At 40.3% G+C, this 54,893-nt stretch overlaps 1 protein-coding gene and 1 non-coding gene across 2 annotated transcripts; one reads left to right on the top strand and one right to left on the bottom strand.

Annotated features, from left to right (window-relative positions):
* Positions 1-5,347: 5,347 nt before the first annotated feature.
* LOC112583170 lies at positions 5,348-5,454 on the bottom strand. The gene has a single exon (XR_003107513.1). It is a non-coding gene; the product is annotated as a U6 spliceosomal RNA (small nuclear RNA).
* Positions 5,455-15,420: 9,966 nt separating this feature from the next.
* YTHDF2 (YTH N6-methyladenosine RNA binding protein 2) lies at positions 15,421-45,657 on the top strand. The gene is made up of 5 exons (XM_006049494.4): positions 15,421-15,809; positions 16,308-16,332; positions 16,909-16,988; positions 19,981-21,567; positions 44,807-45,657. Exons 1-5 carry the CDS (start codon positions 15,783-15,785, stop codon positions 44,828-44,830), a joined length of 1,743 nt encoding a protein of 580 aa, XP_006049556.2. The 5' UTR covers positions 15,421-15,782; the 3' UTR covers positions 44,831-45,657.
* Positions 45,658-54,893: the final 9,236 nt, after the last annotated feature.

Below are 54,893 nucleotides of genomic sequence, written 5' to 3'. Positions count from 1 at the left end.
AAGACTCCTGAAGCCCTCTCATCCTAAAGTAGACCACACTCTACTTTGAAATTAACCCTGGGTTCTCTTGCTTCTATGTGCCTTTGCTAGTAACTATGGTTTATGACGTGGGTCGATTTTTCTAGTTTGAAAACACGTGGACATTAGCATTGGGTCACATACAAAGATAAATCTGAGGCTGGGTAGTGATCCAGAAAGAAAGACGGGTTCCTCATTGGACTTTAATGTAGGAGCTTCTGTAAAAGGAGGTATTACCTCATTTCAAAGTATGTTTTTTTAAAAAAAAAAAAACAACTTCTCAGTTGTTTTCTCTAAAGAAATATATGTGTTGTAGAGCAAACTGGAAGCCTACAGCTCTGAATCAACCTTAAGATTTACTTTGGCCCACATTTTTGTTTTAACTTAAAAAAAAAAATTCATTTATTTGGCTGTGTTGGGTCTTAGTTGCAGTTGTTTTAACTTTTCATTGACATATAAATGCATACAGGAAAGTGCATAAATCACTATACAGTTTGATAAACTCAAATTGAACATACCCATGAAATCAGCTTTCAGATCAAGGGGGGAAAAAGTAAAAAACAACCCACCAGCACCTCTCCCAGACAGCATAACTGCTATCTATGTCTCTAACATCATATCTTTGTTTTACCTGTTTTTGAACGCTTTAGGGGCTGGCATTTTTTCTCTCAATGTTATGTTGTAAGATTCACCCATAATGTGTGAAGTGTAGTTGATTGCTTCTCTTTGATGTGTAGAGACTACTATTTACTATGCCACAACTGATTGGCACATGGGTAGCTTCCAGTATGGGGCTGTTATAAATAATGCCTGTGAAAATTCTTTTTTTTGGTGGAAGGGGCGCTGTGCCACGTGGCTTTCCACATCTGAATTCCCTGACCAGTGATTGAACCCAGTCCTGGCAGTGAAAGGGCCAGATCCTAACCACTGGACCACCAGGGAAATCCCACCTTCGAATATTCTTGTACCTGTCTTCTGACAAACAAATCTGTGTATTTATGCCTATATGCATGTATGCTTAGTTGCTCAGTCTCGTGTCTGATTCTTTGTGACCCCATGGACTGTAGTCTGCCAGGCTCCTCTGTCCATGGGATCCTCCAGGCAAGAATACTGGAGTGGGTTGCCACTTCCTCCTCCAGGGGATCTTCCCGACCCAGGGATTGAACTCGGTCTCCTGCATCGCAGGCGGATTCTTTACCATCTGAGCCGCCAGGGAAGCCCCGTTTATGCCTACACAGAGTTTCAAACATAGGAACAATTCACATGAAAAATTTAGGATAAAACTTTTCTTCAAAAAACAGCAACAACAAAAACCAAAGCCCAGATCTGACAACACTGTGTCCACATTTCCTCACAGCAGCACCAGACTGGAACTGAGGCTTGTGTTAGGTGGAACATGGCTTCTAACAGACACTGTTACTCCCTATTACAAACCCAAATCTATTAATACTTATTTTTGTAGCTTATTTTTTGATTCAATGGTTTCAAGCACACTCTTCCCCCCAGGTAGCTGCAGAGCTTATTATTAATACCTCATTTCCTTCAAGTCTTCGTTCACATGTTCCCTTATCAGAGAGGACTTCCTTGATTACCCACCCTATGAAGAGTGGCAATTTCCTTCTGCACTGTGCTTCCCACTTTCCTTTACCCTGCTTTATTTTTCTTTCTTTTACTATCACCTGATATACATGTATTTTTTTCTCCTCCAACTAGAATGGAAGCTCCATGAGAGCAGGGGCCTTTCTCACCTCTTAGTCACTGCTATTCTGCAGTCCCTGGAACAGTGCCTGGCATGTAGTAGAGGCTGGATAGATATTTGATGCATGAATAATATTATTAATAATAATAACAATAATAGCCAATACTTATGGAAGGATAACTATGTACCAAGCATTGTTCTAAGCACTTTACATTGTTAATCCATTTGATCCTCACTACAGTCCTGCGTGGTCAATAGCATTGTTTACATCATATTACAATGAGGAAACTAACATTTATATTCTACTCTAAACAACAGATACATTTGAAGCATTGTATATGGATCAAATTTATTAAACAGAGTCTTCAAATGTGCTACAGAACCTTAATACCTAAAAGGAAAACTTTCAACTAACTATTTTATCATGATGATGTTCTACGGATAATGTATTTTGTTTAGCTGCTCCTTAAGGTTGTTTTGCTTACAGTCCTGTTCACCATCTCTCAAAAGTACTGGAGAGGGAGTTGTCGGGGGAGGGAACTTACCTGGGAAATTATTTTAGAACCCAAATCATCTATCCTGTCCATCAGACACAGGAAGTACTGATTTATCACTTTGTTAATGGTCCTGTTTGAGATGATGCTGATGTCATGGTCCCTGATTAGAACTCCTTCATTTGTTCCCTACTGTATAGAGCCCAACCCTTTACGATTATACAGTGGAAGTGAGAAATAGATTCAAGGGATTAGGTCTGATAGACAGAGTGCCTGAAGAACTATGGACGGAGGTTCATGACATTGTACAGGAGGCAGTGATCAAAACCATCTCCAAGGAAAAGAAATGCAAAAAGGCAAAATGGTCTGAGGAAGTCTTTACAATTATCTGAGAAAAGAAGAGAAGCAAAAGGCAAAGGAGAAAATAAAAGATATATCCATCTGAGTGCAGAGTTCCAAAGATTAGCAAGCCTAATAGATAAGAAAGCCTTCCTAACAGATCAATGCAAAAAAGATAGAGGAAAACAATAGACGGGGAAAGACACAGAAAATCAGAGATACCAAGGGAACATTTCATGCAAAGATGGGCACAATAAAGAATAGAAACTGTATGGACCTAACAGAAGCAGAAGATATTAAGAAGAGGGGACAAGAATACACAGAAGAACTGTACAAAAAAGAGCTTCATGACCCAGATAACCACAATGGTCTGATCACTCACATAGAGCCGGACATCCTGGGATGCGAAGTCAAGTGGACCTTAGGAAGCATCACTACAAACAAAGCTAGTGGAGGTGATGGAATTCCAGTTGAGCTATTTCAAATCCTAAAAGATGATGCTGTTAAAGTGCTACACTCAATATGCCAGCAAATTTGGAAAACTCAGCAGAGGCCATAGGACTGGAAAAGGTCAGTTTTCATTCCAATCCCAAAGAAAGGAATGCTCAAACTACTGCACAATTGCACTCATTTCACATGCTATCAAAGTAACGCTCAAAGTTCTCCAAGCCAGGCTTCAATGATACATGAACTGTGAACGTCCAGATGTTCAAGCTGGATTTAGAAAAGGCAGAGGAACCAGAGATCAAATTGCCAACATCCGCTGGATCATCAAAAAAGCAAGAGAGTTCCAGAAAAACATCTGCTTCATTGATTACACCAAAGCCTTTGATTGTGTAGATCACAACAAACTGAGGAAAATTCTAAAAGAGATGGAAATACAGACCACCTTACCTGCCTCCTGAAATGTGTATGCAGGTCAAGAAGCAACAGTTAGAACTGGACATGGAACAACAGACTGGTTCCAAATCAAGAAAGGAGTACGTCAAGGCTGTATATTGTCACCCTGCTTATTTAACTTATATGCAGAGTGCATGCTATTGCTCAGTCGTGTCTGACTCTTTGAAACCCCATGGATTGTAGCCCACTGGGCTTCTCTGTCCATGGGATATCCTGGCAAGAATACTGGAGTAGTTTGCCATTTCCTACTTCAGGGAATCTTCTCAACCAAGGGATCGAACCCTGGGTCTATATGCAGAGTGCATCATGCAGAATGCCAGGCTGGATGAAGCACAAGCTGGAATCAAGATTGTCGGGAGAAATATCAATAACCCCAGATACACAGATGATACCATCCTTATGGCAGATAGTGAAGAGGAACTAAGGAGCCTCTTAATGAAAGTGAAAGAGGAAAGTGAAAAAAAGCTGGCTTAAAAGTCAACACATCACTTCATGGCAAATAGACAGGGAAACAGTGGAAACAGTGACAGGCTTTCTTTTCTTGGGCTTCAAAATCACTGTAGATGGTGACTGCAACCACACAATTAAAAGACACTTGCTCCTTGGAAGAAAAGCTATGACCAACCTAGACAGCATATTAAAAAGCAGAGACTAAATAAATAAATAAATAAAATAAAATAAAAAGCAGAGACATTACTTTGCTGACAAAGGTCCGTTTGGTCAAAGCTATGGTTTTTCCATGAGTCATATACGGATGTGAGAATTGGACCGTAAAGAAAGCTGAATGTGAACAAAGTGATGCTTTTGAACTGTGGTGTTGGAGAAGACTCTTGAGAGTCCCTTGGACTGCAAGGAGATCAAACCAGTCCATCCTAAAGGAAATCCGTCCTGAATATTCACTGGAAGGACTGATGCTGAAGCTGAAGCTCTAATACTTTAGCCACCTGATGCAAAGAACTGACTCTTTGGAAAAGACCCTGATGCTGGGAAAAATTGAAGGCAGGAAAAGAAGGGGACGACAGAGGATGAGATGGTTGGATGGCATCACTGACTCGATGGACATGAGTTTGATCAAGTTCCAGGAGTTGGTGTTGAACACAGAAACCTGGTGTGATGCAGTCCATGGGGTTGCAAAGAGTTGGACAAAACTCAACTGAACTGAACTGAGAGCCCAACCCCATATCCCTTATTGGTGAGGAACCAATTTCATAGAACCTTATAATATTGTAAAGTCTTTACCAACTCAGTGAAAACGTATTTCCCTGCTCCAGGAACAAAAATGCAACCACTATGCTTCAGAAATGCTGAGTTAACATTTCCATTGACCAAGACATTCTGGTAAGACTTTTTGAGCAAAGTGGACATATTTTTGCCTCTCACACTCTGTAGCTGCCACCCAAGGATCAAAAGGGAAGCATTTAACTATAAAACACTGTGAAATAGTTTAGAGGCACATTCATTAGTTTAACTATTTTTTCTTGGCACAGACTTAAAATTGAACCAGTCCTTCCTAGGTCTCCCTAACTTCATTTTTCTCTTGGAACTATCTCAAGAAATCTTGTTTATACTTCATTTTTCCCTCTGGGCTATTGACTATAAGCTGTTTCTTAGCACAGTGCTGTTCAAACTCTGAGATCCCGTGGATCAATAAAAGAGGTTTGAAAAAAAAAAAAAGTCTTAGGAAACAGTATGAAAAAAAAAAAAGAAACCAGTACGGGGTTCTATACACTATATTTTACCAAATAAGGATATTAATTTATTGACTTATTTTCTTTTGCTCACTGTTATATCTTCAACATCTAGTGTATATTTTTTATTTTTCCAAACCTTAAACTTTTTATTTTGCGTTGGGGGTGCCAGTTTCAGGTAAACAGTGAAGGGACTCAGCCATACATATAAAAATATGGAACACTTCATGAATTTGCATGTCATCCTTGCATAGGGGCCATGCTAATCTTCTCTGTAGTGTTCCAATTTTAGTATATGTGCTGCCAAAGTGAGCAAGGGCTATTTTTTAAATGGCTAATTTTTACTGGCATCATTTGAGAAGAAAGGTCATTTTCACATCACGAAAGTAGAAGGAAAACAATCTAAGAATAAATAAGTCTTCTACACTGAATAAGTTTAGCTTTATGAAAAGCTCATTACATTATTATTAGCTTTCTCATTTCTTGGGGGACTGGTGAAACTTTCGGCTTTCACCTTTAGACCCTGAGTTGAAAACTTCAAGGATCTTTTCCTGCTGGCTCTTTCTGGGTTCTGGTTCTTTTCTGCCCTTGATGACATCCCTGACAGGGGCCCTTGTGGATTCCTAGTGTCCTTAGGCCACTTGGCCCAGATGTAGGTCTTTTCTTCCTTTAGCTTTGTTCTCATGTTGCTCTTCTCAGAACTTCATTCAGCAAGTCATAAAACACACCTGCACATCAAGAGCCAACCATCCATTTATCTTGGGATTTCCACAGTGCCTTTCCTTAACATTCAATTATGCAAGTTAAATCTTCACATTTAACTTTTGAATGCAAAGGCTGGCCCCACAAGGTTTTCATTAATAAAATGGAGATTGACATTACTAGGGGGAATTTTGAAAATGAATGAGAGAAATTAATTCAACAAACATTTATTTAGCAAGCACTGGATTATAAAGATTAATAATAAAATGTTCTTTGTCCTGTAAGCAGTAATAGATTTATTGGAGAGGCAGTATATAAGCTGAGAGTTGGTTCTCTTAACCTGCAGTCGATGAAATGGATGTACTTGGGGAAAGTGTGAAAGCAAAAGCATTAGTCGCTCAGTAGTGAATTCCAGTAGTCCCTGGAATTCTCCAGGGAAGAATACTGAAATGGGTAGCCATTCTCTTCTCCAACAGATCTTCCTGACAAGGGATCAAACCTGGGTCTCCTGCATTGCAGGCAGATTCTTTACCATCTGAGCCACCAGGGAACCCCCATACTTGGGAAAGAGAGTGCATAATAAGATTGGAGGTAAAAATTTGGTTGTATGTGCATTTTTCTGAGAAGTTTCATTACTCTCATTAGATTTTCAACTGAGTCCAAGATTTCCAAAAGAAAAATGCTGATATAAACACATAACTTTAATACACTAAAATAGGTTACCATAAGGAACTGTGACCAATATTATGGGTGGGCAAAGAGAGCACCTTTGTTCTGCTCAAGGGAAAAAATATGGCTTAATTGATCAGGGTTTTGAAGGACAAACGTGAGTTGGGGAGGGGAGACGTCAAGGACAATGGAACAGAAAGAACAGCATGTGCAAAGTTGTAGGTTCCAGGAAAAAAATGTATGTTTCAGAAAAACACAATGTGGCTGGAGCTCAGAGTGTATGGTGAGAAATACATGGCTAGGGAGTCACATGGAGAAGGCAATGGCACCCCACTCCAGTACTCTTGCCTGGAAAATCCCATGGACGGAGGAGCCTGGTAGGCTGCAGTCCATGGGGTCGCTAGGAGTCGGACACGACTGAGTGACTTCACTTTCACTCTTCACTTTCATGCATTGGAGAAGGAAATGGCAACCCACTCCAGTGTTCTTGCCTGGAGAATCCCAGGGACGGGGGAGCCTCGTGGGCTGCTATCTATGGGGTCGCACAGAGTCGGACACGACTGAAGAAATTTAGCAGCAGCAGCAGCAGCAGCAGCAGCAGCAGCAGGGAGTCACAAGCTTGGTAAACTGTGGGGATTACAGAGAACCAGTAGAAATCTTTAAAAATAGGGTTTTACACTGTCAGTTGTATGAAGTATATAAACATTTATCAAAGGATAAATGTTCTATTCCTGCCTTAGTAAGAGGGTGACTTGGGCAATGAAGTCTGCTGTTCCTGAAGTCTGGAAGCATTTGAGAAAAAGAGCAAGAGTGCTAGGGCCCAGCCCAGCCCATGGTAAAATTCTGGAGATTACACGTAAAATCTGTCCTAACCAGGGATCGAACCTGTCCTAACCAGGGATTAAACCTGTCCTAAGCAGGGATTTGAAATGAAATTAAAAGATGCTTACTCCTTGGAAGGAAAGTTATGACCAACCTAGATAGCATATTCAAAAGCAGAGACATTACTTTGCCAACAAAGGTCCGTCTAGTCAAGGCTATGGTTTTTCCAGTAGTCATGTATGGATGTGAGAGTTGGACTATGAAGAAAGCTGAGCACCGAAGAATTGATGCTTTTGAACTGTGGTGCTGGAGAAGACTCTTGAGAGTCCCTTGGACTGCAAGGAGATCCAACTAGTCCATCCTAAAGGAGATCAGTCCTGGGTGTTCTTTGGAAGGAATGATGCTAAAGATGAAACTCCAATACTTTGGCCACCTCATGCAAAGAGTTGACTCATTGGAAAAGACCCTGATGCTGGGAGGGATTGGGGGCAGGAGGAGAAGGGGATGACAGAGGATGAGATGGCTGGATGGCATCACCGACTCGATGGATGTGAGTTTGAGTGAACTCCGAGAGTTGGTGATGGACAGAGAGGCCTGGCATGCTGCAGTTCATGGGGTCGCAAAGAGTCGGACATGACTGAGCGACTGAACTGAACCGAACCAGGGATTAAACTGTATCCCTTGAGGTGGAAGGCTGAGTCTTAGTCACTGGACCGCCAGGGAAGTCCCCTCCTTGCCTGCTTCCTTTCTTTCTCTTATCCCCACTGCCCCCTTCATACATCCGGAAGAATTTCTTTGGTTTTACCTTCCAGAGGTCTAAAATGGTTGAACTAGAAGGAATCTCAGAAGTTATTCTGAGATTAATAGCCCCACATCCCTATTTTACAGTCTTGGAAATAGACTCCGAGTAAGGAGATGATTTCCTCTGTCTCTCCCCTTCCATCTCTAGTTTGGTACTGGGCCTGTTGCTCTCCTCTTGCTCTTCTGATGAAATTTCAGGGGCTCTTTTGGGTTTAACTAACATCCCCATACCAGAGATTCCAAGATTTGTATCCCTAGTTTGATTTTACTCTCTAAGCCCCAAACCTCTTGTCTACGGAATATTCCTATCTGATATTTTAGATTCTCCTGAAACACAGCATGTCCAAAGGTGAATTAATGATCTTTCCCTGTCGCTAGTATTACCTGCTTTAGAAAATGACACCTGCTTTCAATGCAGGGAGCCCAGGTCGGGGGAACTAGATCCCACACGCTGCAACTAAGAGTTGGAATGCTGCAATGAAGATTGAAGATCCTGTGTCCTGCAACTGTGACTCAGTGCAGCTACATAAATAAATATAGATATTAAAAATAAATAAACATAGTTAAAGAAAATGGCACCAGATCCACAGAATCACTCAAATTAAACTAGATATTATGTTTGTATCTCCTCCTTTAATGCCCTCCCCAAATCCAATCAATCACTGAGACCTCTCATTTTACCACATAAAATGTCCATTTGTCCTTTTCTGTTTATATATATATATATATATATTTCCCCCGTCCCCAAGCCGCACAGCTTGTGGGATCTTAGTTCCCCCACCAGAGATTGAACCCGAACCCTTGACAGTGAGAGCGAGGAGTCCTAAGCATTGGACCACCAAGTTATTCCCCATCATCACCGTATTAGACCACTACCTTTTGCTTGCATTTGCTGCGATATTCTTCTAACTCCTAATGTACTCATCTCTCCCTGAATCTCCTTTCCACACTGCAATCACAGTGAACTTCTTAAAACATAAACCTGAGAATACTATGCTTCTATTAACCCTTTACCAGATGATCACTCCTTGTAGTTAACAACTAAAGTCTCTATTTTCCTTCTTTCTGCCCAATTCTTGAGTCTCATTTGGTTTCATCCTGTCTCTCATTATGCACCAGTCACACTGGCCTTTTTTTCAGTTCCTCACCAGTGTCAAAGCTCCTTCCCTGCCTGAGGCCTTTGCACACATTATCTCTCACATTCCTTCCCTCCTAGACTGGTCAATTTCCGGTCACCTTTCAGGTTCTAGCTGAAGCTCAGGACTTCAGAGAAAACTTCCTGGTCTTCTGACTAAGTGAGGTCCATCTATGCTTTCTCATGCACTCTACACAACTGTGATTGAATGATTATTTTAATAGCTATTTGCTGTCAGTTTCCCTGACTATAGACTTCAAGAGGACCTGAACTCTTAAGACTTTCTCTCCAGCACATTGCCTTAGTTCAGTTCAGTTCAATCACTCAGTTCTGTCTGACTCTTTGCGACCCCATGGACCGCAGCACGCCAGGCTTCCCTATCCATCACCAACTCCCGGAGTTTACCCAAACTCATGTCCATTAAGTCGGTGATGCCATCCAACCATCTCATCCTTCGTCTTCCCCTTCTTCTCCTGCCTTCAATCTTCCCCAGCATCAAGGTCTTTTCAAATGAGTCAGTTCTTCACATCAGGTGGCCAAAGTATGGGAGTTTCAGCTTCAACATCAGTCCTTCCAGTGAATACTCAGGACTTATCTCCTTTAGGATGGACTGGTTGGATCTCCTTGCAGTTCAAGGGACTCTCAAGAGTCTTCTCCAACACCACAGATCAAAAGCATCAGTTCTTCAGCGCTTAGCTTTCTTTATGGTCCAACTCTCACATCCATACATGACCACAGGAAAAACCATACACTTGACTAGACTGACTTTTGTTGGCAAGGTCCATCTGCTTTTGAATATGCTATCTAGGTTGGTCATAACTTTCCTTCCAAGGAGCAAATGTCTTTTAATTTTATGGCTGCAATCACCATCTGCAGTGATTTTGGAGCCCCCAAAAATAAAGTCAGCCACTGTTTCCCCACCTATTTGCCATGAAGTGATGGGACAGGATGCCATAATCTTAGTTTTCTGAATGTTGAGCTTTAAGCCAACCTTTTCACTCTCATCTTTCACTTTCATCAAGAGTCTCTTTAGTTCCTCTTCACTTTCTGCCATAAGGGTGGTGTCATCTACATATCTGAGGTTATTGATATTTCTCCCAGAAATCTTGATTCCAGCTTGTGCTTCATCCAGTCCAGCGTTTCTCATGATGTACTCTGCATATAAGCTAAATAAGCAGGGTGACAACATACAGCCTTGACGTACTCCTCGCCCTCAATAAATACTTGTTATGTTAGTATAGGGACTGAAGGATCTATGCACCTAGTGGTAGAGGTGAAACTAGAATCCAAACTAATTTCTGATACAGTATTTTTTTCTCTGCCACCCTAAGATGATACCCCCCACTCCAGACTTCCTCTCCCTCTTCCCAATGATTAATTATATGTCTCTCTCTCTCTCTTTTTTTTTTTTTTTGGCTACACTGGGGTTTTTCTTGCTGCAAGTGGCCTTCCTCTACTTGTGGTGGGTGGACGCACAGGCTTTTCATTGTGGTGGCTTCTCTTATTGCAGAGCACAGGCTCTAGGGCACTCGGGCTTCAGTACTTGCAGTCTGTGGGTTCTAGTGCACAGGTTCAGTAGTTGTGGTGAACAAGTTTAGTTGTCCCATGATATGTGGCATCTTCTTGCATCAGGGATCAAACCTGTGTCGCGTGCATTGGCAGGTGGATTCTTAACGACTGCACCATCAGGGAAATCCCATATGTCTTAATTTTTTTTTTTTGGTTGTGCTGGGTCTTAGTTGTAGCATGTGGGATCTAGATCCCTGACTGGGGAATTGAACTGAGCCTCCTGCTGTGGTATCCAGGAGTCTTGGCCACTGAACCACCAGGAAAGTCCCTAAATGTATATCAGTACTGTTTGTGTTCTGTTCAGGGGCCTGTTAAAGCCAATCTTGTGAACTAATTCAGGTTTAGAGAATATCCTTCCCCCCAGGATATCTGCCTTTTAACTGGGAACTCCTGTAGGACAAAAAGTAATCCCAAAGGGATTAATCAAAATTTCAGGCACTAAGAAAATATTATTGAAAGGAGGGAATTAACAAACACCCTCTTCCAACAACACAAGAGAAGACTCTATACATGGACGTCACCAGATGGTCAACACCGAAATCAGATTGATTATATTCTTTGCAGCCAAAGATGGAGAAGCTCTATACAGTCACCAAAAACAAGACCAGGAGCTGACTGTGGCTCAGACCATGAACTCCTTATTGCCAAATTCAGACTTATATTGAAGAAAGTAGGGAAAACCACTAGACCATTCAGGTATGACCTAAATCAAATCCCTTATGATTATACAGTGGAAGTGAGAAATAGATTTAAGGGACTAGATCTGATAGATAGAGTGCCTGATGAACTATGGAATGAGGTTCGTGACATTGTACAGGAGACAGGGATCAAGACCATCCCCATGGAAAAGAAATGCAAAAAAGCAAAATGGCTGTCTAGGGAGGCCTTAAAATAGCTGTGAAAAGAAGAGAAGCGAAAAGCAAAGGAGAAAAGGAAACATAAGCATCTGAATGCAGAGTTCCAAAGAATAGCAAGAAGAGATAAGAAAGCCTTCTTCAGCGATCAATGCAAAGAAATAGAGGAAAACAACAGAATGGGAAAGACTAGGCATCTCTTCAAGAAAATCAGAGATACCAAAGGAACATTTCACGCAAAGATGGGCTCGATAAAGGACAGAAATGGTATGGACCTAACAGAAGCAGAAGATGTTAAGAAGAGATGGCAAGAATACACAGAAGAACTGTACAAAAAAGATCTTCACGACCCAGATAATCACAATGGTGTGATCACTGACCTAGAGCCAGACATCCTGGAATGTGAAGTCAAGTGGGCCTTAGAAGGCATCACTACGAACAAAGCTAGTGGAGGTGATGGAATTCCAGTTGAGCTATTCCAAATCCTGAAAGATGATGCTGTGAAAGTGCTGCACTCAATATGCCAGCAAATTTGGAAAACTCAGCAGTGGCCACAGGACTGGAAAAGGTCAGTTTTCATTCCAATCCCAAAGAAAGGCAATGCCAAAGAATGCTCAAACTACCGCACAATTGCACTCATCTCACACACTAGTAAAGTAATGCTCAAAATTCTCCAAGCCAGGCTTCAGCAGTATGTGAACCGTGAACTTCCTGATGTTCAAGCTGGTTTTAGAAAAGGAAGAGGAACCAGAGATCAAATTGCCAACATCCGCTGGATCATGGAAAAAGCAAGAGAGTTCCAGAAAAACATTTATTTCTGCTTTATTGACTATGCCAAAGCCTTTGACTGTGTGGATCACAATAAACTGTGGAAAATTCTGAAAGAGATGGGAATACCAGACCACCTGATCTGCCTCTTGAGAAATCTGTATGCAGGTCAGGAAGCAAGTTAGAACTGGACATGGAACAACAGACTGGTTCCAAATAGGAAAAGGATTTCGTCAAGGCTGTATATTGTCACCCTGTTTATTTAACTTATATGCAGAGTACATCATGAGAAACGATGGGCTGGAAGAAGCACAAGCTGGAATCAAGATTGCCGGGAGAAATATCAATAACTTCAGATATGCAGATGACACCACCCTTATGGCAGAAAGTGAAGAGGAACTCAAAAGCCTCTTGATGAAAGTGAAAGTGGAGAGTGAAAAAGTTGGCTTAAAGCTCAACATTCAGAAAACGAAGATCATGGCATCCGGTCCCACCACTTCATGGGAAATAGATGGGGCAACAGTGGAAACAGTGTCAGATTTTATTTTTATGGGCTCCAAAATCACTACAGATGGTGACTGCAGCCATGAAATTAAAAGACACTTACTCCTTGGAAGGAAAGTTATGACCAACCTAGATAGCATATTCAAAAGCAGAGACAGTACTTTGCCAACAAAGGTCCGTCTAGTCAAGGCTATGGTTTTTCCTGTGGTCATGTATGGATGTGAGAGTTGGACTGTGAAGAAGGCTGAGCACCGAAGAATTGATGCTTTTGAAGTGTGGTGTTGGAGAAGACTCTTGAGAGTCCCTTGGACTGCAAGGAGATCCAACCAGTCCATTCTGAAGGAGATGAGCCCTGGGATTTCTTTGGAAGCAATGATGCTAAAGCTGAAACTCCAGTACTTTGGCCACCTCATGCGAAGAGTTGACTCACTGGAAAAGACTCTGATGCTGGGAGGGATTGGGGGCAGGAGGAGAAGGGGACGACAGAGGATGAGATGGCTGGATGGCATCACTGACTCCATGGACGTGAGTCTGAGTGAACTCTGAGAGTTGGTGATGGACAGGGAGGCCTGGCATGCTGTGATTCATGGGTTCGCAAAGAGTCAGACACGATTGAGCAACTGATCTGATCTGGGAATTTTCACTATCATGCCTTAATGGGATTATAGGAAAGAAACTTCAAATGTACGAGATTTGCTTTAATGTTTTTGTTTTTTGATTCCTGCAACTTAATCTTTGCAGCAAACCTGTTAGGTAGATATTTTTATCCCTTTCACCAAATGAAGGAATCACTGAAAGTTTTAGTAATTTACCTAGAGTCATAAATCTGTTGAGAAGGCCTGTATTTAGTCACTCCCTCTCCCAGGTTATGACTCCTGGTCTAATCCTATTTTTACCATACAAGGGTAGGTTAGGCAACTTCTTACAGTTTGCACATAAATCTGGGTCATGGAGTTAACGGAGTAAGTTATCTTTCTTTTTTTTTTTAAAAAAAAAGGCTTACCAGGTTAGTTTTCTTTCTTTGGTGGGATCTATGCTCTCAACCTGGATTCTGCCAGAATCTATCATATTTGGTACCTCACCTTATCCTTTCCAACCATAAATGTGATTATGGGTAGGAAAAAAGTACTTTGAGCACTTTTAGTAGAATTATGATGCAACATACAACATGTTATCACTTATTTTACTACTGAGTCTACCAAAGCTTCCTGTATCCAGGGAGTGGATGTTATCAGGTTGACCCCTAAGAGTGCATTATTCATCTGTTTACTACTGTTTGCAAAAACAAAAGCTATTAGGTGATGGGCTGTCCCATATCAAATATCCTTGCAGGAGTCAGGTTTGCCTCTGATGAAAAATGCTTCTGCCCACCTTTTGTGTGTATGTGTGTGTGCTCAGTTGCTAAGTCCTGTCTGAGTCCTTACGACCCCATGGACTGTAAACCCACCAGGCTCCTCTGTCCATGGGATTCTCTAGGAAAGAATACTGGCGTGGGTTGCCATTCCCTCCTCTTAGGCAATCTTCCAACCCAAGGATAGAACCTGCATCTCCTGTGTCTCCAGCTTTGGTAGGCAGGTTCTTTACCACGAGTGCCACCCCCATCCTTTAGACCTCCTCAATACATATGATTTCTTTTGGGGTCGGAGGGACACTATTATGTTCCTCTCAATGTCAGACAAACTTCTTTGATAGCTTTGTGACCTTGGGCACATGCCTTAACCTCTCTGTTTCCTCAGTTGTAAAATGGATTGACTGACAGCTGTTTTGATGCTGAAAGCCTTTAATATGTTTGAAAACACCTAACAACAAAGTGAAGTCGACAGCAGGGATTTAAAGAGCGTTAATTTCCTTCCTTCTCCAGGTAAGGGCTCATTGAAAGATCAGTAAAATTTTGTGTAGATGTGTGAGGCGTGTTTTCCTTAGAAAGAAAATCCACAGTTTAACAGATTATCATGGAGGCCAGCGATGTTCCTGAAAAAGAATTGTAGATTCTCCTGCCTGCAACCGCCAAAGGGTGAATCTCTTTCTCAGGGGATCAGATTTTTTGTGAGTGTTTTTGTTCTCTGGGTACTCTTTCTTGTAGCCTGATAACAGAAGAGGATAACCAGGTGAGAGGCTTTCTTTCTCAAGGCAGGGTCCCTTTGAACTTTCCCTGAGGGCTCTGTGACTCCCCTTTGTGTTCCCTCCCATATGAGGGGGAGTGTGCCATCCAGAACTGGGAAGCCGGTTTAAGGTCGCTCAGCCTTTGAGGGTCGCTTCCTCCCCGAAAAACCAACTTTTGTGGGCTTCCTCAAGCTAAAGGGACTCTCTTCAGCTCCAGCTGTTAGTCAAAACCTCGTGGTGCAACCCTGGCCGCCAATCCCACCCTCCTAGGCCCCAATCCCCAGGCGGTGGGGGCGGGGAGGCCGCGCGCGCCGCTTCCGCTCCTCCACACCACCAGAGGGCGCTGCGGTCCCGCCCCTGCCTTCCCGGAGTGCTTCGCGCCGGGCCCCTTCCGCGTGGGTGAGTGAATGTGAGAGTCAGCGTCGCGCCGCGCGCGCCGAACGCCTCCGCCGCCCGGCGCTCTTATTTCGGCTGCGAGGGGCGAGCGCGCGCGTAAAGGCATAGAGACGGGCGTTGAGCTCTCGGGCTAGAGCGTCGCCGAGTCGGAGCCGGAGCCCGAGCCGCGCGCTGTGTCTCCGCTGCGTCCGCCGAGGCCCCCGAGTGTCAGGGACAAAAGCCGCCACCGCGCCGTCTACTCTCGTCGCCGGGGCTCATCCGTTGTCGCCGCCGCCCTGAGGAGAGTCTGCCGCCGTCTTCACCCGCAAGGATCCGAGAGCCATGTCGGCCAGCAGCCTCTTGGAGCAGGTACAGGCCCGGCCCGCATGCCTCGGCCATTGTGTGAGGCGAGAGGGAGCCTGACTAGGCCCGGACCCGCCGCCCCCAGTCGGGCCAAGGCGAGGCGGCGCCTCTCGCGGGCCAGGTTTCGAGCCTTTCAGGCCGGCCGCGCCCAGCGCCTCGCCCTCGGCCCGTTCTCCCCGCTCTTCCCCGGGCCTCGGAGCCCGCCGGCCGCGCCGCGTCCCTTCCTCTCAGCGGGCCTCGTTTTTCTCTTGTTTCCTTCCCCTTCCTTGAAGCCGTGACTCCCTCGCGATGTTTGTGGCGCGGCCCCGGCTCCTCTCCGCGGCCCCCTCCGGCTTCGCACTTCCCCCGCCTCCCATCTTCAGCCTTCCCCTCCACCCCCGTTCCTGACGCCGCTCCTCAGGCCTGCGCCTTTATTCCCTTCTGGGGCCCGGCTTTAATATGTCTTTCCTTTTCCGTTTCTTCCTCGGACGACTTGCCGCTCGGCGACGTTTCCTTCGCCTGCAGAGACCAAAAGGTCAAGGAAACAAAGGTGAGCCCGGCTCCGCCGGTGGCCCGGGGCGGGCGGGGGGACCCGGAGTGGGGGGCGGGGTCTCCGGGAAGCGCCCCGGGAAGAGGACCTTTCGGAAGCCGCTTAGTTTGCAGGTGCCTCACACACTTAAGTGTTTGACCCTTTCGGTGTGTTCCTGCAGCTGACGAACAGCTTTTTAGTGAACAAGGAGTAATTCATTAGAAGTGGGGGGTGGAATCGGTCTTGAAATGTTCCAGGTCCTTAGTTTCCTGTAGGTCTTAGGAGGCCTTTGTTTTTCATCCTCGTGGATCACACTCTGGAAGTACTCACATGTGGTGGGGGAGGGGAAGCGGGAGGGAATTGAAATCTAGAGGAGCCAATAAAATGACCTTTTTAGATCAACTTTCTGTGGATGGAGGGAGACATTTTCACTGACGAATTGTTGCTCAGCATTCACTCTCTTCTTTACCGTTCTGAAATACAAACTTAACTTGCTCTGTTTAGTAAGGTTTTTCTCTTGTTAGGAGGTAATTTGATTAATTTGGGAGGTAGATTGTACGATTGAGACACTCCTAATTGGATTTTTTTTTCCTCTAGTACAAAATGGATCTGTACATCAAAAGGATGGATTAAACGATGATGATTTTGAACCTTACTTGAGTCCACAGGCAAGGCCCGTGAGTAGTTAACCATTTACATGCTTGATCGTAGGATGTAGTATACGTTTATTTTTTGCTCTGCTCTATCAATAAATCTAATTTTCACTGGACGACTTTCTTAATACCAGTTAGCATGTTATAGAAAAAAAAGTTGCTACAGATGTTGTAGGCTGTTAAGATTCTCATCTTTATTGTCAGCAAACAATTCTCTGAGGCTAGTACTGATAACATTTTATAGTGTACTAACAGCAACACTTGTTTGAGTAGTTCTTCCTCCTTACCAAGAATCTAATAGTGCGAAACTTAAGAGTACTTTTCTGTGTTAAATATTTTCACCCCCAAAACATTTTTCACGTTGGTTTCTTTGGGGAGCTATAGAATTTACAAAATGGATTTAAAGTAATATAAGATAGTGTTTAGCACAAAGATAGATCAAGAATAATGGAATTCAGTTTTTGCAATGTAATTATCTTCTAATGTGAAGATGAGTTGCATGTAGGTTCATGTATGAACATGACCTGTGCACACAAAATGTTTTGACTTGGCAGTTTTTGTATTAGTATTTTGAATCCCAAAGACACAGCCCCAAAGTTGTATCTAATAAATATAACTCCTCAGACTAATTAGCCAAAAGGAAAATTGACAGTAACTCATTCGAAATATCCTAGAAGATAGAGAAGCTTATGGAACATTTATATAAATTCTGAACAGATGCTCTGTGGTGTATATAATAGTTTGAAATAACTTGACATGTTAGTGAGAGTGCATGTTTGGGCCTAATTCTTACGTAAAACTCTCTGATTCCTTATGTAAAAGTTTCTGCATTGAAAGTGTAGAAACCACTTAAGTGATTGGGGAAAAGTTTTTACAGAAGACAACCAGTTAATCAGGAAAAGTAGGGAAGGAAGTAGAGGAATGAACTATCACTGGGTTCCTGCTATTGAAGTAGTTTGCTTACATAATCATAACAGGGAGAGGGAGAGCATTTGGAAACATAATTCTAGGTAGTTCTTGTGAAACATTGTGTAATTCAGTTTTGAGCTCAGGGGCATGTGGGAACCTGCCAGATCAGGTGTAGGTATTCAGCTGTTATAATAGCATAACCTGTGATAATGAGTGCATTTGTTTTATTAAAAAGAAAGCTAAAACTTAAATGTCTTGAAAAACTTGGGGGGTGGTATATAAATTTTGGTTGAGAAGACATAATTTAAGAATCTTTGTAGTTTGTCAAGTATTTCATGTATTTTTTTAACCAATTTTTATCACATTATTTGAAATAATTCTTCAGGCTTAATCTATTAAGTGTAGACTGAATTTCTTATTTATAATGAATTTGGGGCTGTTAAAATTATAACACTATCTTTGAGACTTAGATTTTTTGTAAACTTGAGGGTATATGTCACATAGTTTTTTAAAAGAAAGTTTTAAATTGGTAGAGAAAAGCACCACTATTTAATTAAACTGCATTTGTTGAAAAATTTAATCTTCAAGAGATGTGTTTTTAGTGGCCAGGGAGAAGTACTCTTGGCTTTGATAATACAAACTAATACAGACCTAGCATATTAATAGTTATCAAGAACAACATTCCCTATTGATTAGTTAGTGGATTCTTAGATACCAGAGCTCTTTTGAAGTTAGGATAAAGCACTCTATTTTTGAGTTGAGCTGACTCTGCGTGTATAGAAACCAATTGTATGTATCTGTTACTTTGATTTAAGGGACTACTTTGTGAGTTGTAGGGTTTATTTAAAAAAAAAGTTAAAATACTGTCAGCACAGATGAAAGAATGTTTTTACAATGTAATGTTTTCTAATGTGAAGACTAGTTGGGTAAAACTTTTTCTGGTTGTTATTATCAAGGATGATTCCTTTTTAAAAGATATGGACTGTACCATGCCTTTAGAAATTAATTCCTGTTTTTAATGGAAAAGTTAAGTGTACATTTTAGCTACAGCCTTTACTTTTATAGATGAAACAGAACAAATAGCAATACTTGTTTAGTTTTGAATCCTCTGGAAGCCACTGTGCACTTTCTTTCCAGGTTATAATTTTTTTTTTCATTTTTTAAAATTTCAGGTTATGATTAAATAGTGGCATCTTCTGATGTTCTCAGATGGTCTGCCAGAAAGCTATATTATAAACTAGATGTATTGAACTTTTCTTTTTGGTTTATGGTTGGGTAATGGCTGCACAGATTTTGGGGAGAGAAATTGAAATTTCTAGTTCTTTTTGTTGTTTTATTTGTTATACAATGCAGTTTTAATAGGAAACTCTTTTGAATATTCTTCTGTTCTGCCAGTATTCCCATTCCTTCAGTCCAGAGAAAGTGGTTTTAATAAAGGTATCCTCAGAGAGCGGGCTTCCCAGGTAGCTCAGATGGTAAAGAACTCACCTGCAATGCAGGAGACCCTGGTTCCATTCCTGGGTCAGGAAGATCCCCTGGAGACGGGATAGGCTACCCACTCCAGTATTCTTGGGCTTCCCTGGTGGCTCAGCTAGTAAAGAATCCACCTGCAATGTGGGAGACCTGGGTTCTCCCTGGGTTGGGAAGATACCCTGGAGGAGGGTATGGCAACCTCCTCCAGTATTCTTGCTTGGAGAATCACCGTGGACAGACAAGCCTGGTGGGCTACAGTCCATGGGGTCTCAAAGAGTCAAAGACGACTGAGCAGCTAAGCACACATTCTTTCTCACAGAACAGGACTTGCACTTGGTGAGATGCTGGGTTTTCCCTTTTCTGAATTGAAGCACTAAAAGCTAAGGCCTGTGTTCACTGTATGTCAGTTTAGTTTTAAATGTTTAAACTTCAACGATTAAACCAAAATATCTTAGTCTATAAAAATACCAGCAAGTTTATGGGAAGAGACCATCTGAAAAAAAAAAAAACACTCATTTTTATGGTAATGGCTGAAATGTTTGTACTGTATGAATAATTCGGAGAGGAAATGTCCTGGTTGTTTTATTTATTTTTGTATTTAGTTCTAATTTGCCTTTTTTTTTTCCTTCCACAGAATAATGCATATACTGCCATGTCAGATTCCTACTTACCCAGTTACTACAGTCCCTCCATTGGCTTCTCCTATTCTTTGGGTGAAGCTGCTTGGTCTACTGGGGGTGACACAGCCATGCCCTATCTAACTTCTTACGGACAGCTCAGCAACGGAGAGCCTCACTTTCTACCAGATGCAATGTTTGGACAACCAGGAGCCCTGGGTAGCACTCCATTTCTTGGTCAGCATGGTTTTAATTTTTTTCCCAGTGGGATTGACTTCTCAGCTTGGGGAAATAACAGTTCTCAGGGACAGTCTACTCAGAGTTCTGGATATAGTAGCAATTATGCTTATGCACCTAGCTCCTTAGGTGGAGCCATGATTGATGGACAGTCAGCTTTTGCCAGTGAGACCCTCAATAAGGCTCCTGGCATGAATACTATAGACCAAGGGATGGCAGCACTGAAGTTGGGTAGCACAGAAGTTGCAAGCAATGTTCCAAAAGTTGTAGGCTCTGCTGTTGGTAGTGGGTCCATTACTAGTAACATCGTGGCTTCCAATAGTTTGCCTCCAGCTACTATTGCTCCACCAAAACCAGCATCTTGGGCTGATATTGCTAGCAAGCCTGCGAAACAGCAACCCAAGTTGAAGACCAAGAATGGCATTGCAGGGTCAAGTCTTCCACCACCCCCAATAAAGCATAACATGGATATTGGAACTTGGGATAACAAGGGTCCTGTGGCAAAAGCCCCCTCACAGGCTTTGGTTCAGAATATAGGTCAGCAGCCAACCCAAGGGTCTCCGCAGCCTGTAGGTCAGCAGGCTAACAATAGCCCACCAGTGGCTCAGGCATCAGTAGGGCAACAGACGCAGCCATTGCCTCCACCTCCACCACAGCCTGCTCAGCTCTCAGTGCAGCAGCAGGCAGCTCAGCCAACCCGCTGGGTAGCACCTCGGAACCGTGGCAGTGGGTTCGGTCATAATGGGGTGGATGGTAATGGAGTAGGACAGACTCAGGCTGGATCTGGATCTACTCCTTCAGAACCTCATCCGGTCTTGGAGAAGCTGCGGTCCATTAATAACTATAACCCCAAGGATTTTGACTGGAATCTGAAACACGGCCGGGTTTTCATCATTAAGAGCTACTCCGAGGACGATATCCACCGTTCCATTAAGTATAATATCTGGTGCAGCACAGAGCATGGTAACAAGAGACTGGATGCTGCTTATCGCTCCATGAACGGGAAAGGCCCCGTTTACTTACTTTTCAGTGTCAACGGCAGTGGACACTTCTGTGGTGTCGCAGAAATGAAATCTGCTGTGGACTACAACACATGTGCAGGTGTGTGGTCCCAGGACAAATGGAAGGGCCGTTTTGATGTCAGGTGGATTTTTGTGAAGGACGTTCCCAATAGCCAACTGCGACACATTCGCCTAGAGAACAACGAGAATAAACCAGTGACCAACTCCAGGGACACTCAGGAAGTGCCTCTGGAAAAAGCTAAGCAGGTGTTGAAAATCATAGCCAGCTACAAGCACACCACTTCCATTTTTGATGACTTCTCACACTATGAGAAACGCCAAGAGGAAGAAGAAAGTGTTAAAAAGGTAACCAACTTACCCTTCTTAAAACTTTTAAGGGAAGGAGAAGGAACTAGAGAGAACAGGAGAAGTATAATACTGAATCGTTAATAAAAGCTCTGTAAATAACACAAGTATCATTTAACAGTTCAAGTCTTTATGGGAGGCTAATTGGTCTTATTATTTGAACCTTAGTGTGAAAGAGTGTGGGAACATTAATAGGGGACAGAAATGTGGGCTTAAGTTAAAGGAAAGCAGAAACCATAGAGAAACTGACTATGCAGGAACAGGTGAAGAGTGAGTCTGAAAAGTACACAAAGGGAGTAATTGAAGTGAAAGAAACAGAACTGAAAGTAGGAAAAGATTGAGGCTGTAATGTGGCAGAGAAAAAGATAAAAATTCTGTTGCAGGTTTTGGCCTAGCTGGGTACTTGGTTATTTTCAAGAGTCACCAAGCCCTGACATTTCTGCCTGCCTGCTGACAACTGACAGTGTTAAGGAGGATGTTTTTCAGAACTTTCTTCCTTGTTCCTATCTTTTGTAGTGTTCTGCTTAATCATTTTTTTTTTCAAGATATTTTTCCCATTAGAAAAGTTTGTTTATTGTATAAAACTTGAAAAACAGATGGTCGGAAAAAGCTGGCCTCTTGCTCTTAACATTTTGCTGTATTCCTAAAGATCCACTTTCTTGTTTCTCTGTAACAGGTGGTTATCTTGGACAGAGTGATGGGGAATAGGTCTGTACTAAAAGGTTGAATATATTTGAAAGAGTTGGTCCTGTGCACTGAGTGTGTAAGGACCGTAAACAAATGATAAAATACTGGTCAGGGCAGATCATGTATTATCCAGAACTTAAACATATTTAAATGTAGAAAGTAGGTGAAAAGATAATGGCGAGGAGATAATACTTTAAAAATTTTTTCATTAATGATAGAATCCTGAGTGGTTAGTTTCAAATGTAAAATAAACAAAACCTAACAGTTATGTGGAGAAGGCAGTGGCACCCCACTCCTGTACTCTTGCCTGAAAAATCGCATGGATGGAGGAGCCTGGTGGGCTGCCGTCCATAGGGTCGCACAGAGTTGGACACGACTGAAGCAGCTTAGCAGCAGCAACAGTTATATAAATATATTCTGCTTGAATTGGTCATTAATTCATAGGGATCTTCTGTACTTGATCTAGGACCTGAGGCACTTCTTTTGCTTCTGTAAAGGAGGACTGCTCAAAGGAATAACTTTGCTCAGGTAGATTCTCTACCTCCATAATACAGAATCAGAGGTCTGTAGTTGCCTAAAACAGGATGGTTGACTTTTATCTTCCTGTATGTACAGACAAATAAGAAATAAAGATATACTTGTCAGTGATGCTCAAAGTATTGTGGAGATAGAGCCAGATTACTGAAAAGTTGGCTGTCAGAAAAAACTTGCTCCTTTCCTAGAGTTTTAATAATTTAACTTAAAATTCTCCATAATCTTGTAGAAAAAAGATAGTTGATTATTTTTGCCAAACTTGTGAAAGGCTCTAAGTATGTCTGTACAGGCTTCTCTTTCTGGAGGAACAAGAGAGGAGACTGTGGCTTTTGGGGCATCATGTAATGGCGGAGCAGATTATTAATGTGTGTGAGGGGCATCCAGGTGCTTGATTTAATCGCTTGCAACATGCATAGTGTCATATATTAAGAACCTACTTGCTTTCATCTGCAAAGTTCTGTTCTACATTTTGTGGTTTTAAAAGTAAGAAGGCAAAGACAGGACTATTTTTTGGAATGTACAGCATAACTGTTAAGATCATTCTGTGTATATTAGAACTAGTGGGGAAGCTGTTTAAAATTGAAGTAGCAAGTTTGAGGATTGTTAACTTATGTTCAGTCTTTATCAAGTATTAAATTCACTTGAGTGGTTCAGTGAATGATAAAACTTCATAAGAAGGTGTAAGATACATTGACCAGCCTTGCATTTTCAAAGAGTGAGTGTAGTAATCAAGCTAGGGTCTTTGTTAAGGTAACTGATGGATCTTCCATAAAGACTTTTGATGAATGAGTATCCTAATTGTTCTCAGGTGAACTAATCACCAAAAATAAAAATAAAAGCTATTATACTTGTGTCAGATTACTTTTTAGTTTACTTTCTGTAAGAAAAACTTGCTGAGGTTTCAGGAAGGTCCCTATGATTGCTTCCAAATCCAGTTACGCTTTCAGTCAGTATTGCCTTACTCCTGTGTTGCCCACTGTTATTCTTTAACATGCTTACATAACTGACTGTAAACTGTACTTTTTAGTTTGTTAGGCTTCCAAGATAAAATAAGTTTCATGAGAATGGGACTGATAGCTCATTGAAGCAGTAAACTCCCTTAAGTGGGGTGTTTGTTTGTCTGCCTTGGTATTATTTACAAGATTGCAAAAGATCTTTTGACCAAATGGTAACTCAGTCAGTAGGGAAATACTTAATACTTCATCCTGAAAATGATGTCACAGCTGTTCTAAAGTTCCGTGATTGGGCATGTTTCTTGGCAGAACACAGTGAAGCAGAACTACACCCATTTTTGCCTTGTTCTGTCACATGATCTAATTCAATATCATAAAACCTTTTCAAGATCTATCTGGCTCGAATCTCTTAGCTTGATGCTTCCAGCAAATTTGAGTGACTTCGATATGTGGTTTACTTTGTTGCTCGGATACTGTTTTGTAAACTCTTTCTGCATTTGTTTAGAACTTGACCCTAATTGTTAAATATTTCTTCTGTGACATCACTTTTGAAGGCTTCATAGTATTCTATCAAAGATTTATTATAATTCTCCAGTCCCTGTTGAGTATGTCAGCTTCTTTATACTTTTTTCCCGGCTAAAATGTTGTAAACATGTTGTAAACATGCAAGGGGGCTTCCCTGATAGCTCAGTTGGTAAAGAATCCGCCTACAATGCCGGAAACCCTGGTTCAATTCCTGGGTCTGGAAGATCCTCTGGAGAAGGGATAGGCTACCCATTCCATTATTCTTGGGCTTCCCATGTGGCTCAGCTGGTAAAGAATCTGCCTGCAATATGGGAAACCTGGGTTCGAGCCCTGGGTTGGGAAGATCCCCTGGAGAAGGGAAAGGCTACCTACCACTTCAGTATTCTGAACTGGAGAATTCCATGGACTTTATGGTCCATGGGGTCACAAAGAGTCAGACATGACTGAGTGGCTTTCACTCACTCACTGTAACATTCTAAGATATAAATATTGATTCACACCTATCCTTAAGTGCTGGGTCAAAGTATATGCTTTTTGAAGATCTTGGCTGTGCTATACATTGCCATGAGCCTTTTTCTTAAAATTTTTTTTGTTGAGAGAGCTCTGTCAGATATTCAAAAGGCAGCGACAGTCAATTTTTCCCTTTATCTCAACTTTGGAGTAGGCTGGAATAGAGGGAGAGTTACTCCTTGCATTAGTGATGACTTTGTTTATAAACCTCATAAAATAGTTGGCTTGGTTTTATCTTTCTAGCCTTTTAACTTTAGGCAAAAATAAGAGAGGCCTTTTTGGTGGCTCAGTGGTAAAGAATCCACCTGTCAATGCAGGAGATGTGGGTTTGAACCCTGGGTGGAGAAGATTCCCTTGTAGAAGGGAATGGCAGCTCACTCCAGCATTCTTGCGTAGGAAATCCCATGGACAGAAGAGCCTGGTGGGCTACAGTCCGTGGGGTCACAAAGAGTCGGACATGACTTAGCGACTAAACAATAACAACAAATATGATAGTTTAGTAGAGGGGACTAAGGGCTGTGTAATTCTCTTAAAGCCTAGCCCAACATTAGACTCAGCCAGATACCTGGGTAAGGGTTTATCCAGTTGTTTAACTGGAAAGCTCAGTGGAATTTAGGAGAGACAAATCTAGAGAAAATGTGATTATAATGACAACAGCTTAAGGTTTAAAAAAAATTTTTTTTAATATTAAAAAATTCCATTACTAGTAAGTGAGAATAGTAGGATTTCTTTACCTCTAGGATTCAAATTTTCAAGCAGAGGACTTAAAAATGGAGACTTAATTGTGTTTGGATGTAATGAAAATTTATTATGGTGTGTAAGAATTGAGATGAAGTTATTTATCTTTTCTTTGAACAATTTTACAATGTGTTAGACTTTACAGAAAAATCAGAGGAGTCTTGTCAGGGAGCCTTACATTAGTGACACATAACAGTACAAAATGGAAAGTGTTTTCTCAAGGTATGCACAGGGTGCCAGTTTGAAAGCTTGAAGATTGCCTAACCCAGTTTGGGGTGTGGGTTGATTGATCATAGAAGAATCTTTGAAGAAGTGATCTCTGATCTGCGCCTTAAAAGATACGTAGAGGATAGCCAGAGATGTTTTGAAAAGAGTGAACATAGTTTCAGAACAGCTCAAATCTGTATAGATAATTTGGAATAGGAATTCTTGTATAGTTCAAGAAGAAGTCTAATTGGAGATTGTCAGATGTGTTTCTCGTAAGGAAGTTTGGAGATCAGTTGAGGAAAAGGGAGTTGATTTGCATTTAGTTGGATGTAGAAGGAATCTATTGAGATGGATACAAAGTTGGCTTAAAAAAACAGGTATGAAGGGTAGGGTCTAATTTGAATCAGGTTGGAAGAGGTCCCTGATGTAACCTTCACATGAAAGGCAGTGGGAAACTTGTAGAAGTAAAGGTGGACCTGTACTATTACTGTATGTATACAGCTCACTTCTTCCCACAGTGTGTTTTAGACATGCTTTCTTATATCTTATTTCTCATCATAGTGTTTAGCTTGGTAGAGGTGATTTAGAAGGGGAATATAACTTTTTAAAAACTCTGGTAGGTTTATTCTTCATGTCAGTGACAGCACTAGAATCAATGGATAGAGGTTATAGGGAGGAAAATTTTTGTAAATAAAAGAGAGAACTTTTCTAAAAATGGAGTCTTAGTCACAGGAAGGTTTGAAGAAGAGACCCAAAGGACTTTTATTAGATAAATTGTAAAGAAGATTCACATATGGGGTAGTTTAGATCAGAGAAATTGAGGGTTAAGAGAGGGTTCTCTCTCTCTCCCCAGTGGCTTACTCCTGTCCGACTCTTGCAATCCCATGGACTAGCCTGCCAGGCGGCTCCTCTCCAGGCAAGAATACTGGAGTGGGTTGCCATTTCCTTCTCCAGGAAGAGAGAGTTAGGTGGCTTGATAACATTTGAGGTTCATGGAGAGGAATTGATGATACAAAAGAGGTCTTTTTTGGAAGACCTTATTTTTGTTTGTGTTCTATAATTTCTGACTTAAATACTTACTACATATAAAATATAAAAAAGGGCTTGAGGCTAGAAGAAGATAGATGACAGAAAGGATTTGTGAATTCTCAGTGGATCTTAGTATAGATTAGGTGTCTGGGTAGTTATTAATATATTTATTGTGTGTTAATGAAAAGCTTATCTAAAATGTAATAAAGACTTAGTAAAGAAACACAGAGGTGATTACCACATAATTGTTTCCTTTTTAAAGAAAAAAAAAAAAAATCTAGGTTTACTGTAGTGTTGGCACAAGTAATATTTCTCTTTATAAGGAAGTTGTTTTGTTTTTTTTCTTTCAGCTCTCATTTTCCCCCCTCACCCTTTAACTTGGACATTCAGTTCTTTGTTTACAAATATTGACTTCATTTTCAATTTCAGAAAAAAATTTAAAATATCGAAGTTTTGGTGATAAAAAAATCAGAAAGGAAAAAGCCATCACTTTAGCTACATGTATTGTTTTATTAAATCTTTAAAAAATAAATAACCAGGGAGTATTATTCTTTCCATTTAACAATATCCCACTCCTGTTTTTTTAAATTACTTCTTCAGAACTAGTGAGTGGGCATCCTGTTTTAATCAGGATGGCAAACTTGAATGTTTTGTAAAATTCTAAGGCAGTCTATGTTTTCTGTCTTGCAGATAAATTTATTTATCTTTTTGCTAATAGGATTGAGGGAATTCTATTTGTATTACTCACCTTCCTTGCTTTGTGGATAGATGAAATGCCTCTCTGTAGCCTTCTTAAAGGAGGACCAAAAGAGGATAGGTGACGCTGAATTTGGAACTTTTTGAAGCATGCCCTTTGTTTGTATCCCTTTCAACAAATGTGTTTGTGTTAATTGCTGGGATAGAACAGATAAACAAGGCACCATCTTTGTCTTAGGACCAAATAGTGTTGTTAAGTGGACAACAAAATGGATAAAATATGAGATAAGAGCTGTAACAGAGGGATGAAGAAATAGTTTGGCTTTCTGGAGAAGTGGTAAGTTTGGGGAAATTAAGAAAGGCTTCATGGAGGAAACAGCATTTGGTCTGTATCAAATAGAATGAGTAAGGGGATAATAAGCACTTAATGATAGCACAGTGCTTGGAACTTGTTGCACATAAAAGTTTAGCTTTCCCATCTAGTATATCATTCTCATTTTAGATGAGGAAGCAGGCTCAAAGAGGTTCTGTATAGAGATCTCATAGGTACAAGTGGTGGAGTTGGTATTTCAGTGTCCAAGTCCAATAATGTGCTTGAGCTTGCTCATTGTGAGGCAGCTGTTTAGGTTTCAAGAATTTTAGCAAGCCAGTTAAACACAATCATTAAACAAATTATATGAATTTAAAAATTAAATACATTGTATTAATAGGTGTTTTAGATTTCTATTTCTTTAATTACATTATAAACTACAATTTGAAATGTAAATTAAACTACATAAATTTAGAATACTGTTATTACCATTAAACCATAATATTTAAATTAATCAATCTTGAAGTTATGTCTGTATCAGTATAATACACTGCAATTGCATGTCTCTTAGCCCTATAGATAGCCCATTTTTAGTTTGAGGTCAGCTATGTTATTGACACTACAGAAATTGGCAAATGCTGTATACAAATCAGGGCTTGATTTTTGTTGATTGTCTAGACTTAAAAGTGATAGAGAAAATATTAATGCAGATTTGCCGTGAGGCATTCAGGATCAAACCCATGTTCCCTGCAGTGAAAGTGCGGGGTCCTAACCACTGGACTACCAGGGAGCTCCCTTAATGCAGATTAAATACACTTATGTCTCTATCCTAACATATTTTGAATAACACAAAATTTGAGGAATTAGTCTTCCACAATTTGACAGTCATTATCCAGTTTAGCAAGGTAGTTCAGATTGATGAGCCAGTGAATGAAGTCTTGACATACGTCTTCATTTCAGTTGTCTTAAGTCAGTAATGGGCACTAACTTTGTTAGGCACTTTCATAGTTTACTTTAATTCCTGCACCAACTCTCAGAGACAAAATTTATAGGTAGGAAATTGGAAACTCAGGTTAGCAATGCAACTAAAATCATCTGTTAAATGAATAGAGAGAGGTAGAGGTGACTCAGAGGCCAAGTGAGAGTTTTTTACAATAGTTGGGAGAAAGACACTGAGAGCCTGAATCAAGATAGGGGGAATGGGGAAATGTGATAGAAACATTTGCTGATAGTTATTTAAAAAAAAAAAAAACTTAGTACTATGAGCAGCAGATTAGGGTTTGGAGATATGTTGGCTTTTGGAAATAGAATTAGGGGTACCTGTAGTACAATCAGTTGATGGTAGGATCTTGGGCTCACGAGAGAGGTCTGCTGATAGAAATTTGGAAGTTTTCAGCCCTCAGTGTAGGTAAAGTCATGGATGAGTTTAAGATTCTTTAAGAATATTGGTAATGGCCGAAATTATAAGTTCTATAGTATCTATAGTATGCAGCTGTCCTGAATACATATTTTTATGTATGTTTTCATCTAATTCTATCATTGTGGTGTAGGTACAACTTACCTCAGTTTTACAGATGAAGACTAGAGAACTCTGAAGAGTAAATACCTCTGCACAGTTACCCAAACTAAGAAAGCAGAGCTGATGTTCTACTTATTGTGGTTCCAGAGCCAATGTGCAGTGAGAGAAGAGGGCCAAAGAAAGAACCCCCAGCAGTAACACAATTTAAAGGATGAATTAAAGAGGGAGCAAGTGAGAGAGATTGAGAGGGAGTAGTTTGAGTTTTAAAGAGAACCAGGAAAGGGCTATATCTTGAGTAGAATTTCAAACAGTGGGGTATAATCAACTTATTCAGAGACTGCAGAGAGGTAGCAGATGACTGCAAATGCCAGCAACTATCTGAATAAAAGTAACATGGGAGTGCTTGGTTAAGGGTTTGAAGGTTTTGTCCTCCACACATTATTCAACAGACTCTGCATTTGTTGTTTCTGTAGTTTTCTAACCCTTCCCAACCTGCAAAGTTTTCCAAGCTGTCTATTCCAACTAAGTCTTAAAGAGATTTAATGAAGTAAGACCAGCTTCTGTTTAGTTAGTGTTGGCTGTTTTGGTGAATTAGACCATATAACAGTTTCTGAAATACAATTGAGTATTGAAAATGTCAGTATTATGGTTCTTTTTTCTTTTTTATATTTATTTATGCACCGGGTCTTGGTTGGTTGTGTGGTGGGCTTTTTCTAGTTGCAGTGGGCGGGGGCTGCTCTCTAGTTGCGGTGCGATGGCTTCTCATTGCGGTGGCTTCTCTTGTTGCAGAGCACAGGGTCTAGGTGCTTGGGCTTCAGTAGTTGCTGCCCTAGGCCCTATATAGTCGTGGCGCACAAGGCTTAGTTGCTCTGAGGCATGGGGAATCTTCCCGGACCAGGGATGGAACCTGTGTCCCCTGCATTGGCAGGTGGGTTCTTCTGCACTGTACCACTAGGGAAGTCCAGTATTCTGTTTTTGATAGGGGTAAAGATTGATCTAGAGGGGGCCATTTTTCCAGACCTGAATAGTTTGGGACAAGGAGTGGTTAACAATTTTAGAATCATTTACTATTTGTATTTACTCTGAGTAGTATAAACCAAGAATGACTGAGATGTGAACCATTTTGCTTATCTACCAGAAGTAAAGATTAGTCCTATAAGTTTTCAGACTTTTTAACATTGCAATTTTTTTTTTCTGCTCCAAACACTTGCTCAGAACCCCATGAATGGCTAATTTCACATGTGTCCTGTGCTCAGTTGCCTCATTTGTGTCTGACTCTTTGCAATCCTATGGGCTCCTCTGTCCCTGGGCATTCTCCAGGCAAGAATCCTGGAGTGGGTTGTCATGCCCTCCTCTAGGAGTCTTCCCAACCCAGGGATTGAACCCAGGTCACCGGCTTTACAGGAGGATTCTTACATGCTCAGTGTTTTTTTTCCCCTCTGGGTGATCTTCAAAGTACCTCCTCTGTGAAGCAGAATTGGGAACCCACTATGGGACAGGAATTTTTTTGTAATGAATGAATCGCTGCAAGGAGGTGGAATTGGGAGTTGGGGTGATCTGCTTTGAAACTGAAGAACCGAAAGGAATCTGCTGCTTCAACATCTCATCTAGGTGTATTGGTTATTTAGCCTTGGAGGAAGGGAGAGATTAAGAAAACATCTCACAGAAGCTGGGGATGCTACAGCATTGGCTTTGACTGTCTTAAAGAACTTATGATAAGGACTGACACCTGCACTAGTTAGGAGTTTATTGTAGAGGAGAAAAAGCTCTGTTACCTGAATTAGGGAAAGCAAATGTGATCTCTTCACCGTTGAATTCTGCAAGCCTGCAGGAGCTGACAGCTAGCTCAGTAAATATTGCCCTAATACTTTTCATCCCTTGCTGAATAAACAATCCCTAATTGAACTAATTTAACTCCAGTTAACCCTAGGGAGGAGATAACAGATAAAGTAGTATAAGATGGTGTGTATTGGAGGAGGTGTCTTAGATGAAACAGTATAGGATCAGTTCAGTTCAGTCGCTCAGTCGTGTCCGACTCTCTGCGAACCCATGAATCGCAGCACGCCAGGCCTCCCTTTTCATCACCAACTCTCAGAGTTCACTCAGACTCACATCCATCGAGTCAGTGATGCCATCCAGCCATCTCATCCTCTGTCGTCCCCTTCTCCTCCTGCCCCCAATCCCTCCCAGCATCAGAGTCTTTTCCAATGAGTCAACTCTTCGCATGAGGTGGCCAAAGTACTGGAGTTTCAGCTTTAGCATCATTCCTTCCAAAGAAATCCCAGGGCTCATCTCCTTCAGAATGGACTGGTTGGATCTCCTTGCAGTCCAAGGGACTCTCAAGAGTCTTCTCCAACACCACAGTTCAAAAGCATCAATTCTTCGGTGCTCAGCCTTCTTCACAGTCCAACTCTCACATCCATACATGACCCCAGGAAAAACCATAGCCTTGACGAGACGAACCTTTGTTGGCAAAGTAATGTCTCTGCTTTTGAATATGCTATCTAGGTTGGTCATAACTTTCCTTCCAAGGAGTAAGTGTCTTTTAATTTCATGGCTGCAGTCACCATCTATAGTGATTTTGGAGCCCAAAAAGATAAAGTCTGACACTGTTTCCACTGTTTCCCCATCTATTTATTTCCCATGAAGTGGTGGGACCGGATGCCATGATCTTCGTTTTCTGAATGTTGAGCTTTAAGCCAACTTTTTCACTCTGCACTTTCATCAAGAGGCTTTTGAGTTCCTCTTCACTTTTTGCCATAAGGGTGGTGTCATCTGCATATCTGAGGTTATTGATATTTCTCCTGGCAGTCTTGATTCCAGTTTGTGTTTCTTCCAGTCCAGCATTTCTCATGATGTACTCTGCATATAAGTTAAATAAACAGGGTGACAATATACAGCCTTGACGTACTCCTTTTCCTATTTGGAACCAGTCTGTTGTTCCATGTCCAGTTCTAACTTGCTTCCTGACCTGCATACAGGTTTCTCAAGAGGCAGATCAGGTGGTCTGGTATTCCCATCTCTTTCAGAATTTTCCACAGTTTATTGTGATCCACACAGTCAAAGGCTTTGGCATAGTCAATAAAGCAGAAATAGATGTTTTTCTGGAACTCTCTTGCTTTTTCCATGATCCAGCAGATGTTGGCAATTTGATCTCTGGTTCCTCTTCCTTTTCTAAAACCAGCTTGAACATCAGGAAGTTCACGGTTCACATATTGCTGAAGCCTGGCTTGGAGAATTTTGAGCATTATTTTACTAGCGTGTGAGATCTCAGAGTGCAATTGTGCGGTAGTTTGAGCATTCTTTGGCATTGCCTTTCTTTGGGATTGGAATGAAAACTGACCTTTTCCAGTCCTGTGGCCACTGCTGAGTTTTCCAAATTTGCTGGCATATTGAGTGCAGCACTTTCACAGCATCATCTTTCAGGATTTGGAATAGCTCAACTGGAATTCCATCACCTCCACTAGCTTTGTTCATGCTTTCTAAGGCCCACTTGACTTCACATTCCAGGATGTCTGGCTCTAGGTCAGTGATCACACCATTGTGATTATCTGGGTCGTGAAGATCTTTTTTGTACAGTTCTTCTGTGTATTCTTGCCATCTCTTCTTAATATCTTCTGCTTCTGTTAGGTCCATACCATTTCTGTCCTTTATCGAGCCCATCTTTGCATGAAATGTTCCTTTGGTATCTCTGATTTTCTTGAAGAGATGCCTAGTCTTTCCCATTCTGTTGTTTTCCTCTATTTCTTTGCATTGATCGCTGGATAGTGTGTATTAAAGTGCTAATTTTACAGTATGAAACTAAGTACAGAAGAAAAGAATAGCAAGACCAGGGTCGTCATTTTTATGGAAGACGAGTTGAGTTGGGTCTGGAAGGACATGTATATAGAAAAAGAATGTGGAAAGAAAGATGAAGGAAGAAAATGGCTAAGTCTTCAAGTTTCAGCTGTTGAATGTGGGGGGCAGGGAAGGGAAGAAGCAGGCAGTTGCTCTTTCCAACTCTTGCATTTACTGCTGTTGTAATACCTGTTGGTTCTTATGAAACAAGATATTTAATACTCTGCTACATGTGTCAAAGCTGAAAATTTTGGACAGATAACTTGTGTAAAACATGAAGTCATTTATAAAGGGTAGACATATATAAGCTTTTGTCTTCATGTGGACCTTTTTGGCAGTTGGTGTGGATAGCATACTGAGTTTTTAATTTGTGTTAAATTTGCTGTGTGCCAATTTTATATTAACATTTGTACATTTCCCATTGCATTTGTTTTTCATTGAAAATATAACCTAATTATAAAAAAAAGTAGCAAATGAAAGCTGACCCATAGTTCCTCTGCTCTGACAAAACCACTCATCATTTTGGCTGATTTTCCTACACAGTTCAGTGGTTTATGTAGTTATCATATTCTATATACTATCTAATCCTGCTTTTTCCCCCTTAACACCTCAGGTATTTACCCATATTTAGCCATTTTTTTGCACGTTTATATAAGGCACTTTCCATATGTTATTGCAGATGCCTTGTAACAATCCTGTAGAATAGTTAAGATTATGTTTTGTTTTGTTTTGTTTTGTTTTGTTTTGTTATTTAGCCCCACTGTGAAGCTCAGGGAGGGGAGGGGATCCTGACTGGGGATCCCACCACCAGGGATGAAACCTGGGCGCCATGCAATGGAAGCAGAGTCCTCTTAACCATTGGATGCTGGGGAATCCCCAAGATTATTTTCATTTTACAATTAGGGAATTGAGATTCAAAAAGGAATAACTTTCTTAAGAGACTGGCTAGGTTGTAAAAGAGCTTGAATTTGTTTTGCTCCAAAGCTTTTTGTTCTTTGGTCTTGCTGAATCTTCACATTTATCATTTAAAGTAAAGTAGCTAACAGCAATGATCTATTATCTCTTGATACCTATAGCCAGTCACCTCTTTGTTGCTTATATGAGGAGAGCATAATTAAATGAAACTTAAACATTTATTTAAGCACTTAGGTTTAAAACTTCCCTCATCACAAGCATAAAAATGGAGCAAATTGTGTCTCCCTAACCTTGTGAGAGTTGTTGCTAATGACAGACAGCAAGAGTAAGGGAGAACATAAATGGTTCTTTGGGTTTTTTTTTTTTGTTTTTTTTTTTTAAGTTTTTAGAAATTTTATTTACTGTTTATCTTTGGCTGTTGCTGTGTGTAGCCTTTCTCTAGTTGTACGCAGGTTTCCTGCAGACATAGGCTCTAGAGTGCCAGTTCAGTAGTTGTGGCACACGGGCTTAGTTGCTCTGGGATCAAACCCACCTCCCCTGCATTGGCAGGCAGATTCTTAACCACTGGACCACCAACCAGGAAGTCCTACAAGTTACCATTTGAGAGTACCTACATGACAGATTCTTGTCCTTCCTCTCCTACTAAGTGAGCACCTTTGAAGCTGAGGCTTTGGAATCTGCATTTTCTCAGCTCCATAGTTGATTCCCTTGTATTTAAATTATGAATGTTTAAATTATGAATTAGGCAGTTTTTTGTGTGTCCCCCACCTCAAATTCCTCATGCTTATTTTTCCTGGAAGTTTCTTCCTTTGGCCTAAAGTTTTCCCGGTCTCTGCCTGCTAGTCTCAAGACTTGATGTTTGGAAACAATGTCAGAAGTCATATGTGTCTGGTAAGCCTGGCTGTATACCTTTTTATACTGTGGCCTACCTTGAGGCTGAAAGGGTCTTTTGAGTAGTATTTTTCATCAGCTATCAATATTATGAGCCTCCAGTGAATTGCCTGTAATTTTTCATTAAAAGGTGGCAGTGTAACTGAATATGCTGCGTGTAACTTCATGCTGTAATCTACTCCTCAGAGACATTATGGCTACTTCTAAGAGGCTTTAATGTTTTTAAGTTTTACCTTATTTTATTGTATCTTCCTTTTTATGAGCACCTTAATTGTTTAGAGTTGTTAGATAATTTAAAGGAATATTTAGTGGCCACTATCCATCCTGAAGTTGTCCAAAGATGTTAACTGATTTTTAAAGGTAATTAGTTTTGGAGGGTTATGGGAAGGGATTCTGTGAAGTATATTATGTATGAAGGGCTTTTTAAAAAACTTAGGTATTTATATATTGTTCATTAGGTTGGTATTATTGATTGACCATGAATCACAGAGTCTGGTTTTGTTAACATAGTAGTGAAAAGCCTAGGAACCTTCTCTGCCTCTTAGTGATTTGAGCAAGTAAACCTTTTGAGCCTTAGTATTTTATGAAAATAGGGGGAGAATCTTACTGAGTTGTTAGGATTAAATATATATATATATATATGACTGAAGTATTTGCCTACAGGTCTTTTATTGATATTATCCATAATCTCAGGCATATAAATATATATATACACACATAAATACACATATATTTGTGTTTATTTTGGGTCAAACATCAAATTCTTCAGTAACTTTTGATATGGTACTTAATAATGTTGCTGGGTCCCCATTCTTGGAACAGACTGAGGAGGGCACACTACTGAAAGAGATCAGTTAAAAGGAGTCTGTAGCAAAGTTCTATTGAGAGATCACAGTAGCTTGGACTAGAGAGGTATTCATGGAGGTGTCGAGGATGGTTCCACTGGAAATTTTTGAAGGTCGAACTGGAGGCTGCATCATTTATCAAATAGCTGGGAAGCATGTTCAGTGATTGCTTCATTTTCTGAACTTACTGTCAAATGCTGGGAGCTGGGGGGTTTGACTGACAAACTATTAAAAAACCTTATTTGTTAAATTGTATTCTGAAGTGTTTTCAGAAATTGATTTTATTGTAAAATTAGTTTTTGTTCAAATGTATTTCTTATTGGAGAGCCAGTTATTTTTGAAGAATAACTGAAAAAATGTAATCTGTCTTACCCTTTGTTCTGTTACTAGTTAGACTTAATTATTCAGGGCTTGAAAATAGTAGATTACCCAGGCTTTTACTTCTAACCCTTTTGGTGAAATGTATATAGGAGTTCAGCTACTAACTCTTTGTAAATGTGATGGTAGGAAAAGTTAATAGTTAAATGCATTTATTTCATCCTGGTGCTCCTATGTAATTTCCTAGAAGTTTATTTCAACTAAATGTCCATTTCTGCACCTAGAAAATCTCAAAAGGGAGACGATAGAAGATACTTTAGATAAAATGCTGTAGCTCTGCTTTAAATTAGAGAATTGATGGAAGATATTTTTGTTCCTTCATTATGGGGAAGGCAGAATATTAATTATATATAACTTGTGATCTTTCTGCCCTTAGACTCATGTAATGCATATATTAACAACATCAGGGATTATTAAGATTGTTTTCAGGGAGTTCCCTGGCAGTCTGGTGATTAGGACTCTACACTTTCACTGCTGAGGGCAGGAGTTCAATCCGTGGTCATCAGGGAAATAAGATCCCACAAATCTCAAAGCGGGCCAAAAAAAAAAAAAAGATTTATTCCATAAACCATATAAAACAGTGAAAGTTATTTTAGTATAATCTTATTTTTTCATATTAAACTGTCTACCATTTTCTTATTTTCAGCCAGAGGTTGTGAAGTGTGTGTTCTTATCTACCAAGGACCATGGGGACATAAGATGTAGTTGAGGGCTGTTAAGTAAATTTTATTTCAGAGGATAAACATCAGATTTTAAAGTTAATAAAATTATATCTGATGAATAGATGTGTGTGTGCCTGCTGTGTTTGTGGCCCACTTAAAAGTGGGGAGAGGAGTGGTAGTAGAGATGAGAGAGGGTATTAAGCTAAATAGAGGAATAATTAAGCAGAATTAAAGAATTTCAGAAAGAGATTTAAAATGTGCAGACTTTAAGTAACATTGCCACTTTGTGGCTTTTAGGATATTTCCTGTAAGAAATATAAAAAAAATTTTTTTTCCTAAAAAAATGAATTTTTGCATTTTATAGTCATAGATGTAAGGTGAGAAGAGACTAAAATGTGATGGATAGATGGTGTATTAACCTCTAGTTGTTTTAAGTGACAGACCAGATATTGAGGCCTAGAAACTTCTTCCCCTGGCTTATATATTCTTGGTTAATATCTTTAAATTTATCTTATTTAATTTCATAAGATTTTTTCTTTTATTGAACAATGAACAATGGGATTGTGAACTGATTTAAAGATTAGGTCAATGTTCTAGTGGGAATTTTGTGATGCAGTGTGAATTCAGTAAAATCTTGCTCTGCTATTTTCCTTTATTCCTTATTACATCACAGTATTGTAAAGCTCTGGGAATGCATCTTCCTTCCTTTTAGCATTTGGTCTGTTTTCTGTTTAACTAGGACTTCATGATTAATTTTGTGTTTGTGCTTGAGGATCTTATATAGGGGCTTAACCTAGACTGGCCACTCCATCCTGTTCCTACCACTCATCACACTATAGCTGCCTTGCATATGACACCAGGTTTAAAAAATGTGGTAAATATAGGCTGCAAGATGACACCACTGGGGAAAGCCAATATGCCTTACCACTTCCCCTGCTTTGGTGGATCAGTAGCATCTCCATGTATAAAAGCTGGAGTGTCCAGCAAGACAAGTACATTTTGTGCTTATGGCAGTTCCAGCTGGGACCTGGACCCCTTGGAGGTCTCAACTTACTTTTATGTGTTCTGCTCTTTCCTTTTATTGTATATCTATCATCATTCTTCTGTCTCACCCCCAGGTTTTTCTTTATTAAATATTACCACGGTAGCACTGGTTGATTAGAAATGTTATAAATACATCTGACAAATGAAGTCTTGACCATAGATTGTCAGAGCAATCAATTTATTGGAATTCCTGCAGTAATAAGAACTAGTCAAACAAGTAAAAGAAAAGACCTATTGTAAGAGAAGTATTTTATAGAAACCTAAAAGGTTTTAATGTCTCAAATAAATGGTTAAAATAATGGTCCTTGTGTTACAATCTTTTCTGTCATTTTTTCTCATTTTAAAAGACTTGTAAAAAGCTGATAGGCAGATTTGTTTCTTTTTCGTTTGCTAAAATACTCTCATGTTTGATGATTTTAGTATAGATACGAGGAAATAAACACATTTCAAAGTTTCATGAGTTGTTAAACATTAACTTATTTTTTCTTGGCTACACCTGCATGTGGGGTCTTAGTTCCCTGCCCAGAGATGGAACTAACACCCCCTGCATTGGAAGTGCAGAGCCTTAACCACTGGACCACCAGGGAGGTCCCCAAACATAGCTTTTTAATGCAGCCAATTTTTGCAGAATTAAATTAATTGTCCCACATTTTATTAGCTTTTTATCTTGAAATAATTTCAAATTTGGAGAAATTTAAAGGACAGTGCAAAGAACTCCCAAATAGTCTTTACCCAGATTTACCAGTGTAATATTCTGCTAGATTTGTTTCATCATTCTCTTTGGAGATGTGTGTGAAATTTTTTTGTGGATCATTTGAAAGTAAATTCCAAGGCATTCCAAGGAGAAAATTCCCTTTTCTCCTCAATACTTTGCTGTATAGTTCCTAAAAAGAAGAGCATACATTTATGACCACAGTGGAGTTCTTCAGAATCAAGAAATTTAACATTGATGCAGTACTGTTGTCTAATCTGCAGATGGTATTCGTATTTTTACCAGTTGTCTTAATGTCCTTGGTAGCAATTTTTTTGTGGTCCAGGGTCCAGTACAGGACCTTTCAGTTTTATGTCTTTTTAGTCTCTTAATCTGCAGTTATACACACGTAATCACACACCAGCATCCCACCCATTCGCCCTTTTTGTTTTTTACATGATATTTCTGAAGAGTATGTGAATTCTGTTTTTGTAGATGTTGTCCTTGGTTTGTCTAAAGTTTCCTTTCGTCATAGTGTATAATCAGATTATGCTTTTCTGACAGGAATACTACGTAAGTGACTGTCCTCAGCGCATCACATTAGGAGGCATAAGATGTCTGTTTATGCCATAATTGGTAGTGTTTACTTTGATCACTTAAGGTATTCACGTGGTTCTTCATTGTAAAGGTACTGTTTTCCTTTGAATAAGTGGGAAAATAGTTTGAGACTATAAATATCTTGCTCCTCATCAAATATTCACCCTTTAGATTTAGCATCCATTGCTAAATTCTTGCCCAGTTATTACTAAGATAGTTGTTCACTTATCATTCAGTTCAGTCCAGTTCAGTCCAGTTCAGTCGCTCAGTTGTGTCCGACTCTCTGCGACCCCATGAATCGCAGCACGCCAGGCCTCCCTGTCCATCACCAACTCCCGGAGTTCGCTCCGACTCACGTCCATCGAGTCAGTGATGCCATCCAGCCATCTCATCCTCTGTCGTCTCCTTCTCCTCCTGCCCCCAATCCCTCCCAGCATCAGAGTCTTTTCCAATGAGTCAACTCTTCGCATGATGTGGCCAAAGTACTGGAGTTTCAGCTTTAGCATCATTCCTTCCAAAGAAATCCCAGGGCTCATCTCCTTCAGAATGGACTGGTTGGATCTCCTTGCAGTCCAAGGGACTCTCAAGAGTCTTCTCCAACACCACACTTCAAAAGCATCAATTCTTTGGTGCTCAGCCTTCTTCACAGTCCAACTCTCACATCCATACATGACCACTGGAAAAACCATAGCCTTGACGAGACGAACCTTTGTTGGCAAAGTAATGTCTCTGCTTTTGAATACGCTATCTAGGTTGGTCATAACTTTTCTTCCAAGGAGCAAGTGTCTTTTAATTTCATGGCTGCAGTCACCATCTGCAGTGATTTGGGAGCCCAAAAAGATAAAGTCTGACACTGTTTCCACTGTTTCCTCATGTATTTCCCATGAAGTGATGGGACCGGATCACTTATCATTAAGGCTGTGTAATAATGCTCACATCATCATAGATTTGGGCAGTCATGGGCCCTTCAAGCAGGGTCATCTGATTCATTTCTGTTTCTAGCCAAGTTGTGGGATTTTGTTGTTGTGTTTTGCTTTGATTTTCTTTTTTGGCTGTGCTGTATGGTTTGCGGGATCTTAGTTCCCTGACCAGGGATCAAACTTGATCAGGGTGATCAGGGATCAAACTCGTGTCCCCTGCAGTGGAAGTGTGAAGGCCTAACTACTGAACTGCTGGGGAATTCCCCCTAGTTTTTTTTCTTTTTTTTTTTTTTAATGTTTAAAATATCTAGTAATATTAAAAATCTGTCAATCATTTACAGTTTTATTATGTTTATCATTTACAGTTTTATTATTATTTACATTTACAGTTTTATTATTGGTGCCAAATTCATTTTACTTTTCAAGATATGAATGCTTAATTATCTTTACAATTTCTGAGAAGATGGATATTTATTTGTAAATATGTAAGCTTATTTGTGTACACATCAAAATTGTATTTGGAAGTAGAAGAGCAGTTTAATCAGCTTGCTGAATTGGATCAATGTGATATTTTCTTGATGTTGATTAGGAGATTAAGGCAGCTAATGGCATTTGTTGTTTGCATGAAATTTCCATAATTTAAAGCAGTGATCCCCAACCTTTTTGGCACCAGAGATCAGTTTTGTGGAAAACAATTTTTCCATAGTGTGGGTGTTTCGGTTTTGCCTGTACCCTGGCCCCTGCCCTACCACAGCTGCTCACCTCCTGCTGTATAGTATGGTTCCTGACAGACTGTAGGGTGGGGTGGTGTTTTAGGACCCCTGATTTAAAGTAAACCTGTCACACAGGTTTACATTAGGACACAGATGGTATTTGCCCTCTTGGTATAATTGTGTGGTTAAATTCAGGAATAGTTTTGTTGGAGGCAAAGTTGAACACAGGTGTTTGTGGATTTAGTATCACATTATATAAAGAGAAACAAAGTTTGTTTATAATAAGTGCAGTTTCACAGTGCTGTTTTGAATTTCTTTTCACTAAATATTTTAAATGTTGTAATTTGCCAAGCCACTGGGCACATGGAGATTTTAGTTCCTCAACCAGGGATTGAACCCGTGCCCCTTGCAGTGGAAGCATGGAGCCCTAACCTTTGGATCACCAGGGAATTTCCTATAAATGTATTTCTTAGGGGAAAACAGATTTGGCAGAGTCTAGGTTTTCTAATTTAGCTTTGGAGCATATAAGTTTATTTGTATTCTTGGGGCCACATTATATTAAAATAAGAAATAGTTGGCAGAATTATTCCCCCAGTTTTTTTTTTTTTTTTTTTGTCTACCAGTCCATTTTATTTTTTGATGCATTACAAAGAAATTGTCATTATCAGTACAGTTCACCCCTAAACATTTCAGCATACATGTCATTATTAGAGCACAGTATTTGTTTTATGTACTTTTCTGAGTTTAACTTACATGAAACGCACAAGTGTATATTTGTGGAATGCTGACAAACGTACCTATTTATGTAACTCAAACTCCTATGAAGATATAGAATGAGGACTTCCTGGTCACCAGGAAGGTGACCCAATGTAAAGAGGTGCAGGTTCGATCCCTGGTGGGGAGCCAAGATCCCACCTACCTCTCACTAAAAATCCAAAGTGTAACACAGAAGCAGCAAATTCAATAAGGATTTTAAAAATTATCTACATCAAAAATAATAATTAAAAAAAGATACAAAAAAAGCATCCTAGAAGTTTCCCTCATGCCCCTTCTTAGTCCCACCCCTGCTTCACCAAAGACAACTACTTTTCTAATTTTGTCCCCACAGATTTGTTTTCCGTTATAAAACTTCACATAATTAGAGTCATGCATTATGTGTTCATTGTTTTTGTGTAAGGCTTCTTTCATTCAGCATGTCTTTGAGAACTACTTTTCTTTTAGATCTTCAGTACTTATATTCAGAGCTAGGAAGGAGGGTGCTCCCAGATCCATAAAAAAGCAGATGTATATGTGCTGAAATTGAACCGTCTGCAGGATGTATTAAGTGAGGGGGGAGAAAGCAAAGTGAAGGGAGTGTTATATGCTACTTGTGAGAAGCAAAAAACAAACAATACCAGCTTTTATCTGCTTAACATAACTCAGAAAGGACAGGAGGAACTGGTAATAGAAATTGTCTCTAGGGATTTTTCCCAGTTTTTTGAGATATAATTGACAAACAGCATTGTTAAATGTGGACTACAGCATAGTTATTTGATAAATGTGTATATTGAGAAATGCTTACCACAATAAGTTTAATTAACGTCCATTAGCATTTTTTTTCCTTGTGATAAGAACCAGAATTTTATTTAAAAGTCAGTTGTAGCCTGTTATCCACTGCCAGACTTGTAAGTAAGTTTGTGAGTGAGCTTAATTGAAGACCTTTTCTTTGCTTTCTAGGAGCTTTTGGTTGAGTTGGGACTAGTTTTCTATGAAACAAAACAATTTAATTTTCAATTGTGGTGGCAGATTTAGAAGTACCTTGAAAACTGCAGTGGTTAAGGAAGTCTCAAGGAAGGAGTTTTGAACGGTACCCTAAAGGTCAGAAGGCTAGGTATTCCAAGCATTCTTGGCTTAAAACTATAAGAATGAGATTTAATTAAGAAACATGAAAAAAGTCCATATTTCCTGAAAGGAAAGATAGATTTTGATTAGCAATAGAAGAGAGGTTAGATAAATAGCATTCATCCAAATTAAGAAAGACTGAACTAGGTAGGTAAGTTTAAGATTGATAGGAGAAAAATTCTGTAAAGCAATTATACTTCAATAAAAAAAAGAAAAAAAACAATTGATAGAACCTACTGTTACAGCATAGGATACATTCAGTATTTTGTAATAACCCATGATGAAAAAGAAAATATGTAACTGAATCACTTTACTATATGCTTGAAACTAGCACAACATTGTAAATCAGCTATGTTTCAATTAAAAAAAAAAGACTGATATGAGAATCGATGTGCTGTTGAAAGTTTCATTTTGGTCAGTGCCAGAGGTTTTTTTAGTTGGAATTTTCCTATTATAAATAATATATCCATCATCAAAACTTTGGGACAGTTATATAGAAAGTGTGTGGGGGGGTCAATATTGCAGCTCAGGAACATCAGAATTTTTGAGGTCCCTTATTTATGTTGGATTTAATTTCTTATTCTTTTGTTCCTTTTCCTTTTTCAAATTGTTGAATTGAGTTTGAATTCCAGAAATAGCATGTGGGTGAATTTTTTTTGTTAATTTTATTGTTTGAAATTTCCAAATGACTTATTTTGAAAATAGTATCCCACATCTTTGTATGTTGGTGAGTTTATCTCTGAATTCCAGATACGTCCAATAGGACATCACAAAAAGATAACTGCTCCTTCTGGATAGTTTACTGTTTTTTTATATCCATGGAGTAATTTAGTGGTAGGGTAGTCAGTTCACCACAAAGCTTCACTTCACTTTGTTGACTTTTGCATAAATATTCCTACATGTTGTAGACAAAGAACCACATAGCCATGGGTTTGAAATCTTGGTTCTTGGGAAACCTTGGTCAAGTAACTATTTTGAATTTTAGTTTTTTATCACTAAAGCGGGAATAGTTCAGTCGTTGCAGGTTGGTTATGAAGATCGTTATGTACAGTTCCTGGAATGTGGTAGCCCATAAGTGGTAGTTGGCTTTTTTTGTTGTTTTTTAAATAGGAATATTTAACTTCAGAACTATAGTTACCATAAGGTGAATAGGAGCAAATGACTACTTACGTAGCTTGATGAATCGAGTCTTAAGTTCAGGTATGTGCACTTGCTCCTAACCACTTAATGCTTTTGCTTTTGTTTTTTGCTTTTAAAAGGCATGCGGATTTAGTTGTATGTTTTAAAATTCCTTTGTGAGGTAATGTGTGAAATGGAATGATGTTTAGGGTAAATTTATGAAAAGCTGATAAAGGAATGATTCTTAGTAAGAAAGGAGCATTTAGATTTATTTCAGGGAAAACATAAGTATTGCATTCAGTTTTCAAAATCCATTTCTGAGTGGATTTTAAACTCTCCCTTGGGGAAAAGGATGATTTTCTTGCCTGCTGTGGAGTAAGAGCTTTCTGTATGTCAGCTCATTAATTCTCCCGTGGCCTAGATACATATCCTCACTATACCAAAAACAAGAAGGAAATTGACGCCTGTGAATATGTTTAATGCCTTGGGATAATAGAGGATGACTCCGGTATTGTTCAGGGCTTACGCAAGAAAAATAATTTCATATTACTTAGGGTTCGTGAGTGTTAGTACTTCCGTTTAAAATATTAGAAGTAGAGCTTCCCTGGTGGCTCAGTGGTAAAGAACTCACCTGTCAATGCAGGAGACACAGGTTTGATCCCTGATCTGGAAAGATCCCACATGCTGTGGAGCAGCTAAGCCCGTGGGCCACAACTATTGAGCCTGTGCTCTAGAGCCCTAGGAGCTGCCCCTACTGAAGCCCACACCCCAAGCCCATGCTCTGCAAACGAGAGAAGCTGCTGAAATGAGAAGCCCTTGCACCGCAACTAGACAGTAGCCATGGCAGCAGCAAAGACCCAGCACAGCCAAAAATAAATTTTTAAAATTAAAATATTAGAAGTAAAAAGTCTTTACCTGTGGGGAATCTTCTGTTTAGCTCAAATAATTAATTTTTTGTAGTGTTATTCTATGAAGTTTTAATTCTTGTTCAGATAAGTTTTAACTAACCATTTCAATTTTTTTTTTTAACTTCTGTAGGAACGTCAAGGTCGTGGGAAATAAGAGGCAGTTCTGCACAGACTGCAGCAACGGTTGCATCTGCATATCCTAAGAGGAAAAAAAATGACCTTCAAGAGAATTAGGACTTTTTTCTTAATTTCATTGACTTCAGAGACGATTGCAGACTTGCAGTTTAAGTATTGGAATTTCACAAATGACATAGGACTTAACTGGAAAATGAAAAAAAAAAAGAAAAAGGAAAAACTAAACAAAAAATCCCTCTAGGTAGTTTAGGTGAAAAATGTCCCTTTTATTTTGGCTTTGGTTGTGATTTCAGAGCATAATGCTTTGTTTTTTTGTCTTTTTACTATGTTTTTCGGATTTTAAAGTCCGTAAGTACATACAGTTTTCTCTAATTTTTAAACCCTTTCCTCCCCCCGTTTTGACATTTGCACTTGGAGAACACTTGAGTTTTGAAGGTTTTGGGCATCCACCCCAGAAAGTGGGAATTTGGTTTTTTCCTTCCAAACTGGAAGAACATTTTTATGAAGAATTTCTGTCTTGGAGAATTTAACAGTGTTACCCAAGGTTGTGTCTTTAAGGGTGGTTCATTTTCTCTGACCCTTTGTTACTCAAAGTAAAGTACTAGGAGTCCTAAGAAATGTTCTGTTCTTGTACATTATACTGATTAAGTCAGGATTAATTTGATTTCAAAGCTAAGAACAGTGGTAAAAACTTGTTTACAGAAATGCATTTTGGAAGAGAAAAATATTGTAAAAACGTGTAGTGAATGTTTCTTCAGTTTCTTGTTCAGCCAATGAGGAAAGGGCATTGCCTTTCTTTTTACCATTAATCACTTCTCAATAAACGTGAGATCCTGTTGAGCATCACTTCTAGTACCATTTATTAGTATTATTTGATTTGCTATGTTTTGTGAAAGCTTTGGAGTACAAGGAGTTTCGCGAGGTGAGACAGCAACCATTTTTAGAAAGTTCACTGAGATGGAATAGTTCAGAAATTGCTTTGTACCCAGGGTTGGATAACCATGACCACTGCAAAGCAAGGTGGGCCAATATTCATAATGCTTTATTTCTGGATACTTCCTGAGAAGGTAGTGCCACTGCTATGCTAAATTGTTCAACAAATATTTGATTGTGAGTCTGTATTAGTTGCCTGGCAGGCACTGTGCTAATAATAATAACCCTGTAGTAACCTGGCCACATATCTTCTGTGCAAAATAGGTAGAGCCCAGTATCAAGGATATACATGTTTAATCTGAAATATGACTGACTTAGGCAGGTTTCCATGTGTCCCAAGAATAAGAAATTCCAATGGGAATTTCACAATCCTTTGTGAACCATGTAACCATAAGGGTAATTGATTCATCATTATTTATTTTCTAAGGTTTGGAGATTCTCTTTTTTCTTACAGATTTTTAGCCCTTAAGGTGTCTCAGTTAAATGTAAAAACTTCCATAATAAGAAAGGGTTCAGAAAATAGATAATACTGTTGGATTGTTGTGTTTTGCCCTCAAATGATTTATTCATCCCATTCTACACAACCCAGGCTACTAACTCAAGAGTGTGATAAAATTAATAAATTGCTGATTAATAACTAGCATTATTGTTAACACTTAGAGTTGAGAACTTTGCTCTGCCTGAGACACAGTCCAGTATATCTAGATATTCCTATTTGCTAAGCTTTTTGAAATACATTCCCCCCAAATCAGGGAGTCCTTTGTGCTTTTATCAGTTTGAGGATGCCCAGTTTCAAATTGGAAATGTAACATTTATTGCATTCAACTTAAGGTGAGACTTCTGTGACTTCTAGAGGACTCCCATGGGCTTAATGGAGGTTTAGTATTTCACTTTTGAAAGGGAAAAAATATCCTGAGAAAAGCAAATTCAAAATCAGTTTCAGCTAGATTTTCCTACATTGTATTCAAGTTGGATATGAGATCATTTAAGATGCTTTTCTGCAATTCGAAATGTTACTGCCTCAGTATTTAAGCCAGTCTTTACTTTTACATCACATAGAAAATGCTGGTATTGCTTTGAGGACAAGCTGAAAGGAATTTGGAGCCTTTAACAAGGCTGCTCACTTGAGTGAGTATTGAGGGAGTCAGGATGTTAGATTTGTGTGTTTTTTTAAAAAAAAAACATATTGGACTTTTAATATATAAGTAGTATAAAAATTAGATTATATTCGCTCTTAAAGAGTTTGTCCAAAAGTTGGTTTGGTGAAGATCCCAAAATGCAGCTAAACTAGTTCTCTCATTTGCTAATGACAACTTTGCCAGTGGAAATTGTTGACTTTTGACTATTTGCTCTTAATGCTTTGTTTGTCATTTGTGAATGTAAGACTCCCAACAGCCATGCTTGTTCACCTTTCTCCTTTGTTGAATATGAAGGGAAACGGAACAGTCTCACAGCGTGCCATCAGTGTTAACTCAGAGCATTTTAAATCTTTAATGTGAACAAACTGTGTAAGTCTTGCATTCACTTGATTTAATACTTAATTGGCTACCGTTCTCCAACCATGTTCCATTTTTTAAAAACTTTGCAAAAATGGTGTGAAGAGTTCTCATATACCCTTCACTCAGCTTCCCCTAAATGCTAACATTTTATATAAGCCACTGAACCATTTTCAAAAGCAGTAAATATCGATCCAGTACTGTTAACTAATCTGTAGACCTTATTTGCCTGTGCCATTTGTTCAAGGAGTGTCTTTATTTCCAGCTCAGCATTCAGTCCAGGATCCCATGGTGTGTTTAGTTGTCTTTAGTTTGTGGACTGCAAGTTCTTCAGCCTTTATCTTTTATGATTTTGACACTTGGGAAGAGTACTGGCCAGTTGTTTATATATAGTGCCCCTCGAATTGACTTTAATACTGTCTCACCACTGGATTGAAGTTATATTTTGGTAAGAATACTGCAAAAATCATATGCCCTTCTTGGTGCATTATATCTGGATACATGATGTCCATATGTATTATTGGTGGTGTTAATTAACTTTGATCACATTAAGGTAGTATTTGCTGTGTTTCTCCACTGTAAAGTTATTGTTTCTCTTTGTAGTGAATAAGTAACTTGTGGAGGGATATAATTTTAAACAATCTTTGTTCACTAATTTTGACACCTTGGATTGTTATTCACTGGCTGTCAAGTGTGTGATATTTACCAAGTGTTAATTCATTATGTCTATTATTCTACATTTGTACTATTAGAATTCTATAAGGAGACACTGTCCCTTGTCCCCATTTTATTTATTTAGTGACATCATTATGGACTCGTAAGTATTTTATTCTATGTGTCACTGCTATCACTTGTTGCTCAAATTGTCCAGCTTTGGTCGCGGGAGCTCCTTCAAGTTGGCTCCTGTGTCCTTTTGACATGCCCCCAGTGTTCTTTGGAGCCTTTCCTTGACATTCTGGTATGTACTATAAGATGTTCTTGGCTAGTCTTGTATTTTTAGTCTCTCAGCCCCATTTTTCCAAGGAACGAAGGTTCTTTTTATTGGAGAATATTTAGAAACCAACCCTTGATTTTTTTTATAAAGCAACACTTTGAATTGCAATGGATTATTAAAGTGGGAGCTTTATTTCTTGTATAAGTGAAGAAGTACTTAGCCTAATCAAAACACCTAACCACTCATCTCTTCCACTTTTGTAGAGCTGTGTACCAGTCTTCTGGAGTTGTGGAGAGGGCTTTTCGCTTGGCTTATTAATACTTCATCTACAGTGGGGGCCAATGAGTACGGGTTGGTTTGCACCCTTCATTAATTTCTGTCTTTTTAGTGTTGTAAATTAGAGACCCAAAATGTTGAAAATCCTGGCTTCCACCCCACCTGAACTATTTTAGGGGTTCAGAGCTTTTTCTGCCTGTGGAAAAGTAAGTGGTCATATGCTGACGTTTTTCATTAGGGAGCAGATAGCACTTGAATATTCCCATTCTTACTTGAAAAATGATTTTTTTCCTCCTGGAAATGTAGTCTTGTGTCATGAATGTAGGAGCCTTCCCTCTGAAAATGAAAATGAGTTTAAGTGTCCTAAGAATTCAGGTTTCATAAAGCCAGTTTACAATCTTCCTGTTTTTTGCCTGTGATAGTATTGCCACTTTCTCACGACTGTATCTCTCACTGCTAGCCCTGTTTCTGTCAGCGGGTGAAACTCCTTACCCCTGAGACAAGCCTTTCTTTGCAACTAATACTTGTTACAACTGCTGGGTTTGCATGTGGAAAGCTGACATGGCTGCAGGGTAATAAGCCGCAGGGAGATTAAGTGGGTTGGAAGATGCCCCACAAACCTGCAGGGCTCTGCTTGCAGGCTCCCTGGACTGGCTCTAGCCTCGCCTGCAGGGGAGCGAGCATAGGGCACCCGCCCGCCCTTGTTCCCGTCGCTGGGCTCCGTGACTGGACAGCGCGCGCAGGTTGGTGCTGCACCTGGTGGCCATGGCATCGTGACCCACAGGGAGGCGGAAACTTGTGCCCTGCTAACCTGATTCTCTCTACTCCCGCAACCCCACTAACTAGCCCGCTGCAGCCTGGGGCGGAGGGGCCGCTGTGCATACCCTGTCTTTTGGTCTGATTTTCCCCTGACTTTGACCGCGAGAAATGTGGGTTCAAGATGGTGAGGATACTGCTTTTGCGCTCTTGCAAAAGCCTCTCTCAGTGCCAAGCTTGTTACCTTCACAGGTGAGCTGGGTCTCTGCTGCCTTAAGGACAGGGAACTGGGGTTTCGCACTATCCTGCTAGCAGGGCAGAGATGACATTAGTGCCATGCATGACTTGCTGCTTTCTTCTTACTTTTAAAATAATGCTCAACCGGGTGGCTGGCTGAAGGTTGTCAAACTGTTACTGTGGCCCCACCTGCTGGCGATGGGCAGTGTTCACGTGCTCTAAAAATAAAGTTACCCTGGAGTTTCCCTTTAAGGGGAAGCTCCCTAAAGAAACTCCCAATTTTGCTGCTTTGTCCAGTTTTTCGTGAGAGTGTGTTCATCTGCTTTTCCCATCTATTCAGTCATTCAGTCTGTATTTTGTGAGCCCCTGTTGGTGCTGTTGGGCACTGGGGGAGAGGGAATGATTAAGATTCTTGTCCTCAATTTAGTTCAAGGATTGCAATGTAGTGCGGGTTTACAGTTGTGGGAGGTACACAGAGTAGGAAGAACAGAGGGGCTATACCCAGCAGGTTTCCCTTTCAGTACTGGATCTTCCTAGATTTTTCTTACTCAGTGGGAACCACATGAGCTCCTTGCCTCTTCATCTTCCTGTTGGCAGTTTGAGCTCACTCCTAGGTACTCTGCTCCATCAATGAGACATCTGATTGGGAAAGCCAGGGAATTACTCTTTGCGCGTATTTCTTCACTGGAAAGAGGAATTGACCTCTGAAGCCACTTGGTATATGGTTTTTGTGGGAATTTAGATTCATTTTAACTACTAGAGCTTTTCTAATCAAAACAAAACAACCTGTCCAGACAGTTACATATATAGACTAAAAAAAGTATATCTTGGTATAATACTTTGCTATCTATCCTTCTAAACCATTAAACAGATTGCTTTATATGTAAATTCAGTATATAGTATATAGCATGTGTGTATTCCTGAATATAATGCATATAATTTTAAGTTATTTTACAGAGATGGAATAATTCTGAACCATCTACAGTGTGTGCCTCCCTGCCCCTTCCCCATCAAAATTTCAGCAATTTTTCTATTTTGGTCTGCCTGAGAAGGACCCAGGTCTTCTAGAACAATATGGTTGACCCAGGATCCTGGAGTGAGTAGTGCCCCAAGGACCTAGGTTTCTGTCATCAAAAGCTACCTGGCAGAACCTTGAACTTGTCATCTTGTTGTTCTTAAGCACTGGGACCCAAATTTTCCAGACCAACATTTCCCCAAAGTCTTTCAACTTGAAGAGTTAGGCACTGTGTTTTCAGATGAATGTCATTCCAAGTCAAGGTACTTTGATGCAGAAGTCTAGGACATGCCCTGGATGTGGTTGAAGAATGAGCTGGCCAGGATTGGGATAAGGAGGATAATGTTGGGGGGCACCGCTAAATGCCAGGCAGAATTCTAGGCGCTGGGGCCACAGCGGAAAACTGAAAGCCCTTCCTTCAGTGGGACTTCAATTCTGGGATGAGTGCTATAGAGTAAAGAACACAAATGTTTGAGGCTGGAAGAGTCATGCTAACAAATTCAGAGAGGTGAGTGATGAAGACAAGCTGGGTAACGCTTTGAGAAGAAAGCACTCACTTTTGAGAAAAGTATCATTTTACCTCACAGCACCTCCTCTCTCTCGTTACCTAAACTTCATGGTCCTCATTATCTCCCTCCCACCTTGTGTTCACTGTCAGCTCTCATGCCCCTTTCTCTTCATCTGTTTTAATTGACAAACCACAGTCTTGGTTACATAAAACTCTTCCCCTACCCGCACCTGTGCAGTTCACAGTGGTTGGATAAAAACATTCAGCCAGGGTCTTGTCTTAGATTCATGATCATCAACCTCAGGAGGGGGGGTCGTTTCAACATTTCCCCCATCTATTCACTTTTCCTACTCACAAGATTACCATTTCCTACCATTTCCTCCCAACACCTCATATCCCATCTTCACTCTCAATGACTTTACATGACTGAGAAAAATGAAGCAATCAGAATGAAAATCACCAACTCCTGGCACTACATCTACTTACCTCATAACTGTGGATTGATGTTTATTAAAGCCTGGTCTCCAGGCCAGCAGTATCAGCACCACTGGGGAACTTGTCAGAAATGCAAATTACTGGATTCCACTTCAGACCTATTGAATCAAATTCTGAGGATGGGGCCCAGCAATCTGTGCTTGAGTAAGTGCTCCAAGTGATTCTGATGAAGTTTAGGAGTTTGTGAACCAATGCGTTTGGGACTATGTATGTTTCCATAAAGAGTCCCTTTGCGCACCAGACCTTAGTCTTTCAGCATCTCAGGAACATCACTCCATCAAATCTTCCACATCCCAATTTTACCTTTGTTGGATCATTCCCATCAGCATAAAAATGTGCTGCCTTTTTGCCCATTTCTTCTGTCAGTTACAACTCATGTCTCTTTCTCTTTGCAGCAAGACCCCAAAGAGGAAGCTGTTACTCCCTGGCTCCATTTCCCCCTCATTTTCTCTAACCCACTCCAATCAGGCTTTCATCCTCTTCATTTCAGTGGCACTGATCCTGTCAAGGTCACCAGTGACCTTACATTGTTAATTCTCAGCCCCTATTTGACCTATAAATGGCATGTGATCTCCTTGATATACTTTCTTCACTTGGATTCCAGCATGGCACACACACTTCCTGGTTTTCCTCTTATTTTACTGGTTGTTCCTACTTAGTCTCCGTGGTTGGTTTTTCCTCTGCTTTTTGCCCTCTTGATGCCAGAGTGATCTAGGGGCTTAGTCCTTGACCTATACTTACTAGATTTCATCCAGTCGAAGGGCTTTAAACACCATCCATGTGCCAACTACTCCCAAATGTAGTCATTTCAGGTCTGTCCCTGGCTCTCTGGTATATTCAGTTGCCAGTGCAGTCTCTCCACGTAAGTCTCTCCAACATCTCAAACCTAACACTTGTATAAACCTACACCCCTCCCCTCCTCATCTGCTCCATCTCATGTAATAACTTCATCTCTCTCATTTCTCAGGCCAAATCCTGAGAGTAATGTTCAACTCTCTTCCTTAATTCCTGCGTCGTAATTGTCCGTAAGTCTTACTGGTTGTCCACTTAGCATATCTATGGTCAAGTAATCATCCTGTCTCACCTAGATGGCTGCACCAGTCTTTGAGCTGGTTTCCCTGATAGCTCAGTGGTAAAGAATCCGCCTGCAATGCAGAAGACCCCAGTTTGATTCCTGGGTCAGGAAGATCCGCTGGAGAAGAGATAGGTTACTCACTCCAGTATTCTTGGGCTCACTCCAGTGTTCTTGGGCTCCCCTGGTGGTTCAGCTGGTACAGAACCTGCCTGCAATGCAGGAGACCTGGGTTCGATCCCTGGGTTGGGAAGATCCCCTGAAGAAGGGAAAGGCTACCCACTCCAGTATTCTGGCCTGGAGAATTCCATGGGGTCCATGGGGTCACAAAGAGTCGGCCATGACTGAGCGACTTTCACTTTCTGTCCTCCACACAGCAATACAGGGATCCTGTGGAAAAGTACATTAGATCATGCCACTTTGGAGCTCAGACTTTGTCTTGGCTCCCATCTCACTCTAGAGGCCAAAGCCTTCAGCAGCTCACAAATTCTTATGCCATCTTGAGTATCGCAATTCCATTTTCCTCTCACTGTGCTTGTCTTTTTCACTCACCTTGTCCTCCCCGCTTCTCTTCAGACACGCCAGGTTCCTATCACAGAGCCTGCACCCTGGTTGGGTCTTCCGCCTGGAATACCTTCCCTTGTTTATCTGCAAGTCCCACTCGCCCCTTTTTCAGCAGGGATTCCCGCACCGGCGAGATCTCTCCAGACTATCCTGTTTACATTTGCTCTTCCATCTCCCATACTGCCTGCTTCCCTTGCTCTGGGCTTACAGTAGGCAGCAGTAAACCTGAGATCACACTCACCACAGATCTGTGTCTCTAAGGTGGAGAGTCAGGAAAGCTAACAAAAAGCTGACACAATTTAAAATAATTGAATATCAATTACTGGTTAACAGAATTTTAAAAATATAGTTTCTATTCTCCAATTCCAGATTTCTTGGGGAGATAAAATACTGACCTGGAAGCCAGAAGCCTTGAATTCTAGCCCTGGATCTATCATAAAGGCGCTCTGTAACCTGTGGCAAGCAAGTCATTTAGGCTTGGTCAGCCCAGGAAGTGAGGGAACTAGGCTAAATGATCTATGAGGTTGACCTTCCAATCATGTCAACCCTGCTACCAAAATAAATTCCCACACTGTCGGTGTTTTTCATCTGCATTGCACCACCTCTCCATGCTGTTTTTATTTCCTGCCTGGGGTACTGCATCTGCCTCCTTTCTCATCTGTCACTCTTGTCCTTTAATCCTCCTTCCACACGGCTGCCTGAGTGAATGTACACATATAAATCAGAGCATGCCCATTTCTCTCTTGAGCCCTCTAACAGCTGCCCGCTGCAGTTAGATCTCCCCTGCGCTCCTTCTCCTGGCCTGCAGGGCCCATCACCGTCTGGCCCTGGTTTCAGCCACAGTGGTCTCCAGCCCCTCCAGTATGCCAAGCTCATTTCTACCTTGGCAGTCCTTTGTCTTGCTTGCATGTTGTTCTTCCTGTGTTCTGGTGATTTCCTCTCTCTTTCTCTTTTTTTTTTCTCGAACTCAGCTTCAACATCATTTCCTGAGCGTGAGCATTCTTTCCTGATCACTGAAGGTAAAGCCAGTACTCCTTTGTTTTTTAAAATTCACCTCCCTATTTCTGTTTAAATCCTAACATTTATTATTTTAAATCATTCAACATTCACACAATGGAATACCATACAATTATACAAAAGATAGCTATGTATTGATATAGAATGATTTCTTAAGATATATTGTTAAGTGAAAAAAATCCCAAGGTGCAGTGTAGAGTGTGTAGAACACCACCGTTTGTATAAAAGGTGGGGGGTGGGGAGAATATATTTGCTTGTATATTCATATGTTTTCTCTGGACGGGTACAGAAGAAACTGATAACATTGCTGGCCTCTATGGAGGGGGCTAGGTGGCTAGGGGCAGGAATGGGAGGCTTCACTGTGTACCTTTTTGTATTTTGAATCATACAGTGTACCACCTATTACAAATAAATACATAAATATTAAAAGTTGTGTACTTGCTTTGTTTCCTGTCTCCCCAAAGAGAACACAAACATGTCCTTATTCCCTACTATGTCCTCAGCACTTAACACAATGCCTGGCACCTAACAGTGCTCAATAAGTAACTACAGGATGAATGAATGAAAGGATGAAGGTCTCTTCCTGCTCTAAAACTGATTTCAAGACTAGAAGACATGGACTCAAGGACCAGCCATTTAGAGGCATCAAACGAGAACTATTTTGTAGTGTGTACTGGTTTTCTTGTTATCAATAAACTTTGAAAAACAAAAGCGTTGGGGGGGTGTATGGTGGGTGAAACATGGAGAACCTCCTTCCCAATCGAGAGCCCAAGTGCCAC

This window comes from Bubalus bubalis, chromosome 2, assembly GCF_019923935.1.
Source record: "Bubalus bubalis isolate 160015118507 breed Murrah chromosome 2, NDDB_SH_1, whole genome shotgun sequence".
Taxonomy (NCBI): Eukaryota; Metazoa; Chordata; class Mammalia; order Artiodactyla; family Bovidae; genus Bubalus; species Bubalus bubalis.
This window is presented reverse-complemented; position numbering and strand designations above follow the sequence as displayed.

What these genes read in the sequence shown, in the direction of transcription:
- YTHDF2 (XM_006049494.4), top strand. Translation starts at nt 15,783, where the DNA reads ATGTCGGCCAGCAGCCTCTTGGAGCAG. An exon ending in TGAGTCCACAGGCAAGGCCC is followed by an intron (nt 16,989 to 19,980) that starts GTGAGTAGTTAA and finishes TTCCTTCCACAG; the next exon opens with AATAATGCATATACTGCCAT. An exon ending in AAGAAGAAAGTGTTAAAAAG is followed by an intron (nt 21,568 to 44,806) that starts GTAACCAACTTA and finishes TAACTTCTGTAG; the next exon opens with GAACGTCAAGGTCGTGGGAA.